The 72,089-nt window shown below is 37.6% G+C and overlaps 1 protein-coding gene across 1 annotated transcript; it reads left to right on the top strand.

The window, feature by feature from the left end:
• The first annotated feature begins 20,682 nt into the window (after window positions 1-20,682).
• On the top strand, window positions 20,683-41,051 carry LOC107544014 (phospholipid scramblase family member 5). The gene is made up of 8 exons (XM_016221753.2): window positions 20,683-21,668; window positions 27,287-27,450; window positions 33,573-33,615; window positions 34,572-34,792; window positions 36,830-36,991; window positions 38,528-38,689; window positions 40,789-40,871; window positions 40,954-41,051. Exons 1-7 carry the CDS (start codon window positions 21,656-21,658, stop codon window positions 40,825-40,827), a joined length of 804 nt encoding a protein of 267 aa, XP_016077239.1. The 5' UTR covers window positions 20,683-21,655; the 3' UTR covers window positions 40,828-40,871; window positions 40,954-41,051.
• The last annotated feature ends 31,038 nt before the right edge of the window (window positions 41,052-72,089 follow it).

Here is a 72,089-nt window from a genome sequence, read left to right as displayed (position 1 = left end):
GGCCAAGACTCTTTAAATTGCAATGCAAGGCCCTCCTCCTTCTCAGGAGTCAGAACTGCTTTAGTCCGAACAGTCTCCCCACCTCCTCCAGCCCCTTCCCACTGGTCCATCTCAGATGCTTCCTGCAATGCATCTCTTGCACATATAACCCCATCTTGGTGTCTGACTCTTGAAGGTTCAAAACTAACACAGTGACTTATTGTTAAAAAGTGCATCAAGAATAAAAGACTTTATACTGGGTAAGCCACTACCAGTAGTCACAGCAGTGATTTTCACTGGCTCTCATGGATGTAGTCATTATCGACTCTGTGAATGTGTGTCAGAAATAGGAGCTGACTACCCTGACTTGCTCCACCACAAAGCAATTCTACAGCTTAGCAGTGATATTTTAATTACTATTTTTTGAGATTAAGAAGAATTTTTGTGATCAAGAAGAACCACCCTCGACAACTGTTTTTGAACCCTGAATGAATTTAGAAATCGCCTTTCATTATAGATTGGATAATGTTTCTTAATTAATTTGATCTAAAATCACAAGGTAAAATTATAAGTACTGATAGCAGTATTTATATGCAAAACCTATACTGCAAAAAAGTCATTTTGATTATAACTAATACTGTTTGAATCATAAGTGAATATACACTTGTCAAGCTGCTTTATATATTTCCTAGGTTGTCAAAATTAAGATTAAAAAGAAATACCACTATTACCACAAAATTTTGCAGAATATATACTTTTCAAGTTCAAATTAAGTTCTAATAATTTTAAGTTCAAAGGAAATTTCCATATTTCAAAATTTACTTACCTGTGTAAGTGAGAGTCCCCACTTCGCCTTCAATCGGAAGTGAATATCTGGAATATAATGACATGCTAACGGGCAAAGATCTAAAGACTCTACAGCCCTATAAATGCCTTCCATGTGCTCATGAGTTACTATCAGTATTTGGAAGTACCTATTTCCGTGAAAAGACATTATGAAGAAATACATAAAATCTCATTACAGATCAGCATTGACAGATGAACACTTACAATTGATTTTGCTTATGGGAAACACTAACTTTGAACCACAATTAAGTGAAATATATTCCTAAAGGAGTATCCTGTTCTTCTCATTAGTAGACCTGTATTAGCTAAAATTGTTTTCAATGATTATATTTTGTATTTCACCAAAAAGATCTGTGGAATTCTATTTCCTCACTTGTTATATGATGGCCTCTATACTATTCTGCCTCTTGGCCCAAAATCCTAAAGTATTTATTATCTGACCCTTTACAGTGCAGGTGATCAGTATGAGAGATTCAAAAACAAAAACCATATACGAAATCTTGCTCTTTTTTCCTTGTATTTTGGTATTGATTGAAAATACTCCATTTTCCAGTGTTCTGTTTGAGAACAATTCTTTGATGCTTTCAAATGCAAAGATGTTTGCAACAAAACAAATACGTAAATGGGAAGCTTCTATGAGGAGTTTCAGAATAACACAGTTTAGGTTTTTACAGTGCAGTTCCCCTAATCTTATATCACCTGAACCCATCATTTTAGCTCAACATAGACAAAATTATTTCAAATTGCCCAACATGCTTTATTATAGTAATATTCTTAATATGATAACAGAGGCACTCTTAATCTAATCTGTTAATTTTATTGTTGCTTAAAATGTTTTAGCTGTATTTAAGATTAGCTTCAAAATACAAGGATATACCAATAAAATATATGACTTCACAGAAATTATATGTTGGAGCAGAAGAGAGTTAGTTACAGGCTCTACCTGGCTTGCGTCCTGGTCATACTCTATAGCATACCCAGATGCTTTCAAAAATTGGCGAGAAAAACACAGGAAGTGAGATAAATATAAGGTTTATATTCAACAGAAAGTTTAATAATATAGCAGATTAAGTGAATTTGTGCTCACGTTAATAATCATAGAAAGATACGATGCTAGAACTATGGTGCCACTAATAATGAGACTTATAAGAAATATGCACACCCAAAACAAAGTTTTAAATTTAAAATAATATTAGTTATATTACTTTTCCGAATGTAATTTCAAGACTGTTATTAAAAGTATAAAACAAATTCCATTGAGATTGTTGGTGCTCTTTTTATTATTTTAGAAGATAAATGCTTTGTTTGAATTAAATTCATTTCAAACTTACTCCTCCGGCAGGCTAATTAATAGAAGAGAATCATGGTTTTGTTAATTATAATAAGATACCTCAGGGAATCGAAATTAATTTTGATGTCCTAATTGATACCTTTATATCAATAAATCTCCCAGATGTTTTGTTAGCATTATATGAATGTGGATAAAGGCATTTTTAGCTTGACTTTGGCAAAAATGAGAGGGAATTACCCATTTCGTGCTAATCAAGGTACACAAGGTGGATTAATGTAGTTTTTCATTAAGACTAATCTCCATGGATATGTTAGAAATTTCAGAATAAGCTTTAAGACACTATATATCTAAGCCATTTGTTCAAATGTGATCCAGTTTAATAGTCATTGAAAGCTATAACCATCTGGCAGATGTTTCCCAGCCCATATGAAATGAATTGAGGGGCTCGTTTCTGTTTCTACTGAACACATGTGCAGGTCACCAGAAATACCAGCACAATTTGCACCATAATTAGCAATCTCAAGCATGTTGTGGGCTGCATGGTAATGGAACATGGGCTACTCTCCAAATTGGAAATGAATCTATTCAGATACAAATAGAAATGCCCTTGTAAGGTCAGCATCAAGAGAGCTTGCATTTCTGTGTAGTGGAAGTTGCAAAAACAAGATTTGGGTTGGGCTAAAGATCTTTATTTCACATTTTCTCTGAAAACGTCTTTCTCATTAATAATTTTCAGATATAATATACAGCAAAGTGTGTGTCATAATGGCTTTTAACATTTTGAGGTAAACAGGCTCCTCTGAGAATTTCATAAAAGCTACAGAGCCTATCCCATAAAATTAACTTATATACATATACCAACATTTTTATATAATGTCAAAGACTACAGAATACCCTTACCCTTGTGGGGGAGCAAAGCTTGATACCCCAAAATATGCCTCTTTGGGATACTGGTGATTTTAAGCTGGTTATTTTTAAGAAATGACAGATCCAGAAAAGAACTTTCACTTTTCCCCTAACTGCATAAAATTATTTAGATAGAGAACCTGCTCCAGGAAGGGAGTATCATCATCAGTAACTAGTTTAATATGGACTGAGTGTGATAGACAGGAAGGAACAAAGCAAGACCCAAAATTCTCTCTATGTCCCATTGTTAAAGAGGTCCGAGCAAACATTTATTTAGCAAACATTTGCTCTTCCATATCTATGTGAATTGCCTTCCTGCCCTTTGAAGTACCAACTGCAAGCACTGCCCCCCACCCCTTTTCCTTGACTCAAGATGGTCCCATATTCTTAAAGAATCCCCAAATGTACATATGCAAGAAATTTGGTCATTTTCTCCTATTAATCTGTCTCATGTTAATTTTATTATTAGTCCAGTCAGACTAAAAGTGTAGGAGAAAAATTAATTTTCCTCCCTGACATCCTAACACAAGTAAAAGACCTTATAAATTTTGGTCAAGATTTTCACTGTGGTGTGTGAGCTATTATCAATAAACAAGTGTTTTAATTATGAACATATGCCCAATAAAAACATATGGTAAACATTTCTAAATAAAAAGATGAAATAAAGTTGTCACTTTTTTTATATCTTAGTGGAATGGTACCCAAAAAATTCCAGATGACATTTTTAATGGTAATTTTTTAATGTTTGAGGCTACATGTCTCTAAATAAATGTCTTTGTTTCCTACATTCACCAAAAGTCACCTGCATTTTACATGAGGCCTTGCATTTTGTTCATAAATATAAAATACATATTTTAAAAGAACAAATGGAATGTGCTTGACCTGTTAGGAGAATAGTTACACAAGTACAAAAATTAAATGTGAGAGAAAAAATAAGAACTTTCTTTTACATCAAGTGTATGTAATATTTATGTGGGTATACAGTTCTTGGGATGATCCATTCATTTAAGTCAATGAATCTACGTTGACTTAGAAAGAAACATCAATGAGATAGAAGGAGGCCCTGTCTTCTTAACACTGTGTGTGAGAGATGTCTATGAGGAAACAGGCGGTTACAGCACCGCGTAGTATAAATAGCCAAGAAGGCACAGTGGCCCTTAAGACGGAAGCCTGAGAGAGAGCCTGGGTCACTGGACCTAAAGCTCCTGAAGGGCCATGTGTATATTTTATTTGATTTGAAGCTTATGTCTGGCATGGCCAATAAAAGGCAAATAAAGAAAAAACCTGGTTTATAATGGAGTTGGTGGTGGTGATGGTGGCTGTATGTGTGTACATGAATAGGGCGTTTTGAGTTGTCAATTATTTAAATGGTTTTAAATAAAATTTCTGTTGTACAAATCTAAAGGCCAGAAGAGAGGTAATGACGAATATGGATTTGGGAGTTGACAGAGATTAGAGTCACCATGTGGATAAGATTATTCAAGGAGAGAACATAAAATGAGAGAGAGAGAAAAGGAGAGAGAACCAAGGACACAGCACAAGCAACACCAGAATTCAGTCAGGTGAATACAAAAAAGCCCTGGAGTCCTAAAAGCAGGAAACGGGAGGAAAGAATGTCAAATAAGGCAACGAAGGAAAGTGCTTCAAAACAAGGGAGTTGTTAGCCCAGTCAAGTGTCAAGAGAGGTCAAATGGATAAGAATTTCAAAGCACATGTAGGTTTGGAAAGCAGAGAGCCCTATGTTACCTCGGAAACTGCTATTTCCGAGAAGCCATAGGCCTTTGAGTTGGAAGCAGAGCCAGCCTGCACTTGTCAGAGTAGAGAATGGGCACAGCAAGGTGAGAAATATTGACATATATCTCAGGAAGGTTCCAGCCAAAGGAAGGAGACAAAGGCTCTGCCATTGCAACGGACTTGGACACAAAGGAGAGAACAGGACTTCAGATTTTCCTTCATGTGATATTTAAATTGCCGCACAAAGAACTTCCCACAGAATTAAGAACTTGCAGCCAGTAAAGGGAGGTCAATTAAACATTACAATGAGTTAATAGAAATGGTTTGTGGAATCACCTTTCCTCGAGGTTCATTTGTCCAAATTACTTGTGAAATGTGCCTGGGGGTAAGGACATGAAGCATCTACACCCTGGAGACCCCTTAGAACTCTGCATAGCTATCATCTGGTTTTTTTCTTACTTTAATTAGCCCTCTGAGTAGCAACTTAGAAAGGCCAATGTAACATTCTTCAGATTTTTCTTGGTTATGAAGAAGATAAAATATTAGGGGGAAAATTAAACACAGATGGTGTACGAGCCATCTCAATTTCCTTATCTGAAAGTATTTACTCGCAGTCAAACTCTAATACAGTTTTCTCATTCCTTCATTGCCATTTGTTTGTTTCTACTTGACTTAAATAGTTTTATTCTGTGAGTCCTCTTGTATGCTGTTTGCAAATATAAGTGAATTAAAAGAATGAAATAAAGAAAAACTCCTGTATTTCACCCCAATTTTTCTTGCTAAATGTATCAATTTTTGAAACTCTCAAATATAGCTTTTTTCTTTGTTTACTTTAAACTAGTAGACTACTTCATGCTCTCCCTTCCCCTGGCACACTAAGAAGACGGGTATGGTGGGCTTCTGTGAGATCCCCTAGGATCTCCTGCTTTGGTAATTAAATTTTAGTTACAAACAAAAGAAAAAACTGTTTTAGAAATTCTGCCATTTGTAACAACTTGGATGGAAGTTGAGGGCATTATGCTAAGTGAAATAAATCAGGTAGAGACAGACAAACACTGTATGATATCACTTATATGTGGAATCTGACAAAGCCAAACTCATGAAGACAGAGTATAGTGGTGATTACCAGGGACTAGGGGGCAGGGAAATTGGGGAGATTTTGTTTAAGGGCACAAACTTGGAACTAGTCGATAAATCAGTTCTGCATATCTAATGCACAGCATGGTGACTACAGTCAACAACACTGTTATAATCTTCAAAGTTGCTAAGAGACTAGATCTTAATTGCCCCCACCACAAAAAAAAATGATACTCAAGTGACATTATCCAGGTGTTAGCTAATGCTACTGCAGTCATCAGTATATAAATGTATCAAATCAATAATTGGTGCACTTCAAACTTGCAGTGTTATATGTCAATTATATTTCCATGTAAAAACCTATGTAATAAATAAATTCAAGGGAATGTTAGTTTGAGAGCATTAGACAATTGTGTTGATATAAGATAAATATTAATGAATAAGTTATAGTTATAAACATTCAAGTTAAAAACATCACACTGAGGAAATATTTTAAAATTTCAGGAGAAAAACTAAAGATACATGTCTTTTTGTACACTGATATATGTGAAAATGGTAAATGGTTAAAATGTTAAATCATAAAGGAAATAAAGAGTTTCTAGATAATTTTTAATTAAAAAAAAATTTTAAACCTATGTAAAAAAGATGGTCATATGAGGAAAACAACAGCTTTGGATTCTTTTTCTTTCGCTATTTCATCCAGACCTCTTGCTGGCAGGGCCACTGAAGGCTTTCTGTGTAACTGGATAGGCAGGGTTCACACCTCCACCTGCCTGAGCAAAATTACAGATCCATTCTATGTTCAGCACCAGCATCAAGACACAACACTCACACAATAAATGGACATATTACACTTGCTTATTAATTCAATAAAGTCCTTAAAACTGTTCTCTTGATCAATATAAGAGGGCAAACAAAAAGAGAGCCCCAGAAGAACAGCCAAAGGCCAGGTCTTAAAAAGAAACATGAGAAGAATTTTTAGCCTGGGAGGTCACATTCTACTGTTTCTCACTTTCGCTTTCTGAAAAAACTGCTCCTATCTGATCACATGTTTGTTTAATGAAGTGTCTGGCTTTAAATGAGTTAATGAACCTTTGTGGAACAAAATGGGCAATACTGGTGTTTATGTGGATAGCAAGCTGATTATTACTTCATTTCTACTTTACTGTAATATCTTTTGAAAGCTTTATGCCATTAAGTTAGAGATGATTTTGAAAAGAATATTTAAAAAACTGATCATACAATTCTTAGAATTTCTAGACTAATTATTTTTTTTTAAATGTTGAAAGCAGATGAAATCAGCTTTTCTCTGTTTGAAGAAGGATAGAAGGAGTCCAAAATCTCCCTGCCCGTTCTCAGCTGGGCCTCCAGTCCTGGGCTGCCCCTCACACCTCAGAAGCCCCAGAGCCCTCTTCCTGGAACCTGAGGATTTCCCAAGACACATTTTAAAATTCAGTGATCTAGTCTATTACCTTTTCACATTTTTGTCCTATACTCACTTCGGTTATTTTATGGCTCATAAGCACCTTCAATTAATAGCAATCAAAGAACATGATTGAAACCAATTTTTGTTGAAGACATACAGATCAGTAAGACAAAGAAAATCACTCACCTTATCAATTTGTTGTAATTAACTAAATTGAATTAAATATATATATTTAATTCTCTCTCATATCATCTGATGCAAAAGATGTTAAGGACATGAAAATTTTCTTCCTTTTCTTTATCTTCCTTCAACTATTCCCTTTTTCAAGTGAAGCATACCCCAGATTTTTACTTTTTCAAAGGTTACTATTGTTATAATAAGAACAACTTTGTTGTTTTTCCCCAACCAGGGGTGTAAGTATTCTAAATCAGGACTGTAGAATATAGAGGTCAAAGGAATTCTCTGGGACCTGCAGCATCTTGATAGATTTTAAGATATTTAAAATAACCAATTATCAAAATACTATAAATATCTGAGAATATTTATAAGACTATTTTAAAATATGATTATGCTTCAGACTCCTGATTTGGCAATTTAAACAGTACCTATTGACTCTCAACAATATTAGATAAGCTATTTAATAAAATCACACTTTTGCCACATTATAAAAATATACAACTGCTTTTATGTTTTCAAGGTTTCTATAGCTTACCTTCAGTTATTTATTTATAACCACATCTTCCGTGTTTTATCCATTGGTTGATTAAGCAAATTGAAGACCAATAATATTTACAATAAATATTATGGCATACAATACTGCAGAATTAAATTGGGTAGGGGAAAAAACAAGGAATTTTTTTCAGATAAGTTGTTTTAATTGCTGACATTATTACAGATGTCCCCCATTTTCCCCTCCTTTGCCCCCTCCACCCAGATGCCAACCTTCCCTCCCCCCGGCCTTAACCACATTGTTGTCTGTGTCAATGGGGTATGAATATATGATCTTTGGCTATTCTCTTCACCTTCTTTCATCCTGTCTGCCCCTAAAACAAGTAATTTTAAGCTATAAAATGTGTTCCACTAAAGGTCAAATTAATTCTTTTCACAGACCTCAATCAATTGCTCAAAATACTACCACAGGAGTGTGTTTATTCCTTCACTTCGAACAATAAATTCACTTATATATAATTTAAAATGAGAGGATTAAAAATAATTGTACATTAACCCATACATTACATACAAATACAGCATTATTTATGTTAAACTTTCAATGAATTTATTAATCCTAAGAAAAACTGATAATGAGAGTGAAATCATAGCTTCAGGAAGGTTACCTTGGTAACATTTTGATTTGGTTTCCATGGTTACAAAGAATACGGCTGAGTCTCAAAGAATCACAATTTCTATTGATTGGTAGAGTCTCAAAAATGATAATTTGGAAAATGACAGGGGATTAAAAAAAGAAAAAGATTTCCCTCACGAGAAATGAGACATTAAGTGTAATAATAGCACATTGATGGTCAGGCACAAGACAAGCCTTTGAAATTTAATGAAATCTCCCCTTGATCCTTTGTAAAAAATTGGACAGAATATCTCAGTTTATAACAGCATGAAATCTGCAAATCAAAATCGCTGCTCCTGATTAACTGGCCAAAATATGTTAGATTTTCTTATAAATAACTTTAAAAACTTAGCTTGAAAATTTACTCGTGAACTTAAATTGTGAATGATATAAAAGACTAAAATAAATAGTTTTGATGTCTTTGGGTTGTTTATGGGGTTTAGTAGGCAAGAAAGAAATAAAAATGGTGTAACAAAGGCATTAAAAAATCTAGTCAGGGGACATATCTAGTTGCATGTATTTAGGCATATCATTTTATTCACAATTTGCTTTTCTTCTTCTAAGTAAATATTAGTACCTACTATCAAAAATAACACTGAACTGATTATTAAGGTACTGGTTAGTTAACACTATAATACATGATTTTAAGAGCTCTTTCTGTGCCTTGAATTCTATGATTTTAAAATATTTTCCCCAATTTGAAAAGCAAACTGAGAGAGGTGTAGGCAGGCTAGGAAAAATATGGACAAAAGCTCTAGATAGCCCCTCCCTACTGGGTCAGAGCCTCATGAGAAGCAGGAAAAATGTCTAAGACTCTTCATTTAGATTTTCCCAGCAGGAAGAATGTTGAAAGGAAAGACAGAATGAACAATCTTTCCCAGAGCTAACTGTCTCCAGCTGGAAGGCAAAGCAGTCAAAGAAAAATAAATTAAAAAGCAAGGCAGATCATCAGAGAGAGTAGAGCAAGGTATAGATAAATGGATGCTAACAGCCATGGGTTGAGGCACCTTGTTAGCAGTCTTAGACTCTTTTACTTTGCAGAGCCCCAACCACTTGTAATCTAACCCATAGAGCCGGTAGACTAGTCAATCTAAAAATCCTGTGGGCAGAATAATAGTTTCCAATGTGTTTCTGTTCCAGTGCTTAGGGAAAACGTGAAAACACAAGATCAGATAGATTTAATTGACATTTACAGAACATTTCACCCCAAAGCTGCAGAATATGCATTCTCCTCAAGTACACATGGGACATTCTCAAAAACGGACCACATGTTAGGACACCAAACAAGTCTCTACAAGTTCAAGAAGGTTGAAATCATACCAAGCATCTCCTCAGATATTTACACCATAGAATACTATGCAGCTGTAAAAAAGAAGGATCCCTTATGCTTTGAGACAGTATGGAGGGACCTGGAGAGTATTATGCCAAGCAAACTAAGCCAGTCCAAGAAAGACAAGTGTCACACGATCTTACTCATGTGGAATCTAATGAAAAAAATAAACCAATGAACAAAATAGATCCAGAGACACAGAAGCATGGAACAGACTGAGGGATCTCGAAGGAAGGTGGGGGGGAGGGGAGAGATTAACCTAAGAACTTATATGCGTATGTGCATAACTCCATAGACAGACAGTAGTGTGGTGAAGACTTGGGGGTATGCAGGGTGAGGGGCTCAATGGAGGGGAAAAGGGGACATTTGTAATACTTTCAAAAATAAAGATAAATTAAAACATTTTAAAAAAGGAGTCTGGAAGAAATAATAAGAGAATGATATAGGGTAATCATCTCAGAATCTAAGGAAGAGCACTAAGATTTCCACTTTATTTTAAATACAAGTATATCCACCTTAGAACAGAAACAAGATACACAGTCAATTTAGAACATTTAAAATTACACAAAGTATTTCACAAAATATGGAAAAAGAAGTACAAAGACAAAATCCTCTAAATAGGATATCACAGAGCCCAGGTTAAATTCTCCTCTTGACCTTCTTGGTCTTAGGCACCATAAAAGAATAGATTGTGGAAAACCAAGATGTTAAACTGGAACTCTGTGAATTTTGTATCAAGTTGGAAAAGGAAATAATGGAGGATTTTTTCACACTGCATCAAAGGAATTGGAGAGCTTTGATAGAGACAGATGACAGAAAGAAGCATGTTATTCTGGAAAAAAACATGATTGAAATAAAAAAAGGAAGGAATGAAGGAGAGAAAAAGATGAAAAAAAGAGAGGAAGGAAAGAAGTTGGCTGAAGCAGAGATAGAAAGAAATAATGGCATCCAGCCCGGCCGGGTGTGGCTCAGCGGTTGAACGTCGACCTAGGATCCAGGAGATCAGGGTTCAATTCCTGGTCAGGGCACATGCCCAGGTTGTGGGCTCGATCAATGACTCTCTCATCATTGATGTTTCTATCTCTCTCTCTCCCTCTCCTTTCCTCTCTCTGAAATCAATAAAGATATATTTTTTAAAAAAAAGAAAGAAAGAAAGAAAGAAAGAAAGAAAGAAAGAAAGAAAGAAAGAAAGAAAGAAAGAAAGAAAGAAAGAAAGAAAGAAAGAAAGAAAGAAAGAAAGAAAGAATGGCATCCAAACTGAAATGAAAATCAACTCTTGAATTAAAAAATTACCTAGCTGGGCCGGGTGTGGCTCAGCGGTTGAGCGTCGACCTAGGATCCAGGCGATCGGGGTTCGATTCCTGGTCAGGGCACATGCCCGAGTTGTGGGCTTGATCAATGACTCTCTCATCATTGATGTTTCTATCTCTCTCTCCCTCTCCTTTTCTCTCTCTGAAATCAATAAAGATATATTTTTTTAAAAAAATTACCTAAAAATAAGAAAATAAAGAAAAATGTCCATCTGTTTCTTCCCAAAGAAAAATTAAAGAAAACACAAATGCAAAGTATCAGTATACTAAGTTTATGATAGTAAAATAGCTGAATAAAATGAAAATGCAGAACCAAATTAAGGGGTCAAAAACAACATTAGAGAACCAAGATATAATTTGAAAATGACAGGTAACTCAGGTAACTAGATTATACTAAATAGCATAAGTAAAATGGATAAAATAACATAAAGAGTGTTGAGATAAATAATATGAATGCAGAGAAATAGGACAAAGCGATAAAAACAATTAGAAGATAGTAGATACAAAGCAGTAGTAAGTATGAAACTTAAGATAACCCTTACAGCTGAAGTAGAAACACAACTAATGGAACAGAAAAAAAAATGTGTGTGTTTTTTATTTCCTTATTAAAAAAGAAAAATTAATGTATGGGTCAAAAGATTATGTGCTTCTAAAAGAAGTCTTAAAAGACTATTTCAAGATGGTGGTGGATTAGGTGGAAGCTGCACTCACCTCCTCCCAGGACCAAACTGAAATTACAACTAAATTATAGAAAAATCATCCAGAATAACCAACTGGAGACTAGCTGAAGAGGTTTCTATAACCAAGGATTTACAGAAGAAGCCACATCGAGACTGGTAGAAAGGTCAAAGATGTGAAAAGGCTGGCTTCTCTCCCTCAGGCAGTGGCTGAGATTCCAGAGGGGTATCTCAGCTTCAGGGATGTGTGGCCTAAACTCCAAGGCAGACTCCCCAGCCCAGAGCACCAGAGCCAGGATGAGGTGTGCACATAACCTCCACTGTGAAAAGCAGTGGGATTTCTGTCCACCAAGGAGAGACAGGAGTTTTCTAGAGACACAAGCACCCTCCTAAAGAGCCAAAGGACAAAATTTTGTTCATTTGCCCATTTCCTTGGGCTATAGTGGAAGAAGGACAGATCAAATTAGAGTCCCCTGAGGATAATCCTAGGTTTGTGCTCTGAGAAGGGAGCTGGAGGGACTGCTGCTAGGATCCTTGTGTTGAGTCTTTCTCCAATACTTCAGTCACCATCTTTCTCGGGTGAAGCACTCCCCTCCTATAGGAAAGCAATTTGTCCACCCTTTGGACCTCTTCTCACCCCTATACTGCAAAACTTAGGCTCTGCTGAGAAGTCAGTTGCCTTGGCCAGGTTGTAGAGGTCTTCACAAACTCAGGGGTGTCAGTGACTGAGTTGTCTGGCTTTGGAGTAATGGCCATTCCCCAAGAACCTTACTGGTGTTTACCCCACATAGGAAATCCAATAGAAACACCTTCCCAGCTTCCTATAGACCCAACCTCCCGTCCCTGGAGGCCCCACCCACCTGACTCCTATAGTCTCTGCTATGTACAGGTCAGGGTAAAATCTGGGAAAGACTGTCATGTGACTCTGGGGCGGAGACCACACGAAACACCTTCCCTGAAGCCTGAATGGCATCTCGCTCTCATGAGAGATCCATAACCCCATCCTCCTGACTCCTCCGGAGTCTGTTTCAGTGACTGAGCCTAACAGGCAGCCAGCAGGTGGAGAAGGATCACATCAGGGTGCCTTGGGACTTTCACTGACATGCCTTCATGCCCAGTGCTGATACAAGCCAGCCTTGGTGCACAGCTTGGTTTTTCCCATGCACACTCAAGCCCAGCAGAGGCAGCCACAAACTGTGGATAACTTGTAGCTCTAAACAGGTTGCTGTGGGCCAGACACAGACAGTGTCTTACATTGGCCTGCACCAGAAACTCTCCCAAGAGTCCCAGAAAAAAATCCAGTGACCAGCTCAGACAACATTGGAGCAGAATCCAATTAGTTTCCCTAACAGTATATCCAAAGGGAGATCTCAGCAGATACTAAACCCTGCTGAAGCAAATTCCACTTGTGTGGTCAGCACCTGCATAACACTTTGCACACCATGATCAAGGTTGAGACTCACAGTAAGATAGTCTAGGGGTTGATCCCTAGGGGCCAATAGCAATCAAGGCTCAATTGCAACAAGAGGGGACACATAACCCACACAAGGGACATTTCTAGAGTACTCAGCTCAGGTGATCAAAGAGCCTATGCCAGTAGGTCCTACAGGACATCTATTATATAAGGCTACCTACCACATGAAGATTGGGAGCCATAAAAGAACTATCTAAAACATAGAAACAAACACAAAGTGGTAGCCAAAATGGAAACACTAAGAAACAGGCCCCGAGTGAAAAAAACAGGAGAACTCTCCAGAAAAAGAGCTAAGTGAAATAGAGGCAAGCAATTTATGAGCTATAAAATTCAAAGTAATGGTAATAAGGGTGCTCAAGAAACTTAGTGAGAACTACCCCAGAATGAAAAAGGGCATGTAAACCATGAAAAAGAACTGATTAGAAATGAAGAATACAATACCTGACATCAAGAATACACTGGAAGGAAAAAAAGTAGGTGAGCTGAAGAAGATGACTGAATCAGCTATTTGGAAAACAAGGTAGGAAAAAAGCACCCAATTAGAGCAGCAAAAAGAAAACAGAATTTTTAAAAATGAGGATAGCTTAAGGGACCTTAGGGGCAATATAAAGTGTAAAACTTCTGCATCATAAACCCAGAAGGAGAAGAAAGAGAGCAAAAGATAGATAATCTATTTGAAGAAATAAAGACCAAAAAGTCTCTAACCTGCTGAAGGAAAAAGAAACACAAGTCCAGGAAATGCAGAGTCCCAATCAAGATGAACCCAGAGGCCCAAACCCAGACGCATCATAACGAAAATGGGAAAGGTTAAAGACAAAGAGAGAATCTTAAAAGCCGCAAGAGAAAGGCAATGAGTTACCCACAAGGGAGCTCCCATAAGACTGTCAGCTGATTTCTCAACATAAACATTTCAGGACAGAAGGGATTGTCATGAAATATTCAAAGTGATGAAAAGCCAGGACCTACAACCAAGACTACTTCACTCAGCAAGACTATCATTTAAAATTAAAGGAGATATAAAGAGTTTTCCAGACAAGAAAAAGCTAAAGTGGGTGGTTACCGTCAAACCTGTAGTACAAGAAATGTTAAAGGGCCTGCTTTAAGAAACAGAAGAGAAAAAAAACAGGAACACACTAGAAAGAATAAAATGGGAATAAGTCCGTACCTACCAATAATCACTTTAAATGTAAATGGGATTAAATGCTCCAATCAAAAGACATTAAGTAACTGAATGGGCGTGAAAGCAAGACCCATATATATTCTTTCCTCAAGAGACCCAACTCAGAACAAAAGATACACAAGAACTAAAAGTAAAGGAATGGGTAAGAATATTTCAAGCAAATGGAACTATTTACAAAGGCTGAAGTAGCAATATTTATAACTCAGAAAATAGACTTTCAAACAAAGGCTATCATAAGAGACAAAGCAGACACTACATAATGATCAAAGGAGTAATCCAAAGAAAGGATATAACCCCTATAAACATTTATGCACCCAACATAGGAGCACCTAAATATGTGAAGCAAATCTTGATGGACATAAAGGGAGAGATCAACAGGAATATATGTAAGGGAAAACATGAGATTAACAAACAATTTTTAATCTGTCACCAGCCAAGTACTTATTCTTGCTGGATAAACAGACTAGGATTTCTAAACCTGAAACAGCAGCCACGAGCCACATGTGGATACTGATTACTTAAAAACTGGCTAGTGCCACATTTTGAAATGTTGGAAATAGCTGGTTAAATAAAGTATATTATTTAAATTAATTTTACCTGATTCTTTTTATATCTTAATGTGGCTCCTAGGAAATTTTAAATTACATATGTGCTCAAAATATATTTCTATTGACAGCGGTACACTAGAATCTATTTAGTAACTTGAGAAAAACATGACTAAGGGGATTCCAAAAGAAAAAAATAAAACTATACAAAATATAAATGGACTTCACTTTAAGCAAGCACAGAATTATTCCAGTTGTGCCAAAAATACAATAGCATACTTTCACACCTTATTCAAATCACGGCTGACTTTAACTTGAATTTAGGAGCAAGATCATAATTCTCATCCATTTTTCAGACTAAATAATCAAAGGAACATGACCCAAACCAAAACAATGTTTTTGGTGACATCTTTTCTATCATCTTTTCTAACATTTCATGAATGCTTACAGTGGGTCAGGGCCTGCATTAGGCAACAGTAAGAAGAGGAATGTAGACAAATAACAAAAACAGGCCTCACTTGCCAACTCCCCTCCAGTGAAGCACCCCTCTCCATGGCACACAGGACACACCTACGCTTTGAGCCACCATTCAGCAAGGCGTGTATTCAATGCGGTAACTTTTTCTCAAGGATCTGGCCTATAAATAGCATCAGAAGAAAGCACTGAACATGCAGTATTAAGTCTAAATTAACTCTAATGTACTTTGTCTATATGTTTCATGTATTTTTCCTATAATAAATATCTCAATTTCGTGGGAACTTTGCTCTTGGGGAGATCCAAGGTTGCGGACGCTTACTGTCAAAGCTGGAACTGTGAAGAAAATGTTCTGCACAAAACAACCAGTGTACTGCAGAGCGCAGGGGTCTGCAGCTGCACCAGCTGCGCCTGACCTGACTGCCATCTACAAAGCAGCTGCATGCAGAGCGTCGCCGAGCTGTCTGCTGCAGCTACCAAAGGGCCTGGGGCAGCATTTGGGAGATGTCTGAAGATACAGGCAGATGTTGCGAAGACCAAATGACCACACTGAGCAAGGCCAAGAACCAAGGAACAAGGTAAGTATATTAAAATAATGGTAGAACAAGAGATTTTCAAAATGAGAAAGTAGTTCTTGGTGGAGAACACTGGGGTGTCTGAAGATTTTTAGTGTCTTCTTAATTCTCCCTCTCAATCTAGCTCCAATTTCATCTCCCTCTCTCTCTCATATATATATAGATATATAAACTGTATACTGAATGATTATAAAGTCAGTGTTTATTAACATACAGTTCATTTTAAAATTTTAAAGCATCTACAGAAACGAATTATTTTTTTTGTCAATGCCCGTTTTCAAACTGATGACTCTTCCAGTCCAGGCACTGCTGATAACTTGAAGCAATGGAATCGCAAACATTAAGAATCATTTTGTTCAGTATTTGCATGCCCTCGATTTATCAACTGTTGCCTGTTTTGTACCATAAACTTTATCTTTTATGTATCTCCATTAAAAAGTCTAATGGATAAATTTTTTGTTTAAAGCTTAGTCTGGCTTCACCTGTTATTTCAAATCAGTTACACCTGAAAAGGAGAGAAACGGGACTGGACTGCTCAGGAGTGCACAGGCCTCTAATTAGGCTTCTTTTGCATATCATCTCGGCAAACGGGACCCCTCTTGATATATTTGCTCCAGAACCAGTTTACCTTAGTTTCACAGATTCTTCTTCTCTGTATCCAGAATTCTTTTCCTTTTTTCTAGTTTTTTGGATGGATATCTTTTTAAGTAGGCAGAAAAAGAGGGGTGAGAAATTCATCTCTTTGTAACAGCTAAGAAGCATGATCCAGTTTACTATCCTTTCATTATTTAAGAAAGGGTATCTGAACTGTTATTGTTTTTCTGTTTTAAAGGGGCAGAGGAAAAAGAAAACTTAGAAGTGTGTGAAACAAAAAATTGTTCATTTGAATGATGAATTAATTACTGGTTCTAATTAGCTTTATTTTACAAAGCGAGAATGACTTACATCATTTTATTTTTGGAGGGGGTAACTTACTCTTAATTTAAAAAAAATAAACAGAATGTTGTGCCCCTGTATTGTGATGCTCCTCTGGAGTACCTGTTCCCCCAGGGTGGAAGCTGTATCATTGTATCTTAGTATACTCTATAATGCTCTGCTTATAGTAAAAAGTTAATAAATGACTATTGAATGAATGGATGAAGCAATGTATCAAAAGAACAGGTTTGAATAAAATAGTAAAAAAAAAAAAATGCATTTTGATAGGTGGTTTGCAAAGTGTGATAAGTGGCTTCCTAAATAAGAGTCGCACATTCCCAGGGAGGAAACATCCACATTTACATTAAAGGATCAGATGTTTCATATCTGATAATGTAGTTATAAATCAAATGACTTGAAAAAAACATTTATAAAAACAATATATCTCCCCATATTTGTTTTATCTTCTTCATTAATTTCTTTGTATACCCCCTGCTTTGTTTCACAAAAATTTAGTACAAGAAATTATAAATGCAGACGTAAGGCTTATGCACGGAAATGTATGCCTCACAGGCTGCCTGGCGGCATGGTTCACATTTAGGAGGTCATGCCATGGGACTCACTGAATGCAAGGAGCTCTTTTATCACCAAGTTATAGTCCATTTGCAAGCCATTTCCTACCTGTAGCATTACTTTCCTAACCAGCTATTTATAAAACTTGCTGTTAGTTATTCTGACATGACAGAGCATGATTGGAAGAGCAGAAAACAAGCACACACAGAGGTGTTTACATTACTAAGATGGTAATGAAAGACCCCTGGATGCTGCCTTCTCAGAAATTTGTATTTGGGTGTCCCCTTTTGATTTCCCACTGTACTAACCAAGCCCGTTTTGAAAGGGATATGTGGAAAAGGAATGCCTATCTATTACTGTTACTTGTAAATTGGTACAAGCACACTGGAGATGTATTCAATAACATCTGGTAAAGATGAAGGTCTTCATACCCCATAAGCCAGCATTTCCTTTCCAGATACATACCTTCAAAGGACAGCTACACATGTGCATAAGAGCCATTGCCTCACCAATGGAAACAATCCAAATATCCATTAAAGGGGCAATGACCAAAAATTGTAGTTATTATATCCATAAAATGTAATAACATGCAGTGGCTGAAAACAATTGTCATTTTATGCATTACCATGAATTTTTAAAAGTGTAATTTCAAGTGAATAAATTGGATTTTAGAATTTTACCAAAATAATATTTATATAAATAAGAAAAATAAATAAGTCTCTCTCATTTCTCTATATATTTGATTATATAAGGACACATACATTTATATATGTATGTATATGTATACATACAGTTCAGGAACACATAATTTTATAGTAAAAGCAAAGGCAGACTAACCATAAAACTATTTAAACATTCTTAAGACTAGTTCATCCCAGCCTTTGGTCCTGAGTCCTGCCCGGGCCTGTAGGCTAGCGTCTACTCCATTCCCATCCCTGTCCCAGGGGGTGCCACCTGGAACACATTGCTGTCCTTGTTTTGTTTTATAACAGGAATCACTCTATAGATTTAAATGAATTGACAGTCTCTTCCTTTGTACTAAGGCTGTTTTGGGGAGCCTTTTCCATCGTAAAATTTAAGTCAAATATCTAACTGTTAACTAAGTAACAGGGAAGTTGGGATGACAATGTAACACTGAATGAACAGACCTTCAGAAACAGCGATGGCAAGCCCTGCAAAGGGGCCACAGGCAGGAGACGACTGTGGTGAGATCATGATGCAGTTTCTTCTATTTCCTCCTACCTAAAACAGAGGACAGTGAGGATGCAGGGGCCCCTCCTTCGGGAGGGACAGGGACAGGCAAAGCAGACAGCCCTGAGGGAGGAGGGCCAGCAGCAGGGCGAGGCTCAGCAGAGAGGGCGCGGGCGCGGCCTGCGCCGTGTGTGCCACGCTCCCCTGTAAGTGTCCTTTCCCGCAGGGCAGTCCCGCTGTGCTCCCTAGAGCCTGGGGCTCTGTCTCCTAGACATGCCCACCTGGCATTGCTGGGTTTCCTGGGATCAAGCGAGCGGACCAGCAACCTGCAACCTGACGGCCGAGTGAAACTGCCACTCCACTGCCACTCCACTGCCACTGCCACTACACTGCCACTGCCACTCCACTGCCACTCCACTGACACTCCACTGCCACTCCACTGCCACTGCCACTCCACTGACACTGCCACTCCACTGCCACGGCCACTCCACTGCCACTCCACTGCCACTGCCACGGCCACTCCACTGCCACTCCACTGCCACGGCCACTGCCACTCCACTGCCACTCCACTGCCACTCCACTGCCACTGCCACTCCACTGCCACTCCACTGCCACGGCCACTGCCACTCCACTGCCACTCCACTGCCACTCCACTGCCACTGCCACTCCACTGCCACTCCACTGCCACGGCCACTGCCACTCCACTGCCACTGCCACTGCCACTCCACTGCCACTGCCACTCCACTGCCACTCCACTGCCACTCCACTCCACTGCCACTCCACTGCCACTGCCACTCCACTGCCACTCCACTGCCACTCCACTCCACTGCCACTCCACTCCACTGCCACTGCCACTGCCACTGCCACTCCACTGCCACTGCCACTGCCACTCCACTGCCACTGCCACTCCACTGCCACTCCACTCCACTGCCACTGCCACTGCCACTCCACTGCCACTGCCACTCCACTGCTTCGGCCACTGCCACTCCACTGCCACTGCCACTCCACTGCCACTGCCACTGCCACTCCACTGCCACTGCCACTCCACTGCTTGAAAAGCCCAGGGCTTCATGCATAGAGCTGAGGCTGCTGTGACCGTTCTGAGCGGTAAATGGTGGTCCTGGTTCTTCCGCCAAGGCAGGAGGTGTTGGGACAGCAGGACCGAGAGCCGTGAAGGCCAAGGGCAGCAACCGGGAGAGGAGGTGAGGCCAGGTCCTGGAGAAACGTCACGGGGAGGAGCTCAGGCTAACAGGACGCGGGGACATCCCAGAGGTCCATTCGGGAACATTTGCGGCCCTCTCCTTGGGAAAGGCTGGCAAACGGGAGTGGAGGGCAGGGGAGATGAAACCTCAGGTGGGTGTCTGCTGAGCCTTTGGCAGGACCGAGGGAGAAAGCATGAAAGAGAAACGGACAGAGTCTAATCTTTACCCAGGTAGATGGCCTGGAAAGTCTCCATTGCAGGTTAAATAATCAGATTCCATCCATCAGTTACAAGGCCAATACAAATACATAGGTGGTTGGTTTTGTACAGGTCAAAATATACATTTAATTCACTTAGATTTTCATTTTTTAACTTCAAAATTGGTGCTATCTATAGAAAGTCAAAATTAACTGGTCCATTACAGCCATAATTTAAAATACCAGGTTTGACAGTGTTGACATCAGTTTAGTTTCTTTAGAATAAAGGGTTTCCAAATGCCCATGACAGACATTAAGAAAGTTAGCAAACATATAATTTAATTTAAAAATACTGATCATGTTTATACACCTTTCCTGCAACTCATATGGCAGCTCTTTTTAATCCCATACATTTCAAAACAACAATAATAAAAAGAAATCTCTCTTTGCCAAATAAGAAGAACCTAAACTTTTGGCTATCTGCAACCTGTGAGGCTCACTTTATAATTTTTCATCATTCTTTATGCCTTTTCAGACTGCTCAACTATTTTTAGAAGTAGACAGTGTTCCCGATAATGCAGTATATCCTGCAAGTTCAACCTTTGCAAATTGTGCCATCCAGGGCAACTGACGTGTGAGCAAATTTCCATGGTCACCTGGTCAGCTCCTTTAGAAATGTGAGCTGGCTAGTCAAGGTTTCAGTGCTTTTTCCCCCTCTGTATGCAATGCAGTTAAGTATCACCTGCATGTTTCAATGAACTACAAGGTTATTGAAGGTTTGTATTTTCAAATGCTTCTGATTCATCAAATCCAATTAAAAATGAAAATAAAGATTTATTTATGTACATAAATAGGAGGGAATAGATACTCTTTTTGTTTTGCAGGGAGACAATAGGTATAAATCTCGAGAGAAAAATAAGAAAGTTGGTGTGCAAATATTTTCAAAATATAAAAACGTGTACTTAGAACTGTCAGGAACTTATACATGATAGACCATTTTATCATAGACTCTGGCACTGGAGATTTCTAGAAACCAGAGAAATAGAATATGTCTAATGTATAGTGAATGCAAAAGTATATATTCCAAGGAATACAACACTAAGTGGAAACAAGATTTTCAAAATGAGTGTTATATATTTTCCTTCTGGCTTTTTAAATTTTTAAATTGTTCCTTCAGCCACCAAGTGATTTGATAGTTTCTGAGTAGCGTTTACCTTTGGTGGTAGCTTCATCTTCCCTGTTGTTCAAAGTGGTAGAACACAGGTGGTGCTCCCTTCCTCTGTTATTTGTAAGCTGGCATGGAGCAGAAGGACACCTTCTGAAGTTTTATTTGTGCTGTGTTTTCTCTCGCTGCAACAAGAGAAGCCTTTCTTTTAACCTGAATGCTTTGAAGAAGTGACTCACAAATCTTCATGGCCTCTAAAGGTAAGAGTAATATAACTGGCTAAAGAACGTTTCTTTATATTATGACTAAAAATCTAGAGGTTGATACTTTTAAACCTGCCATTTGTCTCTTTTAAACATTAGAATTTTTAAATTTTAACTCTGAGGAGCATGTTGCATTAAATTAAAAAAAATAACAACACTATCTGATAGAATGTGAAAGTTAAGCTGTACAGTGTCTTGGTTATCATATAGACAGTGAATTAATAAGAAAATCTTCATAGCAAAATCTGGAATGGAAATATTTAATGTCAAACACAAGGGCAGGTTGATCTTCCAAGTTTAAAGGGATTTGAAGAAAACTTTTCACACATAAGTTAAAAAGTGTTACAGTTCAGTATTTTTAAATTTCCCATTTGTTATTTAAAATATGTGACGCAGTCATTTATTATAATGAATTCAACATGTGTTATTGGTAAATCTTAAAAATTTAATGAACTATGAAGCAAAAAACTTGCAAAATTTCTTTGATAGTAAATTATATATATAATATGCAAATATATATATATACATATATATGTGCAAACAAAAAATAACTAATTTAAGCAAGCAGATTAATTAGCTACTGGAGGAGGGAAATGGTAAGTTTTTTCCTCAAATCCCTGAAATTGTATAAATATCATTAATGTTGTCTAACTTTCCTTACTTTAAAGAACTTCTCAAAAAGATAAGAGATGTGGTTGTTTTTTAAGGTAGTGGATTGCAACGTTACTAAAAACACTTGTGAAATTACATAAAAATGAAATTGCAATGCATTTTTCATTCCATTATCAAAACAAGCCATTAAACTCTAAGATATATTGAAAAGTTTTCATCATGAAAAATTATGATTAGTAATTAGTGGAAACCTAACCTAGTTACAAACAGGATAACAGAGTCCACCAATCTAAAATATCCTAAATTAAATTAATGATCCATTTAAAGAAACACGTATACTTCTTTGCTTCTTTTATCAAAATACACTTTGGATACTATTTAATATGGAACAGGAAAGGTAACTTTTTAGTTTCCATCAACATTTAATGTACACCAGTCCCTGAGTACCACTGGACAAGCTCAAACAAATTGTAAAATATAAACATGAGACATCAAAATCATTCATTTTCATATGTTTGCTTCATTTTTATACTGAAGACAAACAAAAAAATCTTGATGAGTCTTTTCTTTCATTTAATACTAACACTAACACTCAGGTCAAAACACTTCATCACTTTATAAAACAGGAGTTACAGAACAACCATAGCCTGGAAGGTAAAGAGTTGCGGAGTACTTGAAATATTTATGAGCTAGTTATACATTTTTAAAACAGTAGATAGAAATTCAAAGCCAGGTGGAAATTCAAAGGACTTTCTGCTTTATCCGTGGTCTGAGTCTTTGAAGAAACTTGTGACTAGAAAGCAACACTATGATCAAAATATGATTAACTGACCAAGAAAGCAGGGAAGTCCATTAATGATAAGTGTCCAACACTAACTTAGAGGTAAAACTTTGGATGGAAAACCAACCTCCCGAAACTTACTAAAAATAACACACGAAGTGGACGAAACCTCAGCTAGAGACCGTGTACTGCTTAAAGGGAGCAAGAATGAAGGGTCCTTTTGAATTAGAAATCACATTTGAGGTAGCAAGTTGGATTATCATCATTATTTACTTAAACATTTTTGTGGACAGTTTTCTTCAGATATGTTTAAAGACATTATTTGTAACGTCATGAATGTTCTCTGGCCCAAGACACTATTGGCAGTGACCATTTTCCCAGGGGTACAGGTTCATTGGACGTTTCAAACATTTTATAGGCGGTTCAGTTGACACCACTAAACTGAAGGACAGTCTGAATACTAGATATCATCAGAACCGAAGAATTACTTGTGTGGTTTGCAGTCCCCTCTTAGTGTAAATAAACACAATTTAAAAACAGGCTGGTATCAAACTAAGTTTTAAGTCTGAGAAAAACAGGTTTCCCAAGGTGATCAAAACTGAACAAGGGCGCTCTCTAAGGGCTGCTCCAACGTGAAGTGAAATCCCAGAGAGGAAGCAAGTGACCTCAGAACAGGGATCCCAACAGTCGACCTACTGAGGCTAGATCATGAATGAAGACGTTGGCCGTGGTCCGCTCTGGGCCCCAAGTGTATTAATTCCTCCGGGCCTGCTGTGAGGTCTGAGAACCTACATAGACCTGGGTCGGGAATGTAGAGCCCCTTGCAAGACACTCAGTGACCTCCAGCATTTTGTTTCAGCAGACATAGGTTACAAGATAAAATCAGAGTAATTTACTAATCTTCTTTACAGTAATTGTCAATGAGGGAGGATCTGATAATCTTCTACCAGCTATTTTTAGAAATGGATTCCTACCGTGTTTTTCTAATTGAAGGATAAGGTGTCCTTCAGTAATGTGTATAATGAGCCCGGCCGGGCGTGGCTCAGCGGTTGAGCGTCCACCTAGGATCCCAGCGATCGGGGTTCGATTCCCTGTCAGGGCACAGGCCCGGGTTGCGGGCTCGATCCCCAGTCGGGGGCAGGCAGGAGGCAGCCGATCAGTGACTCTCTCATCGTTGATGTTTCCTTCTCTCTCTCTCCCTCTCCTTTGCTCTCTCTGAAATCAATAAAGATATTAAAAAAAAAAAAAGTTATAATGAGCACCCAATTTAAGCTCTACGGTTTTTAAATAAGATATACTTGTGTAACTACCACCAAGATTGAGATACAGAACATTTCTGGCACCTCATGAAGTTCCCTTTCCAGGCAATACCTCCACTCCCAAAAAGAAGCACTATTCTGGATTTTATCATCATAATTGAGTTTTCCCTAGATCACAATTTTGCCTGTATGTTTCTCTGAAAGTCAATGACAACAGTGCTTTTGGCACCAATGCTGAAGAAAAGATGTTTGCCGCCTGTTATTTTTCAGTTGTTATTGCTACTCCGGCCATTAGCTCCTCTCCCAAATCGGACATAGTGCTACATAGTCTTGCTCTCAGGTTACACCCTGGGGTCCCAGTCAGGCTCCTTCTCAAGAGCAAGAGGAGTTAGTTCTAAAGCCTCTCTCCTCTGTGTCTGCCCAGCTCTGAGAGAAGTTCAGGATGGGGTACTGGTGGGGAGCAAACAGCTATGTTATGGGCATGGAGCTCTAGTTTAGTAGGACCAAGTGAAAAGTTTGTTTCCATATGGCCTTATCCCTGAAGCTTGTCCAAATTCTCAATGCCACAGAGCCATACAGATGGCCATCTGTCTTTGACTAGGGGGTTTTTAAATCCCTGTCTAGGTGCTCATCCTGGCTATATTTGAATTCTTTTAATAGTGAGGAACTTAGCATCTCCCAAGACAACACAGTCTTTTTCCAAATTTATTTTTTAGGGATTTAAAAGATCCAGAAAAGTACTCCCCCCTCCCCACACACATACACAACTTCCATGAATTTGAGTGTGTCAGTGCTGAAGAGAGACCATTTTAATTCACTGTGAATTCATAGAAGTCACTAAGTTCAGAACATGTGTGAGAATACTTGTTCAAATCTTCATGCAATAGGAATGAACATCTTTCTTATAGTAAAACCAGAACAATTTTCCGGGCCTTTTCCATTCTTCTGTCTTTAGAGCAGTCTGAATTCTTTGTCTTTATAATGGCCCCTCTAATATTTGAAAGGTCATGAACCTTAATCCACACCTACACTAATTCTAAACTGCATAGTGCTGATAAACTAAATGAATGCACATGTGAGAACTTGGTAATTAATGGATTAATAAAGATGAGACGTAAAAACACTGATAGATTTTGGGGGAAAAATTGTTATCTATTGAGGGAGGTCTCCAAATGGCAATCATATGAGGGGAAAATAATAGTAGAAAGTATAATTTATTCTTTAACAAAGAAGAATATTTTTGTATGCACCACTTATTAGGGCTTATGCACAATATTACACAAGTTCCAGACTAACGCAGAGTGAATAGCAAATCTCCAGATTTCAATCTAAGAGATCATTGAAATAGCAAAAATTTTACCTGGCAATAATAAAAAAAACAAATGATTCTTGGGAAAAAAAAAAAAAAGCCAAACATTATAGAAATCTGTAATTATTTTATCCTTCACAATATTGGGTGAGCTACAAAGTGATTCATATTGTCAAAAAATTTTTTTAGCCTAGGCCAGGTAGTTCAGTTGGTTGGAGCATCTTCCCGCTATGCCAAGCTTGCAAGTTCGATCCCCGGTCAGGGCACATACATAAATCAATCAAGGAATGCATCAATAGATGGAAGAACAAATCGATGTTTCTCTCTCTCTCTCTACATTCTCTCTCTCTCAATCAATAATTTTTTTTTAATTTTTTAATGCTTTTATACAAAATACTGAGAGACCTAAGCTAAATTAGATATTATGTTGTCCTTAAGAAGCTGTTAAATTAGTTATGAATATTCTCATAGTATATAGAATTAAACCATTAGTTCTCAAAATATATCATCAGACCAGCAGCATTAGCTTACCTGGGAACTTTCTAAATGCAAATTCTCAACTACTAAATCAGGAGCTCTGGAGTGGGGCCCAGAAATCTTGTTTTCACAAGCTCTCCAGGTGGTTCTGGTGCAGGCTGAAGAATAAGACCCATAGAATTGAAGCTGGTCATCACAGGACGACTGATAAGGACACAGAATATTCTTCAAAGTATGAGGCAGCCTCATAATATTTGGAGAAAAGAGAATATTCCTTGAAAGTCATAATTATGATTCAAAACCTACATCTAAGGATATCCTTTTATGAGTAGAGAATATTTAGTTTATTTGACCATTTCTTTTCCTTTTGTAGTTTATAATATTTTTAGTGATTGTCTTTTTAATTTTTATTATTATCTTTGTGTTTGAAAGTATTACAGATGTCCCCCCCCCCCCTTTTTTCCCCATTGACTCCCTCTTTCCTGCTCCCAACCCCTCTCCAGGCCTTCACCACACTATTGTCTGTGTCCATGGGTTATGCATATATGCCTTTAAGTTCCTTGGTTAATCTCTTCCCAACTTCCAAACCCCTCCCCTCTGAGATCCCTCAGTCTGTTCCATGCTTCTATGCCTCTGGATCTATTTTGTTTGTCAGTTTATTTTGTTCATTAGATTCCACCTATGAGTTCATGTGATATCTATCTTTCTCTGACTGGCTTATTTTGCTAAGTATAATAATCCTCAGGTCCCTCCTTGTTGTCTCAAAGGGTAATAGATCATTTTTCACAGCTGCATAGTATTCCATTGTGTAAACGTACCACAGATTTTTATCCATTCATCTGTTGATGGGCACTTGGGCTGTTTCCAGATCTTAGCTATTGTAAATAACGCTGCTATGAAGATATACTTTTTTAGCTCTTTGAACAGAAGTTTTTCAGCCTTCAAAAATATATTTTCTAAAATTGTACTTTGCCCAAGTTATCCAACTTCTCACAACAACTACTAGCAATCTTCTACTCATTTTCTCTGCTTTAGGGGGCAAGTGGTGGTGACAGTGAGGAGGGGAAAATGAAGTAAAGGGGAGCAGGAGAGAATCTACCCACTGAGTTAAGAAGTAACAAATATTATAAGAAAAACTCAGTGTAATGGCCTGAATTTAAATTTCATTCTCTTGCAGATCCACCGAACCAAAGAAGTAGAGGTCTGCCTGGTTTTCTTCCTGGAGCTTCAGACCCAGACCACGAGCTTCATGTCTCACCTTCCTATCCAGTGAACCAAGTGTGGCAGCCAGGTCACTCTCCGCCAGGCAGCCTCCCTCCTGGCCTAGAATATTTAAGCCAGGTGTTTTTATTTCTCTATCTCTATACATGTTTCCCCTTAAAAATGAATACAAACGTGGTTTCTTGCTTTTCAACCAAGGTTGAAGGACTTCAACAAATAACTTACTGAAGTGAGAATAGCATTATATACCCTAGAATTATAAATTTTTAAATTTTATGTATTTCTATTTTGAGGGAAGAAATTTATGTTTACATTTATTACCACTTTTAGTTTCTGTGTTTATTTGATAGAGAATGAGACTAAACACTTTTTATTGAGCTACTTAGCATATTCATCCTCCGGCTCACTGCTCAAGGTGTCAGCAAATTAATCTTCAAAGAATTGTCTAATATGTATGTCCAGACACCTACAGCTATTTAATTAAAGAATACTTATTGAGTACTTGCTAAAATCAAGACATATAAAAAGCATAAAACCTATCCCCTTTCACCCAAACATTCTGTAACCTAATTGGCAAGACAAAAAGTACCAGGCTGTGCACCAAAGCCATATAAGAGCACGACTATAATGTGTGCAGGTGCACAGAAGAGAAAAAAGGTTGTTATGCTCAATGAGAGGCTTCTGCAATGGGCTGAGAGTTCAGTGTCTTCAACTGAATCTCAGAAGGTGGGTGAAAATCCAAGGGAAAGCAAACACCAAGTTGATAATATTGTCTTTGACATTGTTGCATCTCCAGGCCAATTTGCGTGAAAAATCATATTATTAACAGATATAGTCACTAGTCATCATTGGAGGGTAAGCCATGATTCTAGCCTTATGATAATTCAGTCAAGAAATGTCATCATCTGAATTATGTGACACATGAATAGCAATTATATTTTTTATATATTATTGTTGCTTTGGTGTTTTATTCTACAAAAGATTAGAAATACACTCACACTAATATTGAGATGTCAGCACATCTGCTGCAATTTTCAGCTTGTTTGGCATTCTTTCAAACTATAAAGTCTATCTCCTTTATCAAAATCAAATCTCCGTGTTAATTCCCTTAAGGTACAAGAGATTTCTGTTATGCCTGATAGGGTTTAAGCTGCATGCAGCATATGTTCCTGGGAAAATGTTTATAATTGCAGATGCTTTCTCCAGAAACCCACTGGCAGACAAATGTACTTTAGAGACTGGGGAGCTCAGGGAGATATGTAAAAGAGCTGGGAAAGCTAACCAACCATCTTCCATCTGCAGAAAGGATCAGCTGTAATAGCTGACTAGAGTTGATTAACTGCTGCAAGCTGTTTGGGAACGTTGTCAGACAAGGTTTTGCCAAGGATAAGAGTGATAGACCAGTGCCAGAGGGCTGAGGTTTGATGATCACATATGGTCATCACATATTCTTCTTCCATCCATGAATGATGACACACCCAGAGCCAGATGCTTGACATGAATACATTTTTTTTTTCACATTCAATAAATAGAGATATACACTCACTGGCTTCAGTTCTAAAACAAAGTCAGTTTTCCAAGAATATACCTTTGGCAATATTTTACAGAAAACAAAAATATACCACAAATTGGTGAATATTTACTTCAAAGGTAAAGATAGTTTATTCACTTTCTCCTAAAAGGATACATATTTGTTTTAAAGCAGTGTACATATAATGGGATGAATGACCACTTTAAAAGCTTTATACCACAAGTCTGTAAGAGACATATATAGAATAAATTTTTATGCATTAACTTTTACCTAAAAATCATAAGAATTAAGTAAAATTATGAACTTTTGGAAATAGTATATTCTTCAATAAATAAGCAGAAAAATAAACAAAAATATACCAAATTCTCTAAATTAAAAAAATCCAAGTAAATTTTATAAAAATAATCTACTCTCTTTTATTCAAGTCCACACAATCACTATTGAACAACTTTTTTTCATTTACAATTTGTAAATAGATTCCCAGGTATGTCTATAAACATATATACATATTATCTATGTATGTGTATATATGCACATATGTGTATATGTTTATGTTTTCCATGTAAGTTAAACCTAAGAATAAAACTAATAGCTTCTCCTTCCAGGTAAGATTAGCATGTTCATAATAGTCAAAGACATTTTATTCTACAAGCGTCAAAGGTTAATTATTATAACTTAGTTACCTATAGGTAAGAGCAGTGAGTTATAGTCTACAAAAAATATGTAAAGACTCAGTTTATTTTGAAGTACAGTTGACCCTTGAACAACATGTAGGTTAAGGACACTGACCCCCTGCATAGTCAAAAATCCACGTGTAATTTTGACTTTCCCAAAACTTAGCCTACTATTGACTTACTGATAGCATAGTCAATTAACACAAGTTTGTATGTTGTATGTACTATAAACTGCATTTTTACAATAAAGTAAGCTAGAAAAAAAGAAATGTTATTAAGAAAATCATAAGTAAGAGAAAATACATTAACAATATTTATTTTAAAAATCTACATAAATGGACCCATGCAATTCAAACCTGGGTTGTTCAAGAGTCAACTGTACATATATTAAATGCAATTACTGAGATCTGGAAACCTAATAAATTATGGAGAAGAATTTATTATTAGCTATATATCCAAGGCTGTCATTAGATACCCATTCTATTGCTTTCATACATCAGGAGTGCTTTCCTTGCCCTAACACCTGAATATATGATTCAATGAAGTTTAAAGTTTAAACTTTACAACAATTCCTAGTTCATCGATTAATAGCAATGGATAGAAAGGGCTCATTTGGACTGTGGTTGATAAGTGGTCTAGGACTAAAAGCAAACTACAAGACCAACCAAAAATGAAACCCTCAAATGCAGGAGGTTTTCTCACAGAGATAGGTCAAATCAAACCAAATGTTATCGCAGAAGATGGGGTGAATATAGGAGTAGAGAAAATATGGAAGAAAGGTATTCAGAAGTCCCACGGTGCACTTAAGAACTGTTTTCCCAGTTTCTAAGGTTAGCCTAGTGATGCCAGTACAGCAGGGTGGAAAGCATATCAAAATTGGCTACGGGACAACCCGGGTTCAAGCCCCAGCCTCACCATCTACAAACAGCAATTCTTGGGCAAACTACTTAATCTGTCTGGGTTTGTTTCCTCACATGTAAAACATAAGGATATTTATCTCTGACTTCTTGTGAGAATTAAATCAGACACTATGTCAAAATATTTAGCACAGTGACTACCTCCGAGTAGTCATTAAATAAACAACTGCTGTTATTAGATGTCACAGAGGTACCATTTCCCCTTCCATTGTGGAGTGGATCTTAATTGATGGCCTGTCAATTTGAAGACTAAAACTTGATCCATGCATACCACTAATATTTAAAGTTCCTACACTCAAACCTTATTCTTGCCCCCATCCCTAAGTTACTTCTAGATAGATCCACTGCTAAATCATCATGGGTGGCTTTTATGAGGCGTGTGACTTCTCTTCCTAAAGCCCTCCATTTTTCTCAAAAGAAGAGAGCAGAACTAACATCAGTACACTACAAAAAACTGATTATAATTTTTTATTAAATGTATTGGGGTGACATTGGTTAATAAAATTGTATAGGTTTCAAGTGTATAATTCTATGATGTCATCTGTATATTGCATCGTGTGCCCAGCACTGAAAGTCAAACCTCCTTCCATTATCACACAGCCTCCCCCCTCTTCCTTCTGGTAACCACCATGCTATTGCCTCTATGATTTTGTTTGTTTGTTTGTTTGTCTTATTTGTTCATTTGTTGCTTTCAGTTTTATATCCCACATGTGAGTGAAATCATTTGGTTCTTAACTTTTTCTGTCTGACTTAATTCGCTTAGCATGATATTCTCAAGGTCCGTACAAGTTGTCACAAATGGCAGTTTTTCATCTTTCTTATGGATGAGTGATATGTATCACATCTTCTTCATCCAATCATCTATCAAAGGACACTTCGGCTGTTTCCATGTCTTGGCCAATGTAAATAATGCTGCAATGAACATAGTGGTGCATATATCTTTGAAAATAAATGTTTTCAAATTTTTCAATTAGATACACGGAAGAGGAGTTGCTGGGTCATATGGTAATTCTATTCTTAATTTTCTGAGGAGCATCCACACTGTTTTCCATAGTGGCTGTCCCAGTCTACATTCCCACCAGCAGAGAGTGAGGGTTCCCTTTTCTCCACAACCTCTCCAACACTTGTAATTACTTATCCTGTTCATAACAGCCACTCTAACAGGTGTGTAATGGTACCTCCTTGTAGTTTTGTGTGTGTGTTTTATTACAATATATCTTTATTGATTTCAGAGAGAGGAAGGGAGAAGCAGAGAGAGAAACATCAATGATGAGAGAGAGTCATTGATCGGCCACCTCCTGCACTCCCCCCACCAGGGATAGAACCTGCAACCCAGGTTGCATGTGTCCTGACAGGGAATCGAACCTCAGTCTCCTGGATCATAGGTCGATGCTCAACCACTGAGCCACGCCGGCCAGGCTCCTTGTAGTTTTGATTTGCATTTTCCCTAATAGCTAATGAAGTTGAGCCCCTTTTCATATATCTGTTGGTCATTTTTGTCCTCTTGGGAGTAGTATCTGTTCAGGTCCTCTTCCCATTTTTTAATTGGATTGTTTGTTTTATATTGTTGAGTTTTATGAGTTCTTTATATATTTTGGACATTAACCCCTTGTTGGAGCTGTTATTTGCAAATATCTTCTCCCATTTGGTAGATTCTAATTTTTTAATTGCCAGAATTGTTAAAGTAGGTTTTAGAATATCTTAAGTCATAAATTATTTTTTGAAAGCTTTTTTTTATAAATCTTAAGAGGTCACATGCACACTTTTATCAATAACAAGATTTGAATTAAAGAAATGATATTAGTTTAACCTCCACCTCAGTATATACAAGGAGAATGAAGGAAATCACCTCACTTCCAGCTTTCTGGGTTCTGATGCCCAATCAATGCCAAATATTAGTAATGACTACTTCAGTTTAACAGTCACATGTGACTTTTTTAATGTGGAAGGAGAATAAAGTAAACTTAAAGGCAAAACAGAAAACTAAACATTAAAAAAGACAAATGATCAGCATTATATTCAGTGTTTATGTCTTTAACTACTGACTGTCAAATTTAAAATATATACAAATACAATTCATTCATTCTAAAAACATATTTTCAATATTTTCTTTAAAAAACAATTTGCATTGTCTTTTTAATATAGTCATTTCTCAATTGTATGAATACTTTATCCTTGTAAATTGATTTCATTTCTAATTACATAAGGCAAATTTAATTGTCATGCATTTAGTGACATAACTCTTATTCTGCTTAACTTGATACTTTGTCAGCATCTGCAGGATTTCTGTTTTTTTCCAGTCCAAAGGAAGGTGTGAATGAGAAAATTTTCCAGGATAAGTTCTTTTTGCAGTAACAAAGACGTATTATCACTGAGGGCAATGGGGCTGCATGACCCGGTGGGAGTAAAGTTAGGCAGGGGGGGGAGGAGGGGCCAGACATTCAGATCCTTCTTGTTTTATTTCATTTCCTTATAAAAAGAAAGGGGGGGTCAACTTTTATTTTATTTTATTTTAAATATATCTTTATTGATTTCACACAGAGGAAGGGAAAGAGAGAGAGAGGGAGAGAGAAACATCAATGATGCGAGAGAGTCATTGATCGGCTGCCTCCTGCAGGCCCCCCACTGGGGATCGAACCTGCAACCCGGGCATGTGCCCTCACCGGGAATTGAATCTCGATCTCCTGAATCTTAGGTCAATGCTCCACCACTGAGCCACACCCAGCCAGGCAAGGTGGGGGAGGGGGTAACTTTTAAAACATCATAGGCATTATTATTCAGAGAGTGTTTAAAAATCTTCTCAAAGTATTGTTTCCAACAGCTACTCTTTAATCCCATTACCACAGAAAGAAAACATAGTTAACCACAGTTTCTGTTTATATTCTGGGCACTTCTGCTTTAGAATTTTCAAGGTTCTTATAATTTTTAATTTTCACTTGAATAAAAAACATTTTACTTTTTTATCATAAAATATGAGCTGTATTCAACAGTTTCAATAATAGAGAACATAAAAATCACCTAATTTCATATAGTCTAGTAAACAGGTTAAAAATATCTCCAAACGTTTTCAATGTGTTGTGATATAATATTTTTTATTTCCTTTATGTCACCCTTTCACAGTTAGACCTGATAATTATACACCAGCAGGTGGAGCTTCTCGGAAGTAAGTATATTCTCTACTTATTAAAGTTGTTGAAAATATTTTACGTTTCAGAAGTTCCTTTACATCTAAATATTTTATAAAAAATCAAGTTTAATGTTTAGAACAGCTTTAGGTCAAAAAGAGTGCTATTTTATTTTTTAAAAATAAACATTGAAAGTAAAATTATTAGGCTGACATAAATAAACCTAAAAGCATAAAACTCCCCAAGTCTTGGTGGTATTGCCGTTAGAAATCTAACATTATTTTTAATCTTAAAATAAAGAAAAGATATGTGATCATTTCTATGGTTGCTAATACATTAAGTTTTTCTTAACAGTTCCAGGAATAGAAATCAAGTTGGAGACTAAATTTCTAAAAAATTCATCAAAACAAAATTTCACTGTTTTATCATTTCATCAGCGATTCACAAAAGGGCAAATTATTTAACAATAAACAAAATTACAAGTATGACTAACTGAATGCAATTACTTGAGTATTTTTTGTCCTTAACATACTATATCATTTCTAAAACATGTCAAAATTGAAATAGCAGATAGTATGCAGCTGTAGATATACTACCAGACAGAGATTTTAGACAAAATTCTCACTATCATATGATTTGTCCCAATAATTTCATACCAATGACAGAATTTTTATATCAGTACAGCATTAGATTATTCATTACAGCATTACTTTCTTAGTTGATGAGTGGAATTGCATGTTTCCAAGCGGATCATGTATCTAGAATCAAACTTTATTAATTGCGCAGCTTGGTTCTCAGAGTTTAGTTTGACTTCCATGGAAAAGTCCTCAAGTTTTAGAGCACAGAAGTAGATTTTCATAAAGAAGTTACCATATTCTTAATAAATAGTCTGTCACCATATTTGTTTGTTTTAATAACACTACCCCTTTTACTTATTTAAAGACATGATTCTAAGCAAGGCATTATTTTGAAGAATTTTTTTTTGCTCCATCAGTGATACTTGGAACTGAAACCTCGAACAAATATGAGATTAAAAACAGCTTGGGACAAAGAATATACTTTGCCGTGGAGGAAAGCGTCTGCTTCAATCGCACTTTCTGTTCCACACTGCGGTCCTGCACCCTGAGGATCACCGACAACTCGGGTCGAGAGGTGATCACCGTGAGCCGGCCCTTGAGGTGTAACAGCTGCTGGTGCCCTTGCTACCTACAAGAGGTCAGTCATTGGCTCTGGCGTGCTCTTTCCCCTACCTTTCAAAAGACTGGCAACTATTTCTTTAATAAATGACCCTCATCTGGAACTATGGGGCAATCAACCTTTCGATAGTTTGGGTTAGTATGTCTCTCCTTTAGAATCAGAACAGCTTGAAGATTTGGTAAACCACTGTTTTTTTTCCTTTCTAATCAAAAATGATAGTGGCTTCCATGATGTTAATTGGTGAGGACAGCTCATGCATCATGTAAATGATGCATATCTTCCTGAATCTTGTTATTAGCATGTAATTGTAATACCATTAAGTAAACCTACCCTTTGTCCCTCTGCCTTCTCTAATGGTAGCAAAGTTCAGGAAGTGCCAAGTGACACTGAACTCTCCTAAGGCGTTCCCTCCTGGTTAGGTAATGTTACTTAGTACAGAATGTCACATCGCATTCACTCATTTATGACGAACACTGAGGTCTGGAAAAGACAATGTTATTGTTCTAGAGGGAGCCATTCAATTGTTTTATATATAATTGATTCCATTACACTTTAATGGACCTGTAATAATGACTATTATTGACATAATGCAGGTGATCAAGAACATTTACTTGCTTTGATGTCTTCGGTATCATGACATCTCTATGGGCTAGAAAGCATAGTTTACTCTCCACGTTTTGCAGTTGAGGAAACTGGTGCTTAGAAATTGGAGATGACTTAGCTATGGTCACACATCTAGAAAATATCATAAACGGGACTTGACCCAAGTGTCCTTATTCAAGAGCAAGTGTCTCTATGAAGGGCCTGTGTGTGAGTTACTCTATTCAGCACAATGGAAATAAATTTTAATAAAAGGAGGATAGTTAGGGAAGGTTATTCTCCAACTAATTCTCCAGCTATTTATAGCTAATCACCTGGCTAACTAATAAGATAGCTAAGGTACTCATACATGGAGCCCAAGAATTTCCATTGTCTTACTGAGGATATTTAAGATCTAATATGCCCCAAAATGGTTTAGTCAGTATAATCACAGAATATATGCCCATTTGAATATTTCTGATAATTGTTTTATTTTCATAGTAGTCAGTATTAAATTAAACATAAGATGTATTTTGATATCCATTAATAATTTTAAAAATTTCACCATAATCAAACCAATAACTTTAAAAGTGATCCCAGAACAATTCTATAATTCTAAGCAGTCTTGTTGAAACCACTTTTGTCTATGTAAAAACACTATGGACATACACATAAGACTATGAACTTAATAAAAAGAAAAGACAAAATGAGATATAATGACGGAGGGTTAGTTTGACTTAAAAGCAAACAATTTTCATTATTTGCACCCACTGCCAGCTTGTTTTACAAAGGATTTGATTTGGCTACGTTAACCTACTGAAATACAATGTGATAGAAAATAAAGAAATTAGAATTGAGGGTAATGGGTAAAATACTAAAGTAAAGTTGAAAATGCAATCATTGCTAGTCTTTAACACTTTGGAAGAAGTTAAGCAGGGATCATATTGGTGTGTATTAACTGAGCTCTGCAGAAGCGTTTGCTTTTAACAGAACACAGGGAATCTGGAAGTTGACAATCTGAAGAGAAAAAAATTATGAATATTTAATAATTGATAAGAGGATTAAAATATGTGTTTTGTGGCAACAACTGAAAGGGAGTAGATATTAGGTCCCTCATTGGGAACAGCTTCCCATGCTTCACAACTGTTGTAACTGCAACAAAAATGGCAAAAAAGCCAGTGTCCCAGAGTCAAAAGATAGTTCTAGGATAGGTTCTCTTTAGGGAAGTAAGGTTAAAGGCATGGACTTTTAATGCATAGTGCCAAACATATAGCTATACAGTAAGTTTCTTAGTTTCTATAAAATATGAAAAAAAAACACTGCATTGCTTCCTTAGAAGCAGATATTTAAAATTAAAATGATTTGTAGAATATGAAAATAATTTCCTAAAAATATATTGTTTAGAAGTAAATTTACATTATAATAAAATTAAAATACGATGACCTTAGAAAATCTTATTATTATCTCTCCTTACAGTTAGAAATCCAAGCTCCTCCTGGTACTATAGTTGGTTATGTTGCACAGAAGTGGGACCCCTTTCTGCCTAAATTCACAATCCAAAATGCAAACAAAGAAGATATTTTGAATATTGTTGGTCCTTGTGCAACATGTGGCTGTTTCGGCGATGTGGATTTTGAGGTATGATTGATTAAATGAAGGAATTTTTCACTTAGGTCCTGATTTTTTTGCAACATAATTCAATTCTTTTTCATGTTCAAATCATGAAATATCTCGAATAAATTTAGAAAATAATATATTTGTGAAATAATGTAATAAACCAATATTGTACATCCTTAGAGTAACTCGTAATTTCAGAAATACTAAGGAATTTTTTAAACATACTACGAAAGTTTTATTTATGTGGAAGTATGGCACCCATGATATAAAGAAAATATATATAGTTTAGAATCACTTAAATTATATCGTCTTTCCTATAGCCCTGGTGGTAACATGCCCCAGTTCAGATCTCATCTCAGAAGCACATTCCTTTACGATTTAAAAAGTTATGTTCATAAGACTTGCCAACTTTGTTTTGTAAAATTATCTGTTCTCACATAAATGTGTTTGTGTACATCGAATGTTAAAAAACAGTAAGTAGTTGCATATTTAGTCTGTATCAATACGAATTATCTTACAGCTTCTCTTAGAAGTACATCTTAGGCAGAGGAGATGGTCTGATTTAAATTGTATATTTATTTTTTATCCATTCATTCATGTATGTCCTCCTAGGACATTCAGTTTGTAGGACTTGAGGGGACCACAGTCACATAGAGTACAATGTAAAATTTTGCAAAATGAGATCTCCTAACTCCACCCCACTCCAAAAGCACTTGGTATGGCTGTCGTAAGAGTAAAGTGTGAAAAACATGCCGTATGCTCAAGAAGAACTTAGACATAGGAGTTTTAGTATTTGTGGTGCAGGCATGTCCTAAGTAACTTCCTCCATTTCTGTATCCTACTGACACACTGAAAGTGAAAGTTTATCCTGAATCCCTTTCAGCCCTTGGATGGGAAACAGGAAACAAATGACTAGCTGATAAGTTTCGTTCTGCAAGCCTTCTAGCTGAGGAGCACTATAGATTTTTTATGTCAGATTAGTCTGAATTTCCTGTGTGGCATATTAGGACTTTTTAATGCAAAAATAGGACTTATGGTTGGTTATAAAGGAATGATCTAGTAAATGTCGAATAGAGTATAAAAATGAGATTAAGCAATGTTAATAATATTGAAATGTGTTTGTAATTATAAAATAAGCAATAAAATTTTAAAAATTGTACCTAGACGTGAAGCTAATTCCTTCTAAAACCTTTCTCCAACATGTCTTTTTTCCCTTGCTCTGTCTGTCTCTCTCTTAATGACGAACTGAGCTTGAAAGCCCGGCCCTGCAGTGAAGGACTTACCTCCCTGGGGAGGCTCCGGGCCTGCTGCCGTCTAGGGGCCGGCTGGCCTGGATTCTCTGTTGCTATCACAGTCTCCATCCGAATCCAAAAATAAAAAAGAACGATGATGCATTAGAAAACTGTCAGAAAAGCAAAATTCCTGAAGAGTGAACTGGAAATTGAAACCCACACACCCTGCTCATATCAAGGGATGAAGGGCATCCCCCTGTGGCTTAGGGGGAGCAGGAAACCTTCTGCCTCACCCTCCACTTTAAAACCCCTCGTCTCCCTGCAGGTGAAGACCATTAACGAAAAGCTTACAATTGGGAAGATTTCGAAGTACTGGTCGGGGTTCGTCAACAACGTGTTCACCAACGCGGACAACTTCGGGATCCACGTGCCCGCGGACCTGGACGTGAAGGTCAAGGCGGCGCTGGTGGGCGCCTGCTTCCTCCTGGTGAGCTGGGGCCAGCGGGCCACGTCCAGGGGGGCGCTGCTGCCAGGCAGCCTTCCCTCCGCTCCTCCGCCTCGCCTCCGCTCCTTTTCACACTCACTGAAAACAGGTGAACACAGACATCCCAACTGCGGACCCCGGGTAAAGCTCAGGGCAGTTTCCTTGCTTAACAAGGGCGAGGCGCTGCTCCGAATGTGGGAGAGCCTTTCTTGCCCCCCGCATGTACCCAGAGTCAGGAGATGACACAGGGGCGCACATTCCCATCTGACCACGGCGGTGTGTCTCTGCCCTTGCTTTCCAGCTTCCTGCTTCATTAAATACATTTTCTCTTTGGTGTGGAGATTGGTGCTGGAAGAACAGACGCCTAGTAACACCTGTGCCAAGAGATTGCTGTCTCCTGTTCCCGATGTCCCTCCAGCACCTCCCTCACTGCCCAGCGTTTTCAACCCGCTCACCAAAACTCATGGAATTTAAAAATACACCTACACTCTACCCCCCACACTTTGCTGTTCTTCAGGGTTTTAGGATTCTAAATCGTATGGTTATATTAATGTGTGCTGCTGGGGGGGAAATAATAGGCCCTATTCACTCAACATCTTTGAAAGACACTTGGGAAATATATAAACTAAAAATAATTCCCTAGTGACATTAATGATGATACTGAGAGAATGCATAATTATGTATATGAAAAATGGTGTGTATGTGTGTGTGTGTATATATATATAGAGAGAGAGAGAAAGACAGAGAGAGAGAGAGTATTTCTTCAGAAATTTAAGAGAAATTACTCTAACTTATTGGAGAGCACTAGGTTTTCGTACTTTCTAAGTAGTCACCCTCAAGTCCCATTTTCATCTGCAAGTATAACCAAGCGCAGCCCATCTTGCCTGCCACCCAGTATTTCTTTCACTCCCTGTCCTCCTCCGCTCACCTGGCTGAGCTTTCTAATTCGCCACTCCCTGCGGGCCTTTCCACATTGATCATTCCGCATCCACACCAGTCTCTCCAAGTGCACACAACACATGCACGTCCATACACACACACACACACACACACACACACACACACACCCCTTCTTCTCAAAACTTTAATTTGGCCTTACTGATAATCCCTATACTTAATGTTTATATCAAAAGAGAGACCATCTTTAATCTGCCCTACCCACCTCTTGTATGTAACAGGCTGTGGGCCAAAATTGCCCTCAGCAATTCTCCGCACCGTCAGCGATTCTCGGCACACTAGAAACTGGAGAAGCATTGATAGAGATAATGTCCCAGTCGTCTAAAAGATAACTTTTACTTCAGTGTCCGAGTGAGAAAATACTCACAGAGAATATCTAATGGCTCCCATTCCTTTCTTCCTTTTTACAATGATATTATAAAACATTTGGACACTTTTGCCAGCATAGCTTTTAAAACAATTTCTCACCTGTGGTACCAACATAAATTATTGACTTATAAAAATAAATTGATAGGAAGAATTACGTTTTTAAATTTTAAATGCTGTCTCCATTTTATTGTAAGAGATCTTTTAAAAGAGACTTTGTTGCAAGAGACCTTTCAAAAGCTGCTGGTGTGAGGACATTCTCTGATCTAAAACAGCACAATTCATAAGTACATCCTAATGTTTGTTCTCCTGTGGCTCAGGGCCAGCACCACAACCCATAGCTCTAATCTTTTGCCTCCAAAGTTCCCTCTGGTATAGTTTTTCGGTCCTTTCTCAGATGACTCTCTCGTTGCTGACCACACAGTCCACGAGGATATAGCTAATTCCTGTTCAAAGGTCAGTGTCTACTACCACTTCGCGCACTGACCCCGAATGCTCTACAATCTAATTCTACAGTCTGGATCACCCAAATTTTGACTGATCAGACCATGCTGATTCAGATAAGGTTTTCAAGTTACTTTGGCTCTGAAAATTAAACATACAAGCATCATGAAACTTATAAATTCCTTTTTATTTTTCTCCCACTGACAAATCACATCTTTCTGGAGCACCACTGGGAAAGATAATTGCTTTCTGGGATCAAAGATTACATGGGAGACTTTTGGTCTTAAATTGTTGCCTTTTGTAAATTCACTCATACTCAGTTTACTTATTTGTAGGATTTTATGTTCTTTGAACACTCACTGGCTGGATTATAACAAGCAAGAGGACAAAAACAATAAAATATGCACAACCTATTTCAGTAAGTAAAAGACACATTTAAATGATCTCTTTCCCTTGAAGATGTTGACATTTGACCCTAATTTTTTTTCATTTTCTTTTAGAAACCCTTGGGCTTGGATTTCATTTCTGAATGGTTTGAGTATTTACTCATTTGTAACACAATGTTAATTATTATGTTTAATAAAGCATAGTGTAATGAAGCAGTTATTTGGTTGTGAATGCATGATAGCTGAAAACAAGATCACTGGCCCTAGCACAGGGTTGCTTTGAGAGATTACCATTCTTTTTATTCTTTTGAAGTTGTTGCATGGGTAAGCATGAAAGATGAGAGCGAGCTAAGGCTTGCAGCATCGCTGATGAAAATTCAATGTTTAGAGAGCACTTTGAAGTTTTTCTGGTACCAAAGCTGGTTACTAATCAAAAGAACCGGATTTCTAAAATACTTTTTCATAAGTAGTCTTTTTTTTTTTCCACTTTATTTGTTAATCTTCTTATTGTAGTAAGACATTTTTACTTTATATTGGAAGAGCTAAAAGTTAGTTAAATAATATGCTTAAAGATGAGAAGGAAGATAGATGAAATCAATTTGTTCTAGTGGCAAAGGGCACACTTACATTCCATAAGGAAGCTAATATTCACAAACCAAAGCATGCTTCAAAAACATGCCCATGATAGATTTAAATAAGCATATCAATAGACTTCTAGGTCAGTAAAAGCCACACCAGAGGAAAATTTCTTTTGTATGAATGATCATAGTTCTCTCCTTTTGAGAATGAGGAGACAGACTTGTTTTTAAAAAGGACCAGGTCGCCATTTAGGCTCTACTTTAGAATTACACAAATACCAACCAAATTTCCATCCACGTATACAGGTGTTTAGAGAATCTTCAGGCATTCCCCGTCTAGTAAAGGGAACGTGTTCCAAGCACCTGTTACTAAGTTAGTTGTTTGGAATTAGGAATCTGACTTCCAGAAATAACACTATATATGGTAGTTAATTTTCTCAAGTAGTCCCTAAATATCTGTTTAACCTTGGGTTCTGGATTAAGGGCTTTAGCTTGTGTAAGATGGAAAGGGAAGGTCTCTCCACCGTTTTCTGGTTGCTTCCTTTAGTAACCTTTATCCTTACTTTACCCCTTTTCTGAGAGACCCTCCCTTGGCATGTAGAAGCTCTACACTGCCTCAGTCAGTGATGAAAGACCTCCTACTGGTGGGGCAGGACAGAGAAGCACTAACCACCAAAACACAATCATGCTTCAGAATCACACACAGCCTTTCTCCTCTCCATCCCATCCGTTCAGTCGGTGTAACTGGTACCACCTGCACGTGGGAGCAACGTCGTCAGGAGGTATCTCAAGTCCTGTAAATACCAGGCACTACCTGTGTGCCAGCCATGCCTCTCTCCACTTACCATGCGGCCTTTCTGACCCTCCTCCCTCCTCTTTGCTACCCGGCAGAGCTGTGTTGATGGTTAAGAAGAGCACAATATTTCCTCCATTTCCGCTTATCTATTTTAACCATAGTGTGTGTGATTGTGTCATTTACAACAAGCTAAAGGAGATGGCATTTTTTAAAGCTGATGCATATTAACTAATAAAATGGAGGAAAATAGCTAACAATTCCCGGTGGAGTAACAGAATGATATGAAAACAAAGGAAAATCAGGCGGTATGTGGAAGACCTGCCCAGAACCCAAATGTTCTTCCTAAGGATGATCCTGTTTTCATGTCGTCTTCTTGTCTTTTACTTTTGAGTTCTAAAAGGAAAGATTTTTGTAGCTGTCCTAACAGCATCGAATGACACTTTCACAGTGAGGTAAGAATAGGAGAAAGAAAACATTTATAAATGCTGCATTTTAACGTGACAATCTCTCTTTGATTTTTAAAATCTATCTAAATGAGCCCTAAAACTAGTGAAAAGAGCTACATAACACCTAAGATAAAGAGATTCCTTAAAGGCAAAAATCCTTCTTAGAATATAGCACACATTTTAAAATTGGCTATTTTAAGTAAAAAACCTGCTGTAGTACTTTGCTCCTGAACTGGCACTCTGACAAATCCATTCTCCCCTTCCTCAGTAAAGGTGAAATCGACCTTTACATGTCTTCTATGGTCTACTTTTTCCTTTCCCACCAAACATGTCTCCATGAGAGATTAGAGAGACTTACACTTTTCAGTGAAATTTTCAATGAAAAGAGTGCAGCTAGAATGAGAGGGCTCCTCTGCATCACTGCCTTCCCTTGGCCCCACCACACTCTCCGAACACAGGGCCCGACTGTTCACTCTGATATGTACTGAGAAGACTTGATGCAATTCAAATGCCTCCCATTTATTCATTCCTTTAGTCATTGTTATATTAATTTAATATTTATTGAGTCCCCTCTATATGCCAAAATATAGTTCCCCCTCTCATGGAGCTTACAGTTTAAAGAGATAGCTATTAATTCAATAATGATACAAACAATAATTAGATTTCAAACATGAGAAGTGTTTAAAGGAAATAGACAAAGGGCTAAGCAAGGCAGGGAATGTGACTTGGTCAGGGAATGAGGATTGATGGGAATTTAATATATAAAGACTAAGGGGAAGCAGAAGGAAGAGTGTTTCAGACTGAGGTACTAACATTTGCAAACGTTCTCTGCTGGGGGAAGAGGAGACATGACACTCTCACCTGACCTGAAGGCGGCCAGTGATTAAAGCTCAGACAGTGAGGACAAATGGGGTACAAGATGAGGGGGGATGGGGCTTGTAGGCCGCGTTCAAGATTCTAGACTCTGTCCTATTGGCAAAGCATCTGAGAACAGTTTATAAGAAGAGAGCTGACATTAAAGATAAGAGTGGTGAGGATGCTCATGGGCCAATTGGTAGGTTACTAAAGTAGTTTAGGTGACAACTAATGGTAGTTTGGATTAATCTGTCATCACTCAGGTAAAGGGAGAGAACTGAGAAAATTCAAGATATATTTACGAGGTAAAATTACCATTACTTGATGCTGAGTAGAAAATGGAGATTTGAAGGGAAAAGGGGATTTCTGGCCTATCCCATTTTCTGACAGAGGGAACATTAAAATAGGATCTGGTTCAGGAGTAAACAGGGTAAAGAGCATGGGTTCAGTTTTAAACATATTGGATTTGTAATGCCTTTAACTCTTCTAAATAGGCGAGTGGGCATCTTTGCATCTAGTGTATATCTGAAGAGAGAGTTGCATTTATGAGAACTATATGATCCCACAGATATCGGAATATCTCAATAATCACTGGTTTACTTCAAGGATGTCCCTAGCAAATATTTTAAAACATGCATGGACAATGAATTCATTCATTCATTCATTCATAACTAACATTTTTTGAAATTACTTTTATGCACTGTTTCAGGCAGTGGGGATATTATACTTAGTGGCAATTATTCCTAATCTAAAGATGCATTCGATAAATATTTGTGAAGTTCATATTCTGTGCTAGGAGCCTATGTCAAGCATTAAGTTCTAGCATTGCACAAAGCTGCAGGTGTTGACATTAGCTGTGGAAACGTGATTAGCAGAGCAAGAGTGTTGCATACTGGCTGATCAGAAATCTGCTCGCTGGACTGAAGCTGTTGCTGATTTGTTGATTTTCTTTTTTTCTTTTATTATTTTATTTTTTTCATCACCATTTATCCCACCTATACCTTTCTCCACCTCCACCCACCCCCTCACCTCTGCAGTCACCACACTCTTGTCCATGTCCATTAGGTTTTCTCTTTTTTTTCCTTTTTTTGCTCAATCCCTCCATGCCCCACTACCCCTACCACCCACCCAGCAAAGCTGTCTACCTGCTCTCTGTCTATGAGTCTGTCTCTATTTTGCTTGTTAGTTCAGTTTTTTCATTAAATTCTACATAGCAGTGAAATCATATGGTAATTGACTTTCTCTAGCTGGCTTATTTCCCTTAGCTTAATGTTCTCCAGGTCCATCCTCGCTGTCGCTACAGCAGAGCAGTATTCCATTGAGTAAATGTCCCACAGCTTTTTATCCACTCATCTATTGATGGGCACCTGGGCTGCTTCCAAATCTTGGCTATTGTAATAACGCTGCAATGAACACAGGGGTACATATATTCTTTTGAATTAGTGTTTCAGATTTCTTTGGATAAATTCCCAGAAGTATAATTGATGGGTAATTTTAAATTTTTTTAGGTAACTCCATGTTTTCCACAGTGGCTGCACCAATCTGCATTCCCACCAACAGTGTATGCAAGTTCCATTTTCCCCACACCCTCGCCAGCACATGTCATTTGTTGATTTGTTGATGGTAGTATTCTGACAGGTGTGAGGTGATATCTCATTGTGGTTTTAATTTGCATTTCTCTGATGATTAGTGACATTGACCACCTTTTCATATGTCCATTGGCCATTTATAAATCCCCTTTGGAAAAGTGTCTATTCAGGTCCTTTGCCCACTTTTTTATGTTAATTCTTCCTACCCATAAACATGGTATATGCTTCCACTTATTTGTATCTTTTTCAGTTTCTTTCTTCAGTGTCTTATAATTTTCTGAGTATAGGTCTTTTACACCCTTGGTTAAATTTATTGCTAGGTATTTTATTATTTTTGAAGCTATTGTGAATGGGATTGTTTTATTAGTTTCCCTTTCTGATAGTGTATTATTAATGTATAAAAATGCAGCTAATTATGGATTTTTATTCTGTATCCTGCTCCTTTACTCAATTCATTTATCAGTTCTAGTAGGCTTTTTATGAAATATGTAAGGTTTTCTATATACAGTATCATGTCATCTGCAAATAATGAGAGCTTTATTTCTTCTTTTCCAATTGGGTGATTTTTCAAAAAATGTATCTTTATTGATTTCAGAGAGAGGAAGGGAGAGGAGAGAGAGATAGAAACATCAATGGTGAGAAAGTCATTGATCGATCCCGCAACCCAGGCTTGTGCCCTGACCAGGAATCGAACCCCGATCGCCTGGATCCCAGGTCGACGCTCAACTGCTGAGCCACACCTGGCCGGGAGATCTCCTTTTTGATTCTCTGTCTGGAAGATCTATACATTGATGTCAGTGTGGTGTTAAAATCCTCTAATGCAACTGTATTACTGTCAATCTCTCCCTTTACCTTTAGTATATGTGTATTTTTTGTTCTGAAGTGGGTCTCTGGAAGACATAGTATAAATGGGTCTCGTTTTCTTATCCATTCAGTTACCTTATATCTTTTCATTGGAGCATTGAAGCCATTGACATTTAAAGTTATTATTGATAGGTATGTATTTATTACTATTTTACAGTTTTTTACTGTGTTCCTATAAGTTTTTTTCCTTTCTTTTCCTTCCTCTTCATCTTTAACATTTCTTGTAATACTTGTTTGGTGGTAAAATACTCCTTTAGCTTTTTCTTGCTTGGGAAGCTCTTTATTTCTCCTTTATTTTTAAATGATAGCCTTGCTCATTGTAGGTCCTTGGTTGTCATCACTTTGAATATTTCATGCCAGTACGTTCTGGTCTGAAATGTTTCTGTTCAGAAATCAGCTGACAATCTTATGGAAGCTCCCTTATAGGTAACTGCCTTTCTCTTGCAGCTTTTAAGATTCTCTCTTTGTCTTTAACTTTTGCCATTTTATTATGATGTGTCTTGGTGTGGGCCTCTTAGGGTCCATCTTGTTTGGGACTCTCTGCACTCCCTAAACTTGTGTGCCTTTTTCCCCCATCAAGTTAGGGAAGTTTTCTGTCATTCTTTCTTCAAATATTTTCTCAGTCCTGTGCTGTCTCCCTTCTCCTTCTGGTACCCCTATGATGCTTATGTTGTTACTCTTCACATTGTCCCAAAGGTCCCTTAAACTATCCTCATTTTTTAAAATTCTTTTTTCTTTTTGCTGCCGTTTGTGTAATTTTTTTTCTACCTTGTCTTCCAAATCGCTGATTTGACCTCTGCTTCCTCAAGCCTATTGTTTATTCCTTCCAGTGTATTGTTTATTTCAAATATGGCATTCTTCATTTCTGACTGGTCCTTTTATATGGTTTCTATGTCCTTTTTCATGCTGTTGAGCATCCTTATAATCATTACTCTGAACTCTATATCTGGTAAATTGCTTATGTCCATTTCAATTAGCTTTTCTTCTGAAGAATTCTCCTGTGTTTTTTTTTCATTTGGGGCTTGTTTCTTTGTCTCCCCATTTTGGCCGCCTCTTTGAGTTTGTTTCTATGTATTAGGTAAATCTGCTATGACTCTTAGTCTTGGTAATATGGTCTCATGTAGTAGGTTTTTGTGGGACCCAGTGATGCAATATGCCTGATCACCTGAGCTGGGTGCTCTAGGAATGTCCCTTGTGTGTGCTATGTGGACCCTCCTGTTGTAATTGAGTCTTGATGGCTATTGGCCTGTTTGTGTGTGGGATTGACCCTCAGGCTCACTGACTGTGAGGCTCAACCCCAACACAGTGTGCAAACTGCTGTGCAGGTGCTAATCACACAAAGCTTAATTCACCTCACCAGGGTTTGGTGCCTGCCAAGATCTCCCTGTGGATATGCTGCTTGTGAAGCTTATCAAATCCTGCTCTGTATTTGTCTGAAGCTGGCTATGGTGTATCGGTTCTGAGCCTCTTTAGAGCGACTCTGGTTCAGGCCAATGTTAGACACTGACTGTGACAGGACCTGGGCAAACTGTTTGGAGCTATCAGCAACCCACAGCTTATGGCTCCCTCTGCTGGGCCTGGATATATGTGGAAAGGTGATTTTCTGTTTTTCTGAAGTTAATTTCAGAGGATGTTACTAGTTTTCATTCAGAAGTGTGTGCACTTTTGTAATCAGTCACTGATTGATTAAACCTGTTTAAAATACTGGTTTTGATTGTTACTTGTTGCGCTAATAGAAAATAATCTATTCTTTCCTAGGAGCAAGAGAACATTATATTCTCAAAACTACAAAGAAAATTACTTCAGGATAAAGAAATAGAGAGAAATGGAGATGCTGTTACATTTGTCAAGAGAAAGGGGGTTGGGAGAAAGAAGCAACTTATAACAATATTTGGGAAAGGCAGATGGAAAAAGGCATGCAAGGACTCTGAGTCAAGAGCCTGATGGGAAAGTGTGAGAAGCAGGAAGCCTAAGCAACTGGAGTATAGTAAACAAGAAGAAAAGCATGAGTTGCAATGGGAAAAGTGGTTAGGGGCTAGATCATGTATAGTCTGGTAAGACAAGATTGGAAGAGCAACTGACAAAATTTGGCAGCTGATTGAATTTAGGATGCAAAAGGTATCAAGAACTTAAGCTCCAGTTTCTGTTGTAGAAAACTAAAGGTATGACCATGTCACTCACCCAAACAGGTATAACCCAGTGTTATAGTTGCTATAATAGAAGAATGTACATCAAGGCACAGAAAGAATTCGCATTCAATGCTTTTAGAGTGGGAGATTAGAACTCTTAGGAGATAACATATGAGATAAATGCATGTTGCCAGGGTCAGGAGGGGTCAAAGCCAGGAAATGTATAGCTGGGAGAACATTCCCAGGCAAGATCACAGCACAAAGTCATAGAAGTGAGAATCATCATGGTGACTGACAAGAATGAAGAAGCCCCAGGAATTCAGGACCTACACTTTCCCACTCAGCCATACCCCAAGTAGTAGTGCTAGGTCATGATTTAAACAATAGCTTAACCTGGGTGGCTCAGTGGATGGAGCATCATCCTGTACACCAACAGGCTTCAGATTTGATTTCTGATCAGGACACATATCTAGGCTGTGGGTTCGATCCTCAGTCAGGGCGTGAACAGGAGGCAACTTATTGATGTTTCTCTCATATCAATGTTTCTCCCTCTCCCTGCCTCTCTGTCTAAAACCAATAAGAATATATCCTCAGGTGAAGATTTAAAAAAAAAAAAAGAATAGCTTCTTCTCCTGGATGTATGTACTTTGTACTTTCGTACTTTGTGCTTTGAAATTGATTTAGAAACTAGATTGAAGTCAGTAACTGAGCCCGAGTAAACCATCAGGCCCTGGGAAAAAACAAACCTTGAATATCTTTCCCTATCCATAATATCCTACAGGAAAGAAACTAAAACTCATTAGGTAAATCAGCCTTACTTTCCTCCAAAAGAGGAGCAGTGGTCTGAAGCATAAGTGTATAGCCCAGACAACATACATGGCAGTTTACTAAAATTTGATTCATTTGAGCCTTAATTAGCAGTTTATATACCACATGTATTTTAGATTTGTCTCTTATCAAAATGAGAATAAGCCTAATAAATAACATAAAATTTTAGTACTTCACAATTTACTCTTATTCTTCTTTTTACAGTCCTGTCACTGTATCTTTAATTGTTAAAATTAGGAAGAAAATAAATTATTTATAACATTTTGAGTTCTCAAATTCATTGATTTTTCCTTTATACAAACTTTGATATTTTTCTTTCTTGTAACATTTTTTTTGGAACCTGTGGATTATGTTAAAAAGAAAAAAAACCTTTTTTAATAAAAATTCTCTAAATGCAAATGGTTTTGTCTATTTCTTATGGTAGGACATTTTTTGCAATAAAATCATGTGACCATTGTACCTTAGTGGCATGTATTATCTTAGTGGCACAACCTTTTATATATTATGTACTTAGTGGCATCCAACTGTCCAGGTGTTAAATTTAGGCATCACAGATTGCAGTAATTTAAATGAAATAATTTATGAAATCTATGGTTTATTTTAAAAATTAAATAATTAAAATTTTGTTAGATAAAAGGAGAAAACCATATTGGCATTTGCTGACTAAGAGAGTATTTTATGACTGTCTTCCAAAAAAGTATTATCAAAATAATCAAAATGCATTTTCTGGGCATTTTCTATGTAATTATAAGTATCTGGTTTTTAAGATCAATTACAATAGAAATATAAGAAATCTCAAGCACGGAAATTTGGTATTTTGCCTGAAACAAAACTAAACATGATGAAATGATTTGTTTCAAGAATATTTAAAAGCTAGCATTAATGAGCACATTTTAGACACTATGCTAGACTTCTCACATACAACTCTCATCTAATTTCAATGCAACGTAACAAAATGATTATTGTAAGCCCAAAAGCTCAGTCAAGGAAATCAACGCTCGGGAAGGTTAAAGTGACTTGCCAAATTTTACAGAGCTATAAGGATTTTGCCTACTTTCTACTATGAGAATATGAGTACACAAGAAATGGCAAAAGGAGAACTTCTAAAACACATAGTATGAGAATTCAAAAAGCCAGGAAAGAAGATCGGAATAAGTAATATTCTCATCAATGGCATATGCTACCACTTTATGGAAAAGCATCATACAAACAACGTCTTAAAATGTTTCATCCACTGACTCTGTCTTTGATGTCATTTTTATGGATGTCTCTGTGGTTACTATTCTATGTAACAGATTAAGTGGTAAATAGACAAGCCTGAAAAAAATCTCTGAGAAAATGTTTAAAATTTATTGGACGTTTTTTAAACTTTGTCAAACATAAAAGATTTAGAAAATATCTTCTTGTATCAATAAATCAGAAAGACTATTTGAATCTACTATTTAATTTTTTCAAAATCAAACTCATTGTAATCAAATGATAAATATAATCTCAGTATTTATTTTGGTATCTATATCATATCCACAAGGACTTTGAATGTTTTAAAATCTATTTTTAAGTATGTTTAAAGCTAACTGTAGAAAATACAGAGAAAGACTAATAGAGAAATTAAACAGTTTTTACATTTTAAATAAGCAAGTTGTTCAAAGCCCAGTTACATACGTGTAAAGAACATGCTTGTCATGTCTTTCATGCTGCAGATGGCAGCAGCTCTTCACTTTTCAGCTCCGCTTGGCTATGCCAGCAGGCTCACGGAAACGTGTGTTTCTGTAGAAGGTCCACTTTGCTTTTTCTGTAATCTGCAATAGAAAATGTACTGAATTTGTATGTAGGAGGGTGAATTTGATGTTATTTTTGTTGTCAAAGAAGAAACACCATTTTTATGGATACATTATACACAGCATAAAAGTTTATTTTGTTGATGAGATTGAATACAATTCCAATCAACTTAGTGAATGCATATATTCATATTTTTCAGGAGACTGAGTAACACTCTCTTATCAAATAGTTAAAGGCAACCATAAAAATTGAGCATATGATTAAAAGTAGATTCCCAAACCTAATTTGCTATTCCTCTTTAAAAAGCAAAATGGTCAACGCAAAAAAATCTAAAATTATTTAGAATCATGCAGGAAATACCTTCACTCTGGTCATTTGTATGTTGCATCTTGATTGTCTTCACAGGAAATGTATAGACAAAGCCACGGCACATGCATGAACTCAAATCTCTCCCAGATTTGGTGATTTGGTCATCAATCAAGGGTGAGTGGGTCTGATCACCGATGTGAATGCCCCACTGTTGCAGAATAAGCTTTTAAGATAGTAAAGTGATAGGAACACGAAAACCATAATGAATGTGCTCTTCAGCACGGTGGAGACAGAGGAGCAGAAGTAGGGGAAATGCAATGTAAAATATAGATAAATCAACTTTATCTGGTATGGGTGATTTTCAATCCAGATTAAATGTTTAAATCAATTTTTATTTTTTAAATAATGATTGTGCAGAGATTTTTTTTTTTTTAATTCCAAAACCTAAGCCTCATTCTAAAACAATTAAGTCAAAATCCCTAGCCGTGTCTCCTGGGCCACTGTGTTCTTTTATTAAAAATCTTCCGAGTGAGACAGAGGACTACTGAGCCTGAAGCAAGTTCAACTGGAGCAAAGAGACAAGAGAAAGAAAGAACCCCAGAAGAACAGCTACCTGACGTTTTTATGGAAGGGACGCCTCTTCCAAACAATAATATCCCCCCATGCCTCCATCCCTCCTCTCCATATTGTCATCGACAGCTCTCACCAACAAAGTCCCTTACATTTCACTTATCGTAAAGAATTTATGGGGATCCAACATGGCTGCAGAGTAGCGGGCACCTCTGGATTGTGGCTGAACTGCATGGCAACGAGCTTGAAAAAGCAGCTGAAGTGTAGCTGATGTGAAATATTGTGAACAGGGAACACAGAGCAAAGACAGAGGGAGAGGCAGAGAGGGTGAGCCAGCTGCAGCAGGTGAAAGGCTGGGAGCCCAGAGATGCTGACAGGGAAGGCCACCCCCAGGAGTGTGGGCCTCAGCCCCACCAGGGGCCCACAATTCAGTAAAAAACAGAGAAGGGAAGAGGAACTGATGTAGCAGGGGCCTGGGAAGCAGTTGAGATAAGGTTCCTCTGGGAAGCTCAAACCACACATCCCAGGGAACAGTGACCTCTTTGTTTACGCATCAGTCGGGGTCACTCGCTCTGATCAAGGGCGGGGGGAGGTTCCAGGCAGCGAGCTCCACACCGATGAACTTGGCCGTGGAGGGGATGATGGGTACACCCAGCAGTGACTCTAGAGGTGCTCCATCCCCTGGTAGGGCACTGGGCAGAGAGTGGGCAGGGGCTGGTCTGTGTGCCTAGGAAAAAAAGTGAGAAAGAGAGGCTGGACTTCCCCACCTCACCTCCTCCTCAAACCCAGGAACGGTCTCTGCCCCAGCCTGCTAAACTGTGCGGCCTGGCCCATCCTGCTGTGATCTGAGCCAGAGGAGAACGCGCAGGGCTGGAAATCGCCCCCACACTGCGCGACCTCACAGCAGGGCAGGTGTGGACCTTTAGCCCCTGGGAACCCGGGTGGAGGCCCTGCCCAAATGAGGCCCCTGCCGGGAAGCCTAGAGAGCCAAGTGGGGCTGATTTTTGCGTGTTTTTGATCCCCTCCTACTTTGTGTGGCAGCGAGGGGGTCCCAGGGAGCAGGCTGGAGCTGAGGGGTTGAAACAGTGTCTCCCAGGTGGGCTTCTGTCTGGGAGACAGACGGGCATATGCTGGGCCCTTTGGCAACATTACAGGGCAGCAGATCCAAGGTCAGCAGTGAGTACAGCCAGCGCAGCCCTGGAAAGGAGAGGAGTGCCTGCCAACTCCTATAGATTACAAGCACCACCCTCAGCATGAGCCTGTTTAAGTCACCCAGACCCAGACAACCCCACTGACGGGAGAGCAACTCAGGGCAGGGACATTCAAGGGCTGAGGCCCAGACAGACCCAGCCTCTGGGCTTCCCAGCCCCTTCCCACTGCAATATTCGGGGCTCTTCCCTGCCTAGCATTAGGCTGGTGGCTGAAGCCAAGCAGGGACAGCAACCGACATTGATTGGACCAGAGAATTTACCCGAAGGCCTGTGACCAGCACAGCAAAGCGTCAGGATTGGACAACATCAGAGTGAAATCCAGTGAGAGCTACCAGCAGCAGATCCAAGGGGTGAACACAGTGGACACCGAAATCTGGGGACCTGAACTACACTTTTTATTTTCCTTTTCTTTTTTTTCTTTATTATTTTGTACATAATCTTGTCTTTATTTTATTTTATTATATTTCATTTATTTTCTTCTCTTTTTCCCTCATATCCCTTATTTCTCTCTTTACTTTTATCATCTATTTTTCCTCTCCCATTGCTTTTTTATTTTATTTCCCTTTTTCTTTTCCTATTCCATATATTATTTTATTCATTATTAGTACTTTTTAAAAATTATTACTATTATTATTATTATATCTTTTTTCTAGGTTTTCTCTTTTATTTTTATTTTTTCTTCTCTCTGCCTTCTATTCTTTCAGTCTCCTCTTTCATTTCCTTCTTTCTGCTCTAATTCTTTAGGTTTCTTGCATTATAGTATTCTTTTTTTTTATCACCTGAGGATAATTTTTCCATTGATTTTTTAGAGAGAGAGGAAGGGAGGGACACAGGGAATGAGAGATGGCAGGGGGACATCAATGTGAGGGAGACACATCAATTGGTTACCTCCCACACATGCCCTGACCAAGGTTGGTGATCAAACCTGCAACTCAGGTAAGTGCCCTTGACTGGGAATCAAACCTGTGACCCTTTGGTTCAAGGATCAACACTCCAACCACTGAGCCACACTGGGCAGGCTTTTCTTTTTTCTTATTATTTTTTTTTGGTGGTTGTATTGCTTTTGTTCTTGTTATTAGTTTTTAGTGTGCGTGTGTGTGTTATTTTCAGTTTAATCTTGTTTTGCCTTGTTTTGCTCTGTCATCACCTATATAACACTTGCCACAACATGATTGGGGTTGAGCCTCATAGCCAGCCCAAAGACTGAGCCCACCCACAAATGGAAAAACAGCAATTATGTGCCCATTACAATAGGAAAGACCATATAACCCATACAAGGGACATTCTTAGAATACAAAACTAGAAAATCAAGGAGACTAAACCATTGAGTCCCACAAGACATGCACTACAGAAAGCCACCCCACCAGGACTAGGAGTCATAGCAGATATACCTAATAAATAGAAACAAGCACAAAGAGGCAGCCAAAATGGGGAGACAAAGAAATAGGAAAGAACAAGAGAATTCTCCAGAAGAAGAAATAAATGAAATGCAGATAATCAACTTATCAGATATAGAGTTCAGAGTAATGATTATAAAGATTATCAACAGCATGAAAAGGGCATAGAAACCATTAAAAACAACCCGTTGGAAATGAAGAATGACATAGCTGTAATAACAAAGACACTGGAAGGCATAAATAGTATATTAGAGGAAGTGGAATATTGAATCATCAAATTAGAAGACAGGGTAGAAAAATTCACTCAGAGGACCAAAAAGAAAAAATAATTAAAAAGCAGGGGGTCGGTTTAAGGGAACTTTGGGACAACATGAAACATAACATTCTCATCATAGGAGTACCAGAAAGAGAAGAAAGTGAGCAAGAGATAGAGGACCTGTTTGAAGAAATACTGACAGAAAACTTCCCTAATGTAGTGAATGAAAAAATCACACATGTTCAGGAAGCACATAGAGTACCAATAAAGATGAACCCTCAGAAGCTCACATGAAGACATAAGTAAAATGCCAAAAATTAAAGACAAAGAGAGAACCTTAAAGGCAGCAAGAGAAAAGCAATTACTTTACTACAGAGGACCTCCCATAAGGCTGACAGCTGATTTCTCAACAGAAACACTACAAGACAGAATAGAATGACATGAAGTATTCAAAGTAATGAAAAGCAAGGATTTGGAACGGAAGCTACTATATCCAGCAAGAATATCATTTAAATCTGAAAGTGAGCTTCCCAGATTTAAAAGAATGGCTAAAGATGTTTATTACCACCAAACCAGTGTTGCAAGAAATGCTAAAGGTACTGCTTTAAAAAAAAATAAATAGTGTGAGGAACATATACACAAAGAATAAAAATGGCAATAAATAAATGCTTATCAATAATAACCTTAAATATAAATGGATTAGCCTGGCCAGGCATGACTCAGCAGTTGAGCATCGTAGGATCCAGGAGGCTGCAGTTTGATTCCCAGTGAGGGCACATGGAGGGTTTCAGGCTCTATCCCCAGTTGGAGGTATACAGGAGGCAACCAATCAATGAGGACTCTCTCATCATTGATGTTTCTATCTCTCTCTCTCCCTCTCCCTTCCTCTCTCTGAAATCAATAAAGATATTTTTTAAATAAAATAAATAAATAAATGGATTAAATGCTCCAATCAAAGGACATAAGGTAGTTGAATGAATAAGAAAGTATAACAATACATATGCTATCTGCAAGAGACCCACCTCAGAACAAAAGATTTACACCGTTTGAAAGTAAAGGGATTCAGTCCGGCCAGGTGTGGCTCAGTGGTTGAGCGTCGACCTAGGATCCAGGCTATTGGGGTTCGATTCTCAGTCAGGGCACATGCCTGGGTTGTGGGCTTGATCAATGACTCTCTCACATTGATGTTTCTATCTCTCTCTCCCTCTTCTTCCTCTCTCTGAAATCAATAAAGATATTTAAAATGAAAGAAAGAAAGAAAGAAAGGAAGGAAGGAAGGAAGGAAGGAAGGAAGGAAGGAAGGAAGGAAGGAAGGAAGGAAGGAAGGAAGGAAGGAAGGAAGGAAGGAAGGAAGGAAGGAAGGAAGGAAGGAAGGAAGGAAGGAAGGAAGGAAGGAAGGAAGGAAGGGAAAGAAAGAAAGAAAGAAAGAAAGAAAGAAAGAAAGAAAGAAAGAAAGAAAGAAAGAAAGAAAGAAAGAAAGAAAGAAAGAAAGAAAGAAAGAAAGAAAGAAAGAAAGAAAGAAAGAAAGAAAGAAAGAAAGAGAAAGAAAGAAAGAAAGAAAAGGGATTCAAAAAACAATATTCTATGCAAATGGAAGCAAAATAAAGCTGTGGTAGCAATACTCATATCTGACAAAATAGACTTTAAGACAAAGGCCATAAAAGAGACAAAGAAGATCACTATATAATACTAAAGGTATCTATCAAATAAGAGGATATAACACTGGTAAACATACATGCACCCAATATTAGAGTACTTAAATATATATACAAGCTCTTGGAAGACTTAAAAAAGAGATTGACAGCAACACAGTCATAGTAGGGGTCTTTAACAACCCACTGACATCACCAGATGGATCTTACAGACAAAAAATCAACAAGGAAATAGTGACCCTAAACAACACACTAGATTGAATAGATTTAATTGATATTTAGAGAACATTTCTTTCCAAAGCTGCATAATATATATTTTCCTCAAGTGCCTACATGTTAGGACACAAAATAAGTTATAACAAATTCATAAATGTTGAAATTATATCAAGCATCTCCTCAGATAACAATGGCATGAAACTAGAAATCAATTACCATAAAAAAGCTCAAAAACATTTAAACACATGGAGACTAAATAATAAGTTATTAAACATTGAATGGGTTACCAATAACATCAAGGAAGAAATTTAAAACTTCCTGGAAACAAATTAAAATGAACACAAAACAATCCCAAATCTATGGGACACAATGAAATCAGTCCTGAGAGAAAAGTTCATAGCATCATAGGCCTACCTCAAGAAACAAGAAAACTCTCAAATAAACAAGCTAATTTTACAACAAAAAGAAGAAAAAAATAAAAGAAAATCCCAGAGTAAATAGAAGAAAGGAAATAATAAACATCAGAGTTGAAATAAATGGCATACAGAATAAAACACACACACACACAAAATGCAAAAGATCAATGAAACCAAGATCTGGTCCTTTGAAAATATAAACAAGGTTGATGAAACCCCTTAACTAGACTCACCAAGAAACAAAGAGAGGACGAAAATAAATAAAATCAGAAATGAAAGAGAAGTAATAACTGATTCATAGGAATACAAAGGACTGTAAGAAAATACTATGAACAACTATATGCCAACTAATTGGACAACCTGGGCAAAATGGATAAATTCCTAGAAACATACAATCTTCCAAAATTCATTCAGGAAGAATCAGAAAGCCTAAACAGGCCGATAACAACTGATGAAATTGAAGCAGTAATCAAAAAACTCCCAGCAAACAGAAGTCCTAGACTGGATGGCTTCACAGGTGACTTTTACCAAACATTCTAAGAATAACTACCATCTTTTCTCCTTAAGCTATTCCAAAAATTTCAAGAGGAAGGAAGGTTTCTAAGCTTTTTTTTACGAGGCCAGCATTATTCTAATTCCAAAACCAGATAAAGACACTACAAAGAAAGAGAATTACAGGCCAAGATCCCTGATGAACATAGATGCCAAAATCCTCAACAAAATATTAGCACATCAGATTCAACAAAACACTAAAAAGATCATACACTGAGATCAAGTGAGATTTATCCCGGGGATTCAAGTTTGGTACAGTATTCAAAAATCAATAAATGTGATACATCACATAAACAAAGGAAGCTTAAAAGCCACATGATCATATCAACAGATGCATAAAACGCTTTCAACAACATCCAGCACCAATTTATGGTAAAAACTCTCAAGAAAGTGGGAATAGAGGGATCATACCTCAACATGAAAAAGCCATATATGAAAATCCTACAGCCAACATCACACTCAATGGGCAAAAACTAAAACCATTTCCCTTAAAAACAGGAACAACACAGAGATGTCCACTCTTACTCACCACTCTTATTCAACATAGTACTGGAAGTCCTCACCACAGCATCAGACAGGAACGAGAAATAAACAGCATCCAAACAGGAAAGGAGGATGGGAGGAAGTAACACTGTCATCATTTGCAGATGACATGACATTGTACATAGAAAACACTAGAGAATCCACCAAAAAACGACAAGATTTAATAAATGAATTTGGCAAAGTGGCAGGGTGCTATATCGATATCCAGAAATCAATGGCATTTTAAACACCAATAATGAAATCTCAGAAAGGGAAACCAAGAAAACAGTACCATTTATCATTGCAACAAAAAATAAATAAGGTACCTAGAAATAAACTTAATCAATGAGGTAAAAGACCTGCACTTGGAAAACTGTAGGTCACTGAAAAAAGAAATAGAGGAAGATACAAACAAGTGGAAGAATATACTGTATTTATGGATTGGAAGAGTTAACGTCACTAAAATGTCCATACTACCCAAAACAATCTACAGATTCAATGCAATTGCTATTAAAATACCCATGGCATATTTCACAAATGTAGGACAAATATTCCAAAACTTTATATGGAATCCTAAAAGGCCCCAAATAGCCTCAGCAATCTTGAGAGAGAAGAACGCCGTTGGAGGAATCACAATACTGGATATCAAACTATACTACAAAGCCATTGTAATCAAAACAGCCTGGTACTGGCACAAGAATCGGCATATAGATCAGTGGAACAGAACAGAGAACCCAGAAATCAATCTACACCATTAAGCTCAATTAATATTTGACAAAGGAAGCAAGAATATACATTGAAGTAAAGTCAGTCTCTTCAATAAATGGTGTGGGGGAAATTGGACAGGAACATGCAACAAAATGCAACTAGACCACCAACTTACACCACACACAAGAATAAACTCAAACGGATAAAAGACTTAAAAGTAAGTCACAAAACCATAAATTCCTAGAAGAAAATATAGGCAAGAAAATCTCAGGCATCTCATGCAGCAGAATTTTCACTGCTATATCTCCTAGGGAAAGAGAAACAAAGGAAAAAATAAACAAATGGGACTGCATTAAACTTGAAAGCTTCTGCACAGCAAAAGAAATCATCGTCAAAATGAAAAGGGAACGCACTGTATGGGAGGACATATTTGCCAATGATACGTCTGATAAGGGGTTATTACCCAAATTTATAAAGAATTTATACAACTCAACACCAAAAAAACAAACAGTCCAATTTAAAAATGGGCCAAGGACCTGAATAGACACTTCTCCAAAGAGGGCAAACAGGTGGCCAACGGACATATGAAAGAAATGTTCAATGTCACTAATTATCACAGATAATGAAATTAAAACTATAATGGGGTTTTACCTCACACCAGTCAGAATGGCAGCTATCATTAAATCAATAAACAAGTGCCGGTGAGGGTGTGGAGAAAAGGGAGCCATATAGTGCACTGTTTGTGGGAATGCAGACTGGTGCAGCCACTCTGGAAAACAGCATGGAGGTTCCTCAAAAAATTCAAAATGGAACTGCTTTTTGACCCAGTGATCTCACTTCTGTGTATATATCCTAAGAATCCTGAAACACCAAACAGAAAGAATATATGTACCCATATGTTCATAGCAGCATTATTTACAATAGCCAAGGTGCACATCAGTAGATGAGTGGATAAAAAAGCTGTGGGGCATTTACACAATGGAATACTACAGCTGTGAAAAAGAAGAATCTCTTACCCTTGGACACAGCATAGATCAACCTGGGGTATATTGTGCTAAGGAACATAAGCCAGTCAGAGAAAGACAAATATCATCGCATGACCTCAATTATATGTGGAATCTAAAGAACAAATATACTGATGAAAAAATAGGACCAGAGGCGTGGATAAATAGATAGACTGAAAGATCTCAGAGGGGAGGAGGTTGAGTAGGATGAGAAAAGATCAACCAAAGAATATATATGCGTATATGCATAGCCCACTGACACAGACAATGATGTGGTGAAGGCCTGGGGGAATAGGGGGCAGGGTGGAGGGAGGCAGGCAGAAGGGAAAAACGGGGCACATCTGTAATAAAGTCAACAATGAAAGAAAAGAATCTTCCCAGTGATATAAATGTGCAACTGGTGTTGCAAACTACTTTCTACTCGATGCTGGCAAAATAGTACAAACTTCATTTTTAAGTCTAAATACAAATTTGGCATTAAAATTTTTCAGTAATCTGGCTCTGGCTTACTTATATAAACTTCCTGGTGTTCCGACCCCTTAATTATACAGTCATGTCCCTCAAGGATCCCTGTGCAAGTCCCTAGTCTATTTTCTTTAACCCATGTTTCCAATGGACTGAGTTATTGCAAAATCACAGCAGTAGCAGTATCACCTATATAGTATTGGTATAATTCCACAGGATATTTCAAAGCATCTCTATACACAGGGACTCACAAGAAAAGAGAGGCATAATTTTGGAGATAACCAGGTACAACCTCCATATATTCAAGTTACAGAAAATTAAAAGTGGAAAAAGTAAATAACTTTCTTCTACTTCATGTACCTAGGACTTTTTACCATATCAGAGTGTACGGAAAAAGACTGTTAAGAAATATGAAAAATGCTCAACAATAGTGAATAGATGAATAAATTATGGTTTACACATAGAATATAATTCTTTCTTCTTAAATTTAGATTTTAAGTCAGATAGATGATTGACACAATACATAAATATATGGACAAACAGGATAGAAATTATCTATATCATAGTAGGTAAAGAAAAAAAAACAAGTTACCCTGCAGAAGTACTCAGAATTATGAGTGGAATGTGTGTAAAAATAGAGACATACAAAAGTGTAAATTTCTTATTTGCTACAGCAAAATCACAGGTATGTAATCATAAAAGCCATATAAAATGCTTTTAGGTACATGTTTAAAAGCATGACAGCCAGAATGTAGGTCTATCTTATTCTAAATCTACATATATTTTAAAACTAATTGTTTTTGCAGCTTCTTTGTATGTAGGGGTTGCCATGTAACAGTTCTTGCCAGTGAAACATAACCAGGAGTCTACTAGGGCGTCCAGTAAAGCTTTTACTCTTCTACTAAGAGGGCAGGCGGGGCAGCTCTGTTGTTCTGCCCACCTCCCCCTTGAAACATGACATGGTGCCCGGAAATAAAACAGCAATCTTAATGAGTCAGTGAGCCAATCCTCTAAAGATGGTGACTCAAACAACAGAAGGAATGTGGGCCTTTGGGGACATGAGAGAGCTGTTGCACCTGTTGGGGCCTACCTATCTTCCAAATTCTTAAGGGAGATAAGACATGTGTCAAGTAATCATTTCGTGCTTACGCCACTAGTATTCCAGGAAAATTGTAACATGAAGCTGAAAATATTGCTATCTGGTAAAACTACTTAGAAAAATTAAAATAGGATTTAGGGTCACACACAGACAGAAATGTACATATGAAAATAAACCATAAAATTCTAGATTAAAATTTTCTGTTATGCAAAACACAACATGAACTAAGACGAAGAAAAGGGCCAACATAAAAGAAGTCATAGTGCTTACTCATAGAGGTAAGTGCTTCTACCAACACATGAAACAAGTATTTTAAAAGGAACAGGCACAGCTATAAACATAAAATTCACTTATAAAGGGAATATTAATAGCTAGTAAAAATAAAATTATGCTCAAACTGTCTATTAAAGAAATAAATCGGATTAGAAAAGATTCAAAAGTTTGAATTATCCATTGCAATCAAAGGCTCAAGAAAGCAGCACTTTTTAGCTACTGTTGGTGGAAAAGTATTAATCAGGAGGAAAATTTGGCACAAATGTAAAAAATTTAAATGTACATATTAGTTGAGCAAGCAACTTTCTTTTCTTCGAATTTATTCAGTAAATATGTTAAATAAATGCAAAAGCTTTCAAAGATACATGTATCAGAGTGCTAGTTGGAAAATAGTTTTAATATTCACACAAAAGTTAATAGAGACATCCTAAATGTCAACCAATGATGGATTATTTAATAAACAATTTGTTCATTCAGAGAAGGGAATTTTATTTTCTTAAAATTAGATTCACGGGCATTTAGATGGGAGATGGGGGCAAGGAGGAGGCGGGAGAACAAAGATGGAAAATATCTGATTTAGTTGCTAGAGGAAAAGCAAGTTAGTTTGCAGGAGTATGAAGAGCTGTAATTCATTTTTTGTAAAAAAAAAATAGTAATTACATATGCACAACATAGGATATTCTTAAACTTAAAAATCTGGAAGAATACATCAAATTTAACAGTGATCATTTCACAGTTGAGATAGGCATAATGCAGAAATTAATAGCCACTTTATATATTTCTGAAATGTTTGAACAATAAACCAGACACACACACACACACACACACACACAATGGTTAAAGTGCAACTATCTTGAAACATAATTATTCAGATTTGCCTCAAGGGAAAATTTATAACATTTCTTCAATATATAGAAAAAATATTAAGAAAAAATTTAAGAAAAATGACTCTTTTTTTCCTTTGTGGCTACTCCTAGTCTTTTCAATCATATTCTAAATGAGTTCATCTTTATGAAAATGTATTTCCATTTTTCCCATTGAGTTGCTTGTCATAACATCCACCCCCTAAATACCCGCCAGGGTTCCTGGGATCTGTGATACTACCCAACACATTTACACTCGGCTTTAGCCAAAAGGCCGAGAAGTGATGCTACCCAACATATTTAAAAGTTTAAATTTAGGGACCTGAACTGTGAGTGCAGGACTTAGCCTACTGAAACTATATTGCACGAAAAGAGAAAAGCGTCCATAGTGGAAGGAAGCCATGGGACGCCTGACTTTAAAACTGCAAAAAGGGCCCGGCCGGGCGCGGCTCAGGGTTGAGCGTCGACCTGGGATCCAGGCGATCGGGGTTCGGTTCCCGGTCAGGGCACAGGCCGGGTTATGGGCTTGATCAATGACTCTCTCATCATTGATGTTTCTATCTCTCTCTCTCCCTCTCCTTTCCTCTCTCTGAGATCAATAAAGATATATTAAAAAAAAAAAAAAAAAAAACCTGCAAAGAGGAAGAAGAGTCCAGAAAGGACAGGAGAGCTGCCTGGAGATCAGGAGGAAACGCAACAGAATGTGATGCTGTAGAGATTCAGAGAGAAGTTTCTATGTGGTGAGTGGTGATTAATCATGCTCAATGTTACCATGAGTTAAAAAGAAAGCCAAGATTTAGTTATTTTCTTGGGATTTAGGACTTCCAATATTATTAGGCCTTAGAGAAAGTAGTGTTAAGTGAATTTCGTAAGGGCTCTAATTTAGTGCATTTGGGCATGATAAAAAAGAAAGGAAGCAGAGAAAATAAGAGAATAATACTTTAATATAACAAAAATGACTTGAAATTAATACAGAGAGCAAAGAGCAGCAACCATGAGGATCTGGAAGAGGTGTGGCGTTTAGTGGTCTTAATTAGGCAGGGAGTATTTTAGTATTTGGTAGAAAAATTATAGGAAGTAACTAAGCAAAGCCCATAGAATAACACAACAAAAATAATATAGCAAAACAGGTGGATAAACCTGTTATTTGGATAAGAATGGAGTCATTCCTCCAGAATCAAAAGCATAAACATTTGATTAAGCTGAGTTAAAAGGTTGAGCCTCAGAGATCATTTCATGGAGTGATCGAATGAGATGAGGGAAAATGATTAGATGTAGAACTGTGTCTTCCAGCTTTTCATTGAATTGTTCCATTCGGTTTACATGTAAAGCCAGACTTCATGGCTCTGTATTTGATTTCAGAAAATATAATCTGTCAATTAAAGACAGTAGATCAAATTTTATTTGCTTAAAACCTAATTATAGAGGTAGAGACTAATCCTGAAGAGACATGTAGCCTGGAGCCTTACATATTGTTTTATATTAGAATTGTGTCTATTAGTCATGCAGAAGGAAGCAGTTATTTCTTCCTGTGTATACACAGCTGCTGATGACAAAACAGTCAAGAAATGCTACAAAGTTTACCTTCTTTTTACTTCTTCCTTCTCTTTCTTTATCTTCATCTCTACTTTCACAATCCTATTTCTGGACCTGATTACTTATGTCCCTGAAACCAGCCTCTCCTTCCTACACTCCATTTTCCATATAAACAATAAATTGACTTTTTAAAACAAATGTCTCAAAATGTCTTTTCCAGTTAAAAACAACTGAAAATGAGAATTTATCTCTCCTTTCTCCTAAGTCTCTCATTAAATTAGTCATCTCATTAAATGAACATAATGATGGATAAAGCAGAACCAGCAGAGGGCAGCCCAATGTTTACATGAACAGTCTATAATTCAGAACTGCCCTGAGCCCAAGGAGGCCCCTGGCCCAAAGGCAACAGTGTCATACAGTGTGCGAGTAGGAAGATAAAGACAAAGTTATTGGAAGTCTCCTGAAATGCTGTGCTGTCTAGTGCCCCGCACTGATTTCATTTCTGACCCCTTCCCTTTCTCCATGCACAACGACCATAGCAGCCCAGCTTCATGCTCCCAGGCACCTCAAAATAGCGCCCTTGTTTGTTTGTTTGTTTGTTTGTTGTTAATACTCACCTGAGGATAGTGAACCTGCAACCCAGGTAAGTGCCCTTGACTGGGAATCAAACCCTTGACCCTTCAATGTGCAGGCTGAGTCTCTAATCATTGATCAACACTGGCCAGGGTGAGCATAAGGTTTTTAATGTTGCTGGAATGACTTTCTAGTGCCACAGAGTAAAGCTCTCCCCATTTTAGCGTTCAAAGGGTGGTGTCCCCATCTGTTCACCCTAAGGACGACAAGCATTGTCCATACTTGTCTTAGACCTACAGGTGGGGGAGAGCTAGCAGAGAAACAGGCATACACGAGCAGAGAAAAATGAGAACAGTCACCAGTCTTCTATTCTTAAACATAAACAAACTAAGACCACCAGATATATAGAGAAACAGAAGACCAAGATAAATAAACAATTGCTGACAAAAGAAAAAACAAATATAATAAGCTAGGGGAACAGAAAAGAACTCTAAAAACAAAACTCCAATGTCTACTGAGGAATTTGAAAAATTAATACATGCACTAGAGAAAACCAGCAGGCTAAGAAAAACAAATAAAATTAAGAATTCTTAGAAAATAACATTTTACTACATTCCTGGGACTTAGTATAATAATATAAAGAAAATCTAAATATTCTCTTTCAACTAAGAGTTTTAGCTCCCTTTCCAGGAAATACTTATTAGAAGTATAATAATTAGCATAATTAGCAAATTTTAAATATTGTCTTGTCATTCTCAGATGATATCGTTAACCAAAAAGAGAAAAAGTAGGCAAAGGCATGTTGATTCTACATTAACTAAGTATGTAGGCACTCACTGAATGCTTTGCTTGTGCTTAATAAGTGTACCACTCATGCACTTGGGCACAAGAACTGGGAGCAACATTTGCATATTAAAAATGAAAAAATATATAATTTGTACTGTAATAATTCAGAGGACCATAAAAGAAAATAAGAATATTATAAACATATAGTCCATGTAAGTAATTCACATAAATAATTGACAAACTGCTAGTTCTTTTCTTAGAGTTTTAACGTTACTATTTCTGAAGCAAATGCAAAATTTTAACAAATAGTATTATAAAACTTTTTTAGCTTATAGGATATGAATATGTTCTTCCCTTTTAATAATCATTGTGAATGAAATATGCAACTATTACATAAGTCAAAATGTAAAAACATTATTGTACTGCTTTAAATTATAATTATATACATTTTACAAAAATGAATACCAGGAACAAAGCAGAATGGACAAAAAAATCCTATATTAAAAATTATAAAAAGAGATATGGTGATTGACTCTCAGAGTAAATCCTAGACCACAAAATAGTATGGCTCTTTCCATTGTGGGAAGTAAAAACTATTTTTATTCTTGATATGCACATTATAGTTCTACCCCTTTATTCCAATAAAATAGGGTATGCTATGTGCATTTATGAACGCAAAAAGCATTTACATGGTGTGTTGCTCAATGATCTATGCCTGGTTGTAGCTCCAAAAAATGCCCAAATGTAAATCCCTTTGCATGATATATTTCAATTATTCAAATAGCAAGTGAGACACTGGCAAGGGCTGAGAACCATCACATTTGCAGCATATTTTGATTACTGTCCTTCATAAATTTATGGACAAAATAAAAGCCAAACAAACCTGCTTTTTGAGGTAGACCTGCAGTGCTGTAAACTTCCCTCTTAAGACTGCTTTTGCTGTGTCCCATAGATTTTGGGTTGTTGTGTGTTCATTTTCATTTGTTTCCAGGGAGTGTTTTATTTCTTTCTTGATTTTATTGGTAACCCATTCATTATTGAATAACATGTTATTTATCCTCCATGTGTTTGAAAGTTTTTGAGTGTTTTTAAAGTAGTTGATTTCTAATTTCATGCCCTTGTGATCTGAGTTGCTTGATATGATTTCAATCTTCTTGAACTTGTAGAGATTTGTTTTGTGTCCTAATATGTGATCTATCTTTGAGAATGACTCATGTACACTTGAGAGGAATGTATATTCTGTGGCTTTGGGGTGTTCTATAAATATCAATTAAATCTATCTGATCTAGTGTGCCATTTAGTCACTGTTTCTGTGGTGACATTTTGTAAAGTGAGTGAGATGCTAAAGTTCACGATTATGACTGTATTGCTGTTGATCTCTCCCTTAAAGTCCTTAAGGTTATTATTGATAGGTCCTTATTTATTACCATTTTAATTCTTTATGCCTGTTTCTCTCTTTATTTCTTATTATTACTTCAGTCCCTTTAACATTTCTTGCAATGCTTCTATTTCTACTTCTAATTAATTACAGCAGTCCTTTTAACATTTCCTGCAATGTTGGTTTGGTGGTGATAAACTCCTTTAGCCTCTTTTTGTCTGGGAAGCTCTTTATTTCACCATCTATCTTGAGCGATAGCCTTGCTGGATAGAGTAGTCTTGGTTTCAGATCTTTGTTTTGCATTACCTTGAATACTTCATGTCATTCCCTTCTGGCCTGTAGAGTTTCTGATGAGAAGTCAGCTGACAGCCTTATGGGGGTCCTTTGTGGGTAGCAGATTGCTTTTCTCTAGCTGCCTTTAAGATTCTCTCTGTCTTGAATTTTTGGCATTTTAATTATGATGCCACCTTGGATTCTTCTTGCTTAGGACTCTCTGCCTCCTGAACTTGTGTGACTTTTTCCTTGACCAGGTTAGGGAAGTTTTCTGCCATTATTTCTTCAAACAGGTTCTCCAACCCCTGCTTACTTTTGACCTATTCTGGCATTCCTATAATGTGAATATCGTTACATTTCACATTGTTCCACAGCTCCCTTAGACTGTCCTGTTTTTTAATTGTTTTCTCTTTTTAGATCTCTGATAGAGTGATTTTTTTCCTACCCTATCTTCTAATTCACTGTTCCGATCTTCAGCTTCCTCTAATCTGCTGATTGTTCCTTCCAATGTATTCTTTATTTCTGCTATGTCATTCTTAATTTCCTTCATAGTTTCCATATCTGTTTTCATGCTGTTGAGCATCCTTACAATCAGTATTCTGAACTCTGTATCTGACAGATCGCTCATCTCTGTTTAATTTAGCTCTTTTTCTGAAGACTTATCTTGTTCTTTCATTTGGGGCTTGGTTTTTTGTCTCTCCATTTTGGCTGCCTATTTGAATTTGTTTCTAAGTATTAGGTAGATCTGCTAGGACTCAGTCTTTTTGGAGGGTCTCTGGTACAGGCCAATGTCAGATGCAGTTTGTGACTGGCCCTGAGTATCCTGTTTGAAGCTATCAACAACCCACAGCTTGAGGTCCCTTCTGTTGGGTCTGGGTGCATTTGGCCAGGACCATGATGCACATCAAAGTCTGCTTTCCCAAAGCCCGGGTCCAGAAGCAGATCCTGCAAAGACTCAAAGCATTCTGAAGTCTGCCTATGCCTACAGGCTGATTACTCTGATTCTTTTAATGAGCCTCAGGCTGTAGAAACTCCACAGGGTGAGGTGCCTGGTTATCAGCCTTTCAATGAGCCTCAGGCTATAGAAACTCCACAGGGTGGAGTGGCTGGTTATCAGTCTTTTAATGAGCCTTGGGCTATAGAAACTCCACAGAGTGGGGGAAGAGGTTTATGAGCAGGGTGGGGCAATTACTTTCCCCTCAGGCAGAAGCTGCTTGGAAGTTAAATGTTTGCCTCTGCAGTACCCGGGAATGACTCAGCACAGGACTCTAGAGGGGTGCCCTCTGAGCTCTATCTCCAGAGCCCATAAACCTAGATTCTCCTCACACAGCTCTAGTCCACTCTGCCCTTCCTCTGCTGGAGCCCAAGGTGAGTTGCTGCACAAAAAACTTTGTGCTTTTGCTCTTTAAGAGGGTGCCTGACTTTCCAGCTGTCTCTCCCTGGCAGACAGTAATCCGTCTGCTTTTCACAGGCAGATGTTACGTGGACACCTTTTTCAGTTCTGTTGCTCCTGTCTGGGAAGCCCAATTATTTCTGCCTCAAAATTCTATTTTAATTTTCATTCAGTCTGTATTACCTTCTCCATTCTCTTCATGTCAATTTGTAATGGTAATGCTATTATGGAAGTTAGCACATTCTATTGTACATTATGACTATCTTCTGTTTATGATTCATCTTTACTGGACAGTGAGCTTCTTAGTAGGCTCTGTCTCTATCATTTTTATATTTGTCCCCAATAATGCCAAGAACACTGTGCCTTGCATAAAAATAAATATTTATTTTCCTGTGGTGAGATAAAAGAAAATTTTAAACAGATACATGTAACAACTTAGATGAAAAATGATCTTCAAAATGTCATAATAGTGTCATAATAGGGGGTGTGCCAACACTTCATGAAGAATAAAAATAAGTTTTATTTAACTACATGCTCAAGTAACTATTAAAAAGCCAGAGCTATGCTAGGATCAATTGACAGAAGTATAATGTCTATGACAGGGTAGTTGCTACGGCACTGTATGTTTCAGTAACCCTCTATCTTGGGAGTTATAAACACTATAGTAATAGATTCCAAACTTGAATAACACTGGCAAATTGGTGGACATCTGCAAACGACTAACTTAAAATTGATGAATATTGAAGGTTACAGTTCAAGATAGACATGTTGGATGCACCTGAACTTACCTCCTCCCACAGACAAACCAAATCAACAGCTATATGTGAAACATTTCCTTTGAAATAGATTCAGAAACTAGCTAAGTAACTCCTATACATCAGGCAAAGGAGCAAAATATTCACATCAAACCTGGTATTAGAAGCTGAAACAATTTCGCAACAAATCCCACCCCAGCACAGCTACACATAATGGAGAGGGAACTCACAACTCCCAGCATCTCTCTGAGGACTAAAGGGTTTGAACACCACTTCTGGTGCCCCAACTTTTAAGACTTCCATCTGAGAAATAGGCCCCAAAACAGCTAGCTTTGAAAGCCAATGAGGCTTGAGTCTATAAGACCCATGAGGCCATAGTAAACTCAGAGCCAGTTCTTTACAGCTTAGTTGTGGACTCACTGTGACTATACCCCCAGGACCTGGAACAGAAGTGGCAGTCACACACCAACTTTTTCCATGAAAGAGGCCTATTTGTTTATCTTAATAGCTTCGACCTTTAGGGGCAGGCTACTATTTAAACACACATCAAGGGGCCAACTGCTATATTTTCCAGGGACCAGGAGGTCAGTGGACACCATTCTCACACTTGCTTTACCTCTCACTCCAGGTTGCTGGTATGTCCCAAATGAGCTCATGCACATGTCTGAAGCTCTTGCTTGTGGACCTTGAGGGCATTATGCTAAGTAAAATAGGCCGGAGTAGAAAGACAAATACTGTATGAATTCACTTACATGTAGAATCTGAAAATAAACAAACAAACAACTGAACTCACAAGTTCAGAGAACAGATTGGTGGTTGCCAAAGATAGGGCCTGAGTGGGAGTACAAAACACGGGAAAGTGGTTAAAAGGTGCCAACTTCTAGTCATGAGATACATAACCCCTCGGGATGTAATGTGCTATAGTCAGCAAAAGCGTATGGTACGCTTGAAAGTTGCTAAGAGAGTAAACGTTAAAAGTTCTCATCATGAGAAAATAAATTGTAAATATGTGTAATCATAAATGTTAACTAAACTTGTGGTAATCATTCTGCAATATATGCATATATCAGATCCCTATGTTGTATAGCTAAAACCAATGCAATGTTATATGTCAATTATATCTCAAAAAAAGCTGAAGATTATAGAAACCATGTTCTATGAAGAACGTCTAAAGGTGTATATATATAGCCTGAAGAAGGGAAATGTGGATTGCTGGAGCCCGCAGGCAAAGTCGAATGGTCCTGAGGCAGGGGTGAGGATGGAGAAAAGACAGACACAAAAAAGATGGGATCCGGAGGACTGCAGCTTGTGACTGCTGCAGCCCCGAGTTGATTTTCTCAGCTCAATTTATACAGACACTGTTGATTTTGCTGACTAGCATCCCGCCCCACATTCCTTCAAGGCTGCATGAATGTTCTTTCAGAGTAAACACCCTGCCACCTGCATGAGCTCAGACCTTGGTAACTATCTTTATCTCAGCTTCTAATGGGAACTTTTGGGGAGGATTGAGTCCTAGGCTTGGGGTGTGGCTTAACTGTCCCTTCACCCTACAGGCCAGGGCCAACTTCCTGATAAGCCTTTCTGGAATTTCTGGCCGCAAGCTAAGTTAGTACTGCCTTGGTGCCTCAAGGTCTGGGTCAGGGAGCAGGAGAGCAGATCTGCAGCTCACCCAGGCAGCTCCTCCGTGCCTGGGGCCACAGCAGCTCCCCACAGTGGATGCTGAAATTGGAAGTGGGGATAAGCTGGTTCTGAATTGCTCTGTGATCGCTTAGATTTCTCACTTGTAAGACTGGTATAATACATGCATATTTCTCAGAGGGTTGCTGTGAGAATTAAGTAAGTCATTGCATGTTAAACACTCAGAATACTTCCTGGCACATAGCAAGCACTAAAACAATGTTGGTTAATACTGTTATTATTACTCCTCCAAAGAGTTGAACAAGGACCGATGACACACAGAGAGATTTTTCCCTGTATAAGAAAAAGTTTCATGATAATTAGAAGTTTCCAACCTCTCAAAATAGTGAAACAGTTTAAATTTCAACTTAATTGTCTCTCAGTGAGAAATAGAGAGAGTATTTCAGTCTTGGGGAGAAGTCAGACTGCATAACCTCCCAGTCTCTAAGTAGAGAACACTGATGACCTGAACTCAACAGTAAGCATATGTGACCAAGTACCATGTGAGTCACTATGAGCACTGTGCACCATGTTTCTAAAATGGTCAGTAGCATTCTATGTGCCCCTCCTATGACACTGAGCTGGACTTGCTTATGAATTCACAGACAGTAATGTCTTCATGTCGGACAGTATGTGTGCATAGTGAGATTTATCACCATATATACAGAACTCTAAAATTAGGATTCCTTAGACATAAAGAACTGTGAGGGCATGTAAATAGGAAAAAGCCACAGGGAAAAAGCCAGGCATTGATAAAGTGCCCACTTTACAATTTTGTCTAAAATACACCTCTTCTGTAGAAGCTAAGTAGAGTCACCAGTTAGGTAATGAGTCACTGAAAGAATTAATGTCCCTGATCTGCCTGGAGTGTTCTGATCATCCACAGGTGAATGCCAACTGGAGAAACCCAACAATGTTTTTCTTCCACTTAGGAAATTAACAAAAGACATGTATAGGACTGGCTATGTGCTGTCTTACTTTGTGTTTGTTTGTTTTTTCTGTGTATATATTTGGCTTAGTAAGAACTATGCAGAGAATATGTTAAATTTCATATTAAAATACTTACTTTAAAAGGAAGGACATAGAGACACCAGGATTTTATAGAGCAGTAAGAAAGTAAGCACAAATAATTCTTCATAAGGGAGTTAGTCTTTTTCATGGCCTCTGTTACACTAAAGTTGTTAATTCCAGCTTAAGTTTTCCTAAATTCTACTGTCTCAAACTAATCAATTACTTGCTTGTAGAAAGATGTCAGACAAGTCTCTCCCATTAACCTAATAATTTCTACACATAACACTTGTAAATTTTCATGTAATTAAACATCTACTATATAGCAATTAATATAGCAGAATTCTTGAATGCAAAAAAAAAATCTTACAAAACCCCCCTTTGGATAGTTGAAGCATAAATGTATTAAAGGATATTAGGTAGTTTTCAGGGTCTTGGGGAAGGCCAGTTTGGCAAGCAGTAAGGAACTGTCCAAACACTGAGGATTTCTTCAA

This window comes from Miniopterus natalensis, chromosome 6, assembly GCF_054644295.1.
Source record: "Miniopterus natalensis isolate mMinNat1 chromosome 6, mMinNat1.hap1, whole genome shotgun sequence".
Classification (NCBI taxonomy): domain Eukaryota; kingdom Metazoa; phylum Chordata; class Mammalia; order Chiroptera; family Miniopteridae; genus Miniopterus; species Miniopterus natalensis.
Note: the sequence above shows the minus strand (reverse complement) of the source record. Positions and strands in the feature narration are given on the sequence as shown.

What these genes read in the sequence shown, in the direction of transcription:
- LOC107544014 (XM_016221753.2), top strand. An exon ending in GCCTAGAATATTTAAGCCAG is followed by an intron (nt 27,451 to 33,572) that starts GTGTTTTTATTT and finishes ACCCTTTCACAG; the next exon opens with TTAGACCTGATAATTATACA. An exon ending in TGGGCGCCTGCTTCCTCCTG is followed by an intron (nt 38,690 to 40,788) that starts GTGAGCTGGGGC and finishes ACTTATTTGTAG; the next exon opens with GATTTTATGTTCTTTGAACA.